Source organism: Salmo salar, chromosome ssa24 (assembly GCF_905237065.1).
Source record: "Salmo salar chromosome ssa24, Ssal_v3.1, whole genome shotgun sequence".
In the NCBI taxonomy this organism is placed as follows: Eukaryota; Metazoa; Chordata; class Actinopteri; order Salmoniformes; family Salmonidae; genus Salmo; species Salmo salar.
In genome coordinates, this window is record NC_059465.1 from 31,706,794 (window position 1) to 31,778,882 (window position 72,089).

A 72,089-nucleotide genomic window follows, 5' to 3' on the forward strand; every position below is an offset into this window, starting at 1 on the left:
AATCACAAAAAAATGTTTTGGACCAGAAGGTCTAAGTTAGGTCTGACAGTGACCTGGCCAAGACCTTGTTACCTCCAGTGCTTTCGGAAATTATTCAGACCCCTTGACTTTTTCCACATTTTGTTACATTACAGCCTTACTCTAAAATTGATTAAATTGTTTGCCCTCATCAATTTACAAACAATACCCCATAATGACAAAGCAAGCACAGGTTTAGACATTTTTGCTAATTTATTAAAAATAAAAAACTGAAATATCACATTTACATACTTTGTACTTTGTTTAAGCATCTTTGTCAGCGTTTACAGCCTCAAGTCTTCTTGGGTATGACGCTACAAGTTTGGCATACCTGTACACCTGAGTTCTTCTCTGCAGATCCTCTCAAGCTCTGTCAAGTTGGATGGGGAGCGTCACTACACAGCTATTTTCGGGTCTCTCCAGAGATGTTCGATGGGATTCAAGTCCGTAATCTGGCTGGGCCAGACATTCAGAGACTTGTCCCGAAGCCACTCCTGTGTTGTCTTGGCTATGTGCTTAGGGTCATTATCCTGTTGGAAGGTGAACCTTGGCCCCAGTCTGAGCGCTCTGGAGCAGGTTTCCATCAAGGCTCTCTCTGTACTTTGCTCTGTTCATCTTTCCCTCAAACCTGACTAGTCTCCCAGTCCCTGCTGCTGAAAAACATCCAAAGAGTTCAATCTTGGTTTCATCAGGCTAGAGAATCTTGTTTATCATGGTCTGAGATCCTTTAGGGGCCTTTTGGCAAACTCCAGGTGGGCTGTCATGTGCATTTTACTGAGGAGTGGCTTCCATCTGGCCAAGCTACCATAAAGGCCTGATTGGTGGAGTGCTGCATAGATGGTTGTCCTTATGGAAGGTTCTCCCATCTTCACAGAGGAACTCTTGAGCTATCGGGTTCTTAGTCACCTCCATGATCAAAGCCCTTATCCCCCGATTGCTCAGTTTGGCTGGGCGGCCAGCTCTAGGAAGAGTCTTGGTGGTTCCAAACTTCTTCAGTTTTTAAATGATGGAGGCCACTGTGTTGGCCCCAATGCTGCGGAAATGTTTTGGTACCCTTCCCCAGATCTGTGACTTGACACAATCCTGACTCAGGGCTCTACAGGGCTTTGACATGCACTGTCAACTGTGGAACCTTATATAGACAGGTGTGTGCCTATCCAAATCATGTCCAATCAATTGAATTTACCACAGGTGGACTCCAATCAAGTTGTAGAAACACCTCAAGGATGATCAATGGAAACAGGATGCACCTGAGCTCAATTTCAAGTCTCAAAGCAAAGGTTCTGAATACATATGTAAATTACTTAGGTTTTTATTTTTAATACAAATATTCTAAAACCCTTTTTTCACTTAGTCATTATGGGGTATTGTGTGTAGATTGCGTAGATTGTGTGTAGATTTTTAAATTAATTTTAGAATAAGGCTGTAACGTAGCAAAGTCAAGGGGTCTGAGTACTTTCCGAAGGAACTGTATGTTATTTTTCTCTTAGAACACCTTGGATGCAGCAAGACATTTTGCAGGGTTACTTCATTTTTATGGAGAATGATACCCATTATGTCTGAATTCCTAATGTCTCACAGTGCCACCTACAACAGAACAGTACTACTCATGGCCTTTCCCTTTTTAGCCCTGTGTCTCCATCACTGGTGAGCTTACTGCACCCTGCCAGGTCACTAAAGGCCAACTCCAGGCCTCATGTCAGTGGGGTGCTTGCTTTGGAGTTGACTTGACTGTGACCCAACAACAAACCCCACCATGGAGTTAGCCTGCCGGTGATGTTCCGGAGGGGCCCCACTGTAGCCTGAGATGGACACACACAGTCATGACAGCAGGGAGATGTGTGATGAGACATAACAAAGTAAGCTCAAGATGTTACCAATCATTACTTCTGGTGTCTCCCTATTCACTTTGTGGTAGAGGCAATACAGCAGGTGTTCTGAGCTCTAAGGGGTGAGTAGTATGACTTTGTCTGCTTATTGAATGGTTAATTTGTATAAAATATGGAAATCAGTAATCATTTCATTCAGTTTAGACTGTTGTGCTAGTGTTTTCCTTGTGAATGGTTTGCTGGTGTGCACTGTATTTGTAGTATATCTACATAGTCTTGTATATAGTGTGACATATTTGTGAGTTTGCTAAGTTCTATCAGGAATCAAGGTAAGACCCAGATACAGACACGTTGAATAAACAATGGTTTAATAGTCCAAGGGGCAGGCAAGAGACAGGTCAAGGCAGGCAGGGGTCAATAATCCAGAGAAGGGGCAAGGGTACCGGTCGGCGGGCAGGCTCAGGGGCAGGCAGAGTGGTCAAGCAGGCGGGTACAGAGACGGGACAGGCGAGGATCAAAAACAGGAGGGTGAGAAAAAGAGAAGCTGGGAAAAAACAGGAGCTGAAAGGACCAACGCTGGTCAGCTTGACAAACAAGACAAACTGGCAACAGACTAACAGAGAACACAGGTACAAGTACACAGGGGATAATGGGGAAGATGGGCGACACATGGAGGGGGGTGGAGACAATCACAAAGACAGGTGAAACAGATCAGAGTTCTGTTCATTATGGTGTCCTTCTGATAACCTTGACGTTTGACATCTTGAGAATGTCTTGGCTTGAACAACTCTATTTGAGTCAGATGATGACTATCTGATGGCTATAGTTATTGTGTGTGTGTATGTGTATCTGGACTTGTTTTCCTGTCTTGATGACAAGAATGTCCTGACAAGATATGAAACAAGAAAAAGTATTTAAATAATCAGGACATTTAAAAAGGCTATTTTAGGTTTAATTAAGGGATAGATTTAGTGCTTGGGGTTAAGGTAAAGGTTAGGGTTAGGGTAAAGGTTTAGGGTTAGGGTAAAGTTTAGGGTTAGGGGTTTGGGAAATTAGGATTTTGAATGGGAATACATTGTTACTACCCAAAGGAAGGAAGTGTGAAGATTTATGGCAGTCTTTTTGTATATATTTGTATATATTAAGAATGTGAGAAGGAACAGGATAACATTTCTTGGTCTATTTATTAAGACGAGATCAAACATATCAGATAATGAATGTAATTATGTGAAATCTGGAACATACCGATATGTTTGACAGGAAATGCATTGCACACTTATTTGGTCTTTTTTTCCCCAGGGCTCTGGTCAAAAGTAGCACACTATATGGGGAATAGGGTGCCATCTTGGACACAGGGTAGGTGTTAGGGGGTAGATCTGGTTTTTTTGTTGCTAAAACACACTCCACTCAACACGAACTCCAACAGCTGATGGATTGGCTGGCTATGTGTCTCTGTGGAGAGAGTTAAACACAACAGGAAAAGCCATCATTCTGCTGGGGCATTTTTCCCTGAGAGGAGTGTGTCTGAACAGTCAAGCTCAGATCTCACTATCTCAGCCCTCAGCCTGTTATTTTACCAAATGCTTTTCCTCGTTCGTATTCGCTGGAAACACTTCACCAAGAAAGTATACGCTGTCCCCAAGTTTGTTGAACATTGAGCATTTTAAAACATATAATCTCTAAAATAATATACTAGCCAACGGTATTTAAAACAACAATGCAAAATTGTTTCCTTTTTCAAAGTTAAATATCATTGTAAAATATGTTATTTATACTAGGCCTATGTGAATGTAATAGCCTACTCAATATTGTGTGTAGAGGAAAATAAAGTTATTGTTCTATGATTAAGCAATAAGGCACGAGGGCGTGTGGTATATGGCCAATATACCACTGCTAATGGGTGTTCTTAGGCACCACGTAACGCAGAGTACCTGGACATAGCCCTTTACCGTGGTATATTGGCAATACACCACAAACCCCCGAGGTGCCTTATTGCTATTATAAACTGGTTACCAACCTAATTACAGCAGTAAAAATAAACGTTTGGTCATACCAGTGGTACAAGGTCTTATATACAACAGCTTTCTGCCAATCAACATTTAGGGCTCAAGGATGGGGGCACAATAATAGGTCTACACAATAGGCTGTCGCTGATTCTTGAAGCCATACTGGGAATCCCCCTTGGAGGGTCCCCATCATAGGTTGTGGTAAGCACACTAGCAATGGTTGTGGGACAAAACACAGTAAACGGAAGGTATTGTGAATCTGAATTCACGTCCGGATTTCACGAAGTCGGCGGTGACATCGCTGGATTTCTACCAAGGCTAGAACTGTCCCTTTCACTAGAGCATACGTTTGGCTTCTTGATCTGTGATAGGCCGGTATTGCTGTTGGGAAGATTCGCTGGTATGAGCTAACATGGAAACCAAACCATTCCTTTCTTTTGGTAAGTTTCATCCGATATAAAATGTGACATTACAATTTGTAATTGCCACTGGTCCTTCCATTGCAAAGACTTCTGGAACACTGTTGTTGTGGCACATTTGAAAACATCAGTCATCATGACATAGAGAAAGTAGCCTAATAGGCGAGTCGATTATCGTTCAAGGATAAACTTTTATGCGAGATACTTTGTAACCAATTTGTAATACATTATGGTATGAACAGTTGATGATGATTACAACATAGAGGACACATTGAAACGTTTAAGTAATACATGCTCGGCAGGAAGACATTTCAATCCAGGACGTGCGATAATAACGTGTAAATATGAGTGTGAATATGAAGATTTGGCAAACTGATTATTGCATAAACCAACAATGATCATTCAGCATTTCGTTTTTCCAAGCTACCTTTATTTAGATAATCCATTCAGAAAAACGTACCCTGTTATAATGTATTCTCAATAATACAAAATAAAAAAATCTCAATAGCTTGATATATACATATATATCTTGTTTTTATTTCAGAATATTTAGGAAGGTATTAACTGGCATTCTGATACTTATTTTGACAGAACTCTTTGGTGAGAAGTAGTTTGTTGTTGTTGCTGTTGTTGAGAGTTGTTCACTCCCCTGCTATCATTTTAGAAACAGTATACACTAGGCTATACTATTTCCCTCGAAATATGAACTTATTATAAAAGTACAATATTGTTTCATCACCACTATTCTCTTGTATGTGTATTAATTCAGCTGTTTGTGTGTGTCAGATGTTTTTCTTGACCCCTCTTCCCAGTTGACTGGACAGAGCTGATCTTTCACCGTGTTGCATATATGGAAGACCATTCCTAGATGGACTCCATGTTGTAGCTATTTAACTTTTACAGGCTGCGAGAGCACTAGCTAGACTTCCACAAGGAAGCCACACACCTAGTCCATATCCTCCCAAGTCCATGGTCGTTGCTAAATACGCCCTTCAACCTGGAAGGGCGTATTTAGTCAGTCAAGACCCCATCATTTAAACAGAACAATGATGTTTTACAGCATGGCAGGTCTGTGTCTAAGGTGAAGTTTGGTCCATTGTGAAGGTCTGCAGCTGTCCCTTTTATTTTGTTGAGGTTTAAAGGGGAACTTAATTGCTTTAGGTCAATGTTTCACAGACAACCACAAGTCCCAGGCCAGTCCGTCTACAAAAACAATGCCAGCACCAGCAGCATGCTCCTCATTGCACTGTAGCCTACAGTGTACTCAGAGGCAAACTACAGAGGATGGATGGTTTGCTGGTAATTTCAAAATAAGAGCTTGAATAAGATATCTGAGTTCTGTTTTATTATGGCCGTATTTTGTCATGAAGTTTACCGGTAAACTGCACAATGTATGTGATGAACATGATTTGCAAGTGGATTGCAAGTGGCAGTATTGGGGACTCACATTGGAACTCACCTTCCTGAATATTAATTGCATTATTCTGATTATTTTGCTCATTGCTGACTGCATTTTGCTTTTTCATTGTCAACCTATGAACAAGAGAAAGATGAACAGCTAGTTGAGGTGATATATGTGTCTGACATCAGTGCAGTGAGCATTCCGCTGTCAGTGACTGACTGCACAGACTAGATGGTTTTCTCCATCTCTGGTAAATGTGAGTGAGGACCAGCCAGGCTCAGCCAACAGATATTAACCTGGCTGTTCTTCTGTAATGGCCTCAGGATGAAAGCACTACTGTGGTGATTGGGTATGCTGTGAGATCCCTTGTCAAGATATTCGATCATGAGCTCAGAGCTCAATATTTCTTCTGGTGCACCTGAGGTTCAACCTGTGATGGAATCTGGCTCAGGGAACACGCACTGTACAACAATCAACTGTGTGTCTGCGTGTGTGTGTGAGTGTGTGCAATTGCCTGTGTTCCTGTTTTTGGAATTATTGTTATTGTTCTGTTTTTACCAAAGAGAGTCAAATTGATATACTCTCATGAGGCAGATTTGTTATCCAATGGTATAAGCTGCTTTGCTACAGTATGTATTAACTGTAAATGAGCTGTATTACTGTAAATGAGCTAACAGCTTCTCCCTAATATTGTACTAGAAGGCAGCAGAAGGGGAATTGTTTTGGCCATGAAATTCATTAATGAAAGGATCAGGAGAGAGAGGGAAGTTTGGACACTTTGTATTAAATGATTCCCTGTCTCAGTCTATGTCAAAGGAACTTTGTGTCTTTAAAAAAATGAAATCTCACTCAAAAAAACATTTTTTTAGAAGAGAACATTGTCTCTGTATTATTGAGAGACTTGTGTCTTACATAAGGCATGGCCGAAACCTAGGATCTGTTTTGCCTTTTATATCATAATGAATAAGATTATACAGTATCTACAGGGTGGAACCTGATCCTAGATCAACACTCCTTCCCCGAGATGCCTTGTGTATACGGGTCGGGCCCTGAGAAAGGCAGAGAGGGCGGGGCTATTCAGAGCAGAGCTGACTCGAAGAATGAGTTGAGGAATAAACCCTGACCATGAAATTGAACCTGGGGTCAAAACTTCCCCTGCCTGGATCACATGCTATGGGGTATAGGCACGCACACACACGCGCACACCATTTTTTCCACTGTCTTTTCTCTCTTGCTGCATCAGCTCAGATTTCACAGCTTGGATATTGTGCCTCCAATGTCATTCTAGAGAATTTGGCAATACACTCTTAGAAAAAAAGGTGCTATCTAGAACCGAAATGGTATCTTTGGCTGTCCCCATAGAATAACCCTTTGAAGAACACTTTTTGGTTCCAGGTAGAACCCGTTTGGTTCCAGGAAGAACTTTATTGGGTTCCATGTAAAACTGTTTCCCCAGAGGGTTCTACATGGAACCCAAAATAGTTATACCTGGAACCAAAAAGGGTTATCCTATGGGGACAGCCGAAGAACCGTTTGGGAACCCTTTTGCCTAAAAGTGTAGATAGTATAGCATGGGGTTTAAAGCTGGTGAATGACCTATTACATTCAAAGAGCTGCATTGTCAGCATCACCAGTATGCACTCCGTCTTTACTGTGACAAATATACTTTTTATTTTCAATAAGATAATTGTTGAAAGATTTTTTTATGGGTATGCTCATTGTTGCTTCTTTCTAATTAGGCCTTCAGACCAGAATATGGGTGCAAAGAGCTAACATAGTTTCTTGCAATTTTTTGGACTAGGTCATCCAAAAATCCTTAATCTAAACTCGGCTTGCCAACACTTCTAAGTAAAGTTCAATACATCTGCACTCTCAAAAAGCCTACCTACAACACAACACATAACACAACACAATAGGTCACTTAATGATTGGCATCTTGTGAAATGGAAATGTTGGAGAGTCCTGCTTCCACTCTTCTCTAATGTAGCCATCGGCTTAACAAAAGACACTTGAAGGTGACTTCTTATCAAATTGGCACACAACGACAATAGATGATATTGCTGTAGGTCTGTCCCTCCAGCCATACTCTGTTTATGACGTTATTGATGTATTGGACTACACCGCTGAACTCTGACCCCCTGTCTTGATTATCTTGGAAACCAAATACAAGTCCAGGCAGGGTGATTATATTCCAAGAAAGCAACAACACAAGCAGAGGTCTCGTAAACCTGGCTCTTTAAAGGAAGGAAGTGTCACTGAAATCAATAAAATCAAACAGAATGTTTACCTTGGAGTGTTTACCTTGGAGTGTTTTCCTTGGAGTGTTTTCCTTAGAGTGTTTTCCTTGGAGTGTTTTCCTTGGAGTGTTTTCCTTAGAGTGTTTTCCTTAGAGTGTTTTCCTTAGAGTGTTTTCCTTAGAGTGTTTTCCTTAGAGTGTTTTCCTTGGAGTGTTTTCCTTAGAGTGTTTTCCTTGGAGTGTTTTCCTTGGAGTGTTTTCCTTAGAGTGTTTTCCTTAGAGTGTTTTCCTTGGAGTGCTTTCTTTGGAGTGTTTTCATTGCATTGTAAAGATACCTTAATAGAAAATGACTCAAATAAAAGTGAAAGTCACCCAGTAAATTACTACTTGAGTAAAAGTCTAAAAGTATTTGGTTTTAAATATACGTAAGTATTAAGAGTAAAAGTATGAATAATTTAAAGCAAACCAGACGGCACAATTTTGTTGTTTTTTAAAATTACAGATAGCCAGGGGCACACCAACAGTCAGACATAATTTACATACGATGCATTTGTGTTTAGTGAGTCCGCCAGATCAGAGGCAGTAAGGATGACCAGGGAGGTTCTGTTGATAAGTGGGTGAATTGGACCATTTTCTGTCCTGCTAAGCATTCAAAATGTAACAAGTACTTTTGGGGGTCAGGGAAAATATTATTTTCTAGTGAAGTAAAAGTAAAAGTAGTCAAAAATATAAATAGTAAAGTACAGATACCCCCAAAAACTACTTAAGTTGTGCTTCAAAGTATTTTTACTTAAGTACTTTACACCACTGAGTGTTTTACTTGGAGTGTTTTCCTTGTGTCTAGAGGCCATTTCAGTAGCACACCTATCACTGATAAGACCGTCTTTGAAGTGCTTCCAATCCCTAGATCCCTATAAAAAAGGTTATATTTTTTTACCTTTTTGTTTTGTTTCTCAATGTATTGAACTAAAGTATGTTACTTGAAATGTATGTAAATATAATTGGCTTATGCCTGATTGAACTACCTTCCACTTGATAAAGGTACTAGATTGGTGGACTCATCAGCTGTTGTGAGATTTCTGTTTTTATTGTGCATGTGAGCTCTGCTGTGTTCTGAAGAGAATTCCTCATCCAGTGGGATTAATAGTCCTTTCCCATGTGATATGCCCCTACACCCTACAGGCTTCCTCAAGAGCCAATGCTCGGTAGCCCCACCTCCTCAGCGATGGTGCCCGGGGGAGACAGGCGGCTCGCCCACAGCATGCTTGTGCCAAACAGGCATTTGCCCACTTCACCAGCACAGGAGACCCACAGGTAAAGGAACACACCTGTGATAAACCCCCTGGCAGGAACATACCTGTTATAAACCCCCTAGCAGGAACATACCTGTTATAAACCCCCTAGCAGGAACACAGCTTTGATAAACCCCCTGGCAGGAACACACCTGTGGTAAACCCCCTGGCAGGAACACACCTGTGATAAACTCCCTAGCAGGAACACACCTGTGATAAACCCCATGGCAGGAACACACCTGTGGTAAACCCCCCTGGCAGGAACACACCTGTGATAAACCCCCTGGCAGGAACACACCTGTGATAAACTCCCTAGCAGGAACACACCTGTGATAAACCCCATGGCAGGAACACACCTGTGATAAACCCCATGGCAGGAACACACCTGTGATAAACCCCATGGCAGGAACACACCTGTGGTAAACCCCCTGGCAGGAACACACCTGTGGTAAACCCCATGGCAGGAACACACCTGTGGTAAACCCCCTGGCAGGAACACACCTGTGATAAACCCCCTGGCAGGAACACACCTGTGATAAACCCCCTGGTAGGAACACACCTGTGGTAAACCCCCTGGCAGGAACACACCTGTGGTAAACCCCCTGGCAGGAACACACCTGTGATAAACCCCCTAGCAGGAACACACCTGTGATAAACCCCCTGGCAGGAACACACCTGTGCATCACTTATACAATTTCTGTTTGTCTCACCTGTATCAACCAGTTACTGTTGTATATACATGTATATGATATAATGTAAAATAGTGTCTGCATTGGGCATTTTTGGTTTCTAATTGTACATGATTAATAATGATAACAGTATGTAAACATGATTGGAAATGTAATCATTCAATTACTTTACATGGAACTGACAAATCAATAAATTTTTCCAGAAAAACAACACAAAAACATGACTGGCAGGGTATTCTAGTGGAGCGTGGTGGTATCAACTACCTTATATTTTTAGGACACCTGATTTTTAATATTCAACCTCTTGGTGGACTTTTTTGTTGTTGTCTTTGCCTGAAAACTGTGTCAACTACAAATAATATTTTCCTATGTCGACATCCCAATGGGCACACACTAGTTGCATCAACGTTTTTCCACACAATTTAAATGAAATTACATTGAACCAACGTGGAATAGATGTTGAATTGACATCTGTTCCCAGTGGGATGTTACAACACAGCCTGAGCTGAGTTCTCTTCCACAGCCCTCACAGTTCCCATCTGATGTGTGAAAAAATCCAGTAATTACCTATCATATGCAACTGGTAGAATGTTGATTCAGTAAAACATATTCATCCACATAAACACTTATCTGACATGTAAATAACAGATAAAACTAGTCATGAGCCTTGATTAGAGTTTCATCTAGTCATTGGTTTGTTGAACTGCATTTAAACGGGTTGTACAGAACCGAATCACTTCTATTGCCTTGTTATAGTTCCTGAGGTGTTCATTTGCTATGGAAAGTCCCAATGATAACATGCTATCTGCGGTTCAGAATAGACAAGAGGATGATGGGAACCTCCAGAGGGCATGCAGATGACTTTAACACTTCTCTGTGATGTGGTGGGTTGACATGTCTCACACACAGCCTGGAGAGGATTCTGTCTCCGAGGACTGAGAATAGCGCAGCAATCCAAACTTGGAAGAACTTTTGTCACCTGAAACCAAACAAAGCCGTGGGGAGGGGAGACTACATTACATGCACATGTTGTCGCGACTTCCGCCGAAGTCGGTCCCTCTCCTTGTTCGGCGCCGTTCGGCGGTCGACGTCACCGGCTTTCTAGCCATCGCCGATCCACTTTTCATTTTCCATTTGTTTTGTCTTTGTCTTACACACCTGGTTTCAATCCCCCAATTACTTGTTCATTATTTAACCCTCTGTTCCCCCATGTTTGTTTGTGAGTAATTGTTTGTCTTGTATACGGTCCGTTGTTGTTGGCTCGGTATATTGTGTTGTATTTGTGAATACTCATATCTTCTGTCCTGCGCCTGCCTCTCTACACCAGCTACACACAGGCCGATTACACGTATAAAAACTACACATGTGAAAGGTCTGCACAAACCAGAAGGTTTAATGCAATGTTTCAGTTATTGGGTAAAGCAGAATGGGTGAATGGAATATCTGGGCTGACCTACAGTGCATTCGGAAAGTATTCAGACGCCTTGACTTTTTCCACATTTTGTTACGTTACAGCCTTATTCTAAAATTGATTAAATAAACAATTTTCCTCATCAATCTACACATAATACCCTATCATGACAAAACAAAAACAGGTTGTTTGAAATTGACAGAGCATGTCAGAGCATAAACCAAGCCATGAGGTTGAAAACTTGTCAGTAGAGCTCTGAGATAGGATTGTGTCGAAGCAAAGATCTGGGGAATGGTACCAAAAAATGTCTGTGGCATTGAAGGTCCCCAAGAACACAATGGGCAATCGGGGGAGAAGTGAGCAATCGGGGGAGAAGGGCCTTTGTCAGGGAGGTGACCAATAACCCAATGGTCACTCTGATAGAGGTTCAGAGTTCCTCATCTCTGCAGCACTCCACCAATCAGGCCTTTATGGTAGAGTGGCCATAAGGAAGCCACTCCTTAGTATAAGGCACATGACAGCCCGCTTGGAGTTTGCCAAAAGTCAAGGACTCTCTGACCATGAGAAACAAGATTCTCTGGTCTGATGAAACCAAGATTGAACTCTTTGGCCTGAATGCTAAGCGCCACGTCTGGAGGAAACCTGGCACTATCCCTATGGTGAAGCATGGTAGTGTCAGAATCATGCTGTGGGGATGTTTTTCAGTGTCAGGGTCTGGGAGACTAGTCAGGATCGAGGGAAAGATGAACAAGGCAAATTACAGAGAGATCCTTGATGAAAATCTGCTCCAGAGCACTAAGGACCTCAAACTGGGGCGAAGGTTAACCTTCCAACAGGACAATGACCTTAACCACACAGCCTAGACAACGCAGGAGTGGCTTCAGGAAAAGTCTCTGAATGTCCTTGAGTGGCCCAGCCAGAGCTCGGACTTGAACCTGTTCGAACATCTCTGGAGAGACCTGAAAATAGCTGTGCAGCAACGCTCCCATCCAATCTGACAGAGTTTGAGAGCATCTGCAGAGAAAAATTGGAGAAACTCCCCAAATACAGGTATGCCAAGCTTGTAGCGTAATACCCAAGAAGACTCAAGGTTGTAATCGCTGCCAAAAGTGCTTCAACAAAGTACTGAGTGAAGTGTCTGAATACTTCTTTTTGTTATACATTCGCAAAAAAAATAGAAAAAAAATATTTTTGCTTCTTCATTATGAGGTATTGTGTGTAGATTGATGAGGCAAAAAACGATTTAATACATTTTAGAATAAGGCTGTAACGTAACAACATTTGGAAAAAGTGAAGGTGTCTGAATACTTTCCAAATGCACTGTATGATTGGATGGGAGAGGAAGCCAATTTGAAGAGGGTTTCTTCCCAGCACTAAGCTTATGTTTTCCTGATGATGAGTGCCACTGCCTGGGCTATAGTGAAAGCAGACTGGCAGCGCGGGGATAGCTTTCTACACATGCCTTCTTAGAGAAACACATCTTTACAGGAGAGGGAGACAAGTGATTTTGTGAGACAGTGTTTCCCCTATATGCATTTAGCAGAGGCTCACCGCCGCTGCTAAATCGTGGTCGCCACTACAAAAAGTTTAATAAATAATAATCATCATTATTATTATTTGTTTATATATAATTTTTGGGATGGTAAATAGTTTTCAGTGTAAAGTTAAAAGACTAAAATCAGATATAAAGTATGTAGAAAATATAGTGGACCTATATATTTTTTAAATAAGAGAATCTTTGAGAACTAACAATCCCCAAAATAACAACTAGACAGTCAGGGAGAATCTAAAATTCAAAAAATGGCATGGCATTGGGCCCCCATTGATTTTCTTATAATGTTTGAGTCACTCAGATAGCATAAGAACACTGTATAAGCCATGGTAAAATTTGTTTAAAACTGCACATTTTCTCTCAGCCCCATGGCAAAAAGTGTACAATTGAAGAAAATTAGCTTTAAAACAGAAGCATTTTGTCTCTGCGGCCAAGAGGGCCTCTACAACTGCAGCATTGCCACCCCCCGCCCCCACACGAATGTTTCCAAGGGGAAACACTGAGGCAAGTGTGTGGTATAAGCGGCATATAACAATAGATGTTCTATTGGATTATGTGGGTACAACAACAATTACAGTACAATGTCCCTCTTTAGACTGCTATGGTGATGTCAGGGGTCAGGTTTCATGTTGTAGTGTCTGTCTGTGCTGCTTACAGCAGAGGATGGTTGGAGAGATGCAAGTGCAGTGGAGATGCCTCTACTGTATCTATCCCAGGTCTTTATCAGACTCAGGTTCATTAGGGCACACAACTTATATGTATTTCTTTACTGTTTTGCAACAAATTGGACAAGTTCATGCAGTCCCTCCCTATTTTCAGTCCCAGGAGTCATTAGGGACGAATCATGTCACAGTTAAACTCAATCTCTCCACTGAAATTATATCTCTTTCCGAAACCATTCACTGGCTGCCATCTCTCCCTTTTAGTACATTATTCACCGAAATAGGTTGTTTATCCACATTTCTGGATAAACACATTTTGGATAAACACATTTCTGCCATGCCCATTTATTCAACTCCTTTTGGGTCCATTAATGTTTTTTTTGGAACATATCATTAAAGCCCCCGTGCAGTCTTTGTGATTGTAATAAATTACTGTGTGTGTTTGTATGTGTTTGTTTAATGAAAATAACTCCAAAATATATTTTGTATCATTTATTTCCCTGAGCCTCCTTTGGCCTTTTAAATGCCCAGTCTTATCATGTGGTCACTAGGAAACAAATTTGAAGATATTTACATACACAGCCCTGATTGGTTGATAGGAGGGCCCACATCTTACCCAGACGAACAGTCATTGGTCTAATATAATCAGATCACATTGTGATGGCATGATGTGGGTGTCACGACTTCCGCCGAAGTTGGTGCCTCCTTGTTCGGGCGGCATTCGGCGGTCGACGTCACCGCCTTTCTAGCCGCCACCGATCTACGTTTCATTGTCCATTTGTTTTGTCTTTATTGTACACACCTGGTTTCCATTCCATTATTATTTATTCCCTATTTAACCCTCTGGTTCCCACTTGGTTTTGTGCATGTTTGTTTGTTGTTAAGTGTTCGCTATTTCTGTGAGCTGGAGTATTTTCCCTGCGTGGAATTATTTTGTGGTTTATTCGAGTAAAGTATGTTTTTTACTCAGTTCTGTGTCCTGCGCCTGACTCCGTCCAACCCGCTGCACATTGACACTTGACAGTGGGCCAACATGTCCATCCCACCTAAACAGGCTGAAATTCCAGGCATTTTTTTTTACCAACAGCTCTTACACAAAAAGAGCATTATGATCATTTTCACCATTTCAGAATGTTCATTCGACCTCATAGTGTGGATTTTAATATTTTTGGGACAAATTATGATTTTTAACTGCACTGCCTCTTTAATTACCTGCTTTCATAATGGTATATATTATTTCAAAACCTTGTCCTCCCGGTTCCCACGACTCAATCAGAATAACTGCTTAAAAACTGATAGTTTAGACTACAGTATAGAGACTAAGGGAGTTGAAGAGGTGATGGTTGCTGATGGTTTTGAAAGTAGGTTATTTCTTCTGCTAGGTGTAGGTGTGATAGTATGGGTGTAAATACAGCATGTGACTCCATGTCCATATAATGGAGGCAGGTGATAAGACACCCTCCCACATCACACCCACAGTGGCCTAGTGAAAATACATTTGGACTGAGCGGAGGTTAGTAACGATGACAGTAATGCGGACATTTAGTACATTTCCTTCACAACTCCCTTCAAGTGTTGTTTGGTGGTTGCCACAGCTTTATGTTGTGGAACCCAGGAAGAGTAGGTGCTGCTTCAGCAACAGCTACTGGGGATCCTAATAAAATACTAAAATGTTCTTGACATCACATGAGCTAGATGTTCAGATACTGTACTGAGCTTTACACTGAGAGAGAGAGGATGGAATCCTTTCTGTAGGGATTTTCTTATTGAACACACACGTCAGGGAAATCACCTTTAAAATAGGGATGGGAATTGCTAGGGACCTCACAATGCGATATTATCACGGTACTTAGGTACTGATACGATATCTATTGCGATTCTCACAATTCTATATGTATTGCGTTTAGATGTTCCAAACATATTTCTCACCGTATATCTGCTGCAGAGGGAAGTAGAGAGAGCCATTCAAAAAACTTAATGGAAATAAAAGTGCTGAAAAGAAATTGTCTCCCTATTTAAAAAGAAGATGGAGAACAAGCTATAAAGGAAAAATACTGGAGTTTTGGTGCAGGTACAGCAAACTAGCGCACAAATAATATTGCGATATTGTCAAAACAACACGATACGATATATCGTCAAAAATAACATGTAACCGTATTGATTTTCCCCTCATCACTACTTTAAAAGTCAAGTCCAGTGGGATGTCGGCGTATTACGTTTTGTTTGAATCCCAGCCTAGACTATACAACACAAAGAAGACAGCACTCTCCTTCCTTCCCTCCTTCCCTCCATCCCATCATCCCTCCTAGAATAGCCCATAGCCCCAAGTCCTGGATGCACATTGAAATGAAGTCATACATTCCTCAACACAGTGTTAACATTAAAATAACAAGAATTGGCATAAATAACTAAATAAATCAGATCTGTGGACTCAGTGACTACATCATATTTACTGGTGATCCAGAATGCATAGTTGCCATGGGATCCATCTGCCCACATTATACTGAATCTCTAATGACATCAATGTTAGAGGGACGTAGTATTAGACGGTCACAGCATTGAATCTGTATTGTAGTGCAATTTCTCTCAAATACATATCATTAGATATGTTGCAGTTGTTGCAATTCTATGAAGGTTTTGGTTTCACTTGCAGTTGGTCCCACCATTGCCTTCCCACCCTGACTCTCTGTTTGCCTACCCAGGTTTACGTGTGTGTGCATGTCCTGGCAGCCTAGCGGTTAGAGCGTTGGGCCAGTAACCAAAAGGTGTTTGTTTTGAATATCCGAGCCAACCAAGGTGAAAAATCTTTTGATGTGCCCTTGAGCAAGGCAATTAACCCTAATTTGCTCCAGGGGCACTGTACTACTATGGCTGACCATGTAAAACAACACATTTTACTGCACCTATCATACTGCTATGGCTGACCCTGTAAAGCAACACATTTTACTGCACCTATCATACTACTATGGCTGACCCTGTAAAGCAACACATTTTACTGCACCTATCATACTACTATGGCTGACCCTGTAAAACAACACATTTTACTGCACCTATCATACTATTATGGCTGACCCTGTAAAACAACACATTTCACTGCACCTATCATACTACTATGGCTGACCCTGTAAAACAACACATTTCACTGCACCTATCTGGTGTATGTAATGCCTTATTTTTCTTTACCTGTGCCTACATAGAGTAGTGCTGATTGCAGGCCTATGCTGGACAGACCTGAGTTTAAATAGTATTATTATTTTTCAAATTGGTTGAGCGTTTGATTGAGCCTACCTGTAAGTGCCAGATGTGCAGTCTTTGCACTTCTGGGACATTCCCATTGGTTTCATTTATTCACGCAAGTGCAATTGAGCGCAGTTGAAGTATTTGAGAAGGACACCAAAGCTATTTGAAGCCAGCTGTGATGCTGGCAGAGAGCCAGGGCAGTGCCATAGGGGAATGAATACAGAGATGGAGAATAGGATCCATTTGCTGCACTGCCAGGCATTCACAGGGTCTCACAATTCCAGCTCTCACATATCCCACACTGAATAACTGGGGAATGTAGTGAGGGTGGGAAACCCAGCCCAAACCTGTCTGTCACACATGGGCACCATGCCAAGCTGGACAACTCAAACCAACCACAGAATTCTCACAGAAGGACACTCCCAGTTACATAACACTCAGGCTTACTAAAAAGGACCAGGGACACTCTAGCTTGTAAACTCTCTTAACATAGTGATTTATGTGACCAAAGTTCATGTTGACACAAATGACATTTATGCTGTTTGTTTACCCATGTTTTATTGTTTTTGTAAAGCTCATGTGTTTTTTTTTTATGTTGGTGTGTATAGCATTTGTGCCATGAATATAACAAATGTAACAGAGCCTATTAAATTAACTTTGAATTGAGGTGTTGACATTTCTATTTGATGGATTGGAATTTCAATAGATTTGGACTGGTTGGTTTTTGCAGTACAAATGGTGGTTTTATTAACTACAGGCTAAATTGATACTCCCTCGTAGTGTGAGTATGTTTAATAAATGTGTCAATTTATTGTTTTAAGATTACACACACATATAGATTTGCCTTTCAGTAAATCCTGCTTAAGAATGTTTAAAATCAGGGATGGGCAACTGGCAGCCCACGACCCTCTTTTGAAGGCCCTAGGATAAATAAAATAAAAAATCATTTAAAAAAAATTGAGTGGGGGTCCTCAGTCGTGGTCTCAACTTGCTGTTCTGAGTTCGAATAATAGAATCCACAAGATGCAATTTCGAATCTTGGTTGTGCATCAGCAGTTATTCCTCTTGTTATGTCAGTCACTGATAGTAGGTTAATTAGCCCATTTTTTAGATTGCTAAATTTGTTTAGAGCCAGTTACAGTATCTATCTTCCTTGTTATCATGGTCGATTTACCGGCAGGGGGCACCCCATTGATTTTGTTTGTCAGTCTCACTCAGATATCCTTTTGAAGGCTCTCTGATAAATACAATAAAATAAACCAATTAATATTATTATTAAAACATTTTTGGGGGGAAATTATTTTTGTTAGTCAATCTCGCTTAGATATCATTTAAAAAACTGCAAACATTTTACACCACACAGATAACATAATGTTGAAAGTGTAGCCCTGTCCATACCTGTTCTCTTGTCCACTTTTCTCAGAAGGTGTCTCGTTCCACATAGTTCAGTCTTTCTGTGACAGGTAATACTATCCTGTACAGGAGGCTAGTTGAAGTGGGCAGTCTCCTATTCTGTTGTTGGATATATGGAGGGAAATCCTATAGAAGGCTTTAGAATGATTTAACACAACCAGCACAGGACACACTTTACGCTAATTTCCCCCCTTGCGTATCAGCAAGGTAAGGTTTTGTAAGGTTTTGAATATACATTTCAGACCAGATTTCAAATACAGAAACCATTGGAGCCCTGTGTTTTCATGGGATCAAATAATATGAGTGGGTTAATGTCTGTTATACAATATAATGATTAATTAAATGTTGGTTCACCAGCATGTCCACCCGAAGAGGGCTGCTTTGAATTTAGCGACACTGATGAAAATATGTTGGAGATGTGTGTATCAGGTGTACATCAACCTTGTTCCTGTCCTCCCTCTCTCTCACAGCCCCCTCCGGTCAGCTGTCCTCACCATCGCTCAGCTCACACCACGCCCATAGGGGAATGGGTGCTCACCCCTTGCACCCATCTTTGCTCATCCCGTCCTCTGTGAGCTCCTCAGGCCCTCCACACTCACCCATCTGCACCCTGAGCTCGCCCATCACCAGCCTGGCTTTGCCCTTTTCTGTCAGCAGCCGTCCAGCGGGACACCACTCTACCTCCTCCAGCATGGGCTTCAGCCCGCAGGTAAGGCCTCCAACGCAACCTACCACCCCCAGACACCACACTCAATCACCTGCTCCTTGGACTTGCTTTTCCTTCCTTAGTTGGGGTCTTGAGAAGAGCTGACTTGGTGTATGGCTGGCCTGCTAGGTTTCCATTCTAAATTCAGTAAAACCAAATGTTGTCAAATGAAACTCTTTACAAGCTCGTCTGTAAGGATTCAGGATGGCAACATGTGCGTTGTGTAAAAGGACGGCCAAATGTGAGGATAACCTTTTAACAAAGCAGAAGCTGAGGCCTGGGTGCTTTAATGTGAAACTGACAAATGCCAGAGTTGCCCATTTATATTTGAAAAGGTCTCAAGAGGTTTTGTGGTATGCAAATTCATATGATATAGTAATGGGCTTGACAAACTGGATAAAAATACTTTTTGTTTCTAGACGGTTATTTCCTATTTTTATCTGTGTAATCAACTAAACCCTGAGTTATTCCTTTTGAAGAATAGTTGAACAGAACGGAGAGCTACGTTTAGATATATTTTTCCACTTAAGCTGATGTACTGTACTGTCGCATAACACAGAGCTCTGTGCTATACTGTGCTGATGCATACAGTAGCATTAGGTTGTTAGCACAATACACTGTTCTCATGGTCTTCTCTGCCTGTGCAAATAGGAAGTTTATCATCAGCTTGTACTTCACTGTTACTTATTAAAGGCCTGGAAGCTTTCCAATAGTAAAACATTTCTAATGATACTCATTTAAACAGAGGACGCTTCTTCTTGCAGTTGTTATGGAAAATGCCAATATTTGTCATTTAACTTTCATTATGAATTAAGTCTTAAATCTGATGCAAGTCATGTTTTAATACTCAAATTGTATAGTCTACTTGTGTTATTATTGTAATTTTGGTCTCCAGGACCTGGGTTATGTTTTGCAGGCTGTATATGGGTTATGTTTTGCAGGCAGTATATGGGTTATGTTACCATGGTCTAACTCAGTCACTGTTAAAAGAAACTTCTAAGGTCAAAGTTGGATGACATCACTCTGACCATGCCAGAGTGGGGAACAATATATGCAATGTACTGTATGTACAGTAGGGGAGACCAGGGTTGGTTGTCCCAGGGTTGGAATGTGGAGTTGATTGTCACAATCAACTCCATTATAAAGAAAATGTGTGGTTGGTTGTGGGTAATTTCGAGGTAACAGAATTCCATCATGGGTCCATGATCTCTGCTAAACAGAAATGCATAATTATTGATGTCATTCTCTTCATGGTGATGTATCCTGAATAGGTACACAAGGTAGAAAAACGTTGAATCCTCCTTTTCATGTTTGGGTATTATTCTCACACTGGCTATTATTCTAATGAGCTCTGCCCCCAAACAAGACCAAATTTGGTTGGTATGGACTGGACCAAATCTGTACCAATCATAGATGTCTATGTTTCACAGGTTTGGACATCACAGTAAAGCATCATAGAGCACAGTACAGCACAGTAGAGTTCAGTACAGTATAGTAAAGTACAATACAGTCAATTATATTATACTCTACTCTACTGTACTGTACTGAACTCTAATCTACATTACTCTACTATAATGTACAGTACTGTACTGTACTGAACTCTAGTCTACTGTACTGTACTTTACTGATCTCTAGTCTAGTCTGCTCTACTGCACTGTACTGTACTGAACTCTACTCTAGTCTACTCTACTGCACTGCACTCTATTCTACTGTACTGTACTTTACTGAACTCTAGTTGACTGAACTGTACTCTACAGTACTGTACTGTACTGCACTCTAAGGTACAGTACTGTTGTTTACTGTATTGAACTCTACTGTACTGTACCGAACTCTACTCTACTCTACTCTACTCTACTCTACTCTACTCTACTCTACTGTATTGAACTCTACTGTACTATACTCTACTGTACTGTACTCTACAGAACTCTGCTCTACTGTACTGTATTTAACTTAACTCTACTGTACTCTACTGAGCCACACTCTACTGTACTGTACAGTACTGTACTTAACTCTAGTCTACTCTACTGTACTGTACTGTACTGAACTGAACTCTACTTTAAAGTACAGTACTGTTCTTTACTGTATTGAATTCTACTCTACTGTACAGTATTGAACTCTACTCTACTCTACTGTACTGAACTCTACTCTACTGTACTGTACTGTACTGTACTGTACTGTATAGAACTCTGCTGTACTGTACTGTATTTAACTGAACTCTACTCTACTGAACAATACTCTACTGTACTGTACAGTACTGTACTGTACTGTACTGTACTTAACGCTAGTCTACTCTACTGTACAGTACTGAACTCTAGTCTACTGTACTGTACTGTAAGTAACTCTAGTCTACTGTACTGTACTGTACGTAACTCTAGTCTACTGTACTGTACTGTACTGTACTCTAAGGTACAGTACTGTTCTTTACTGTATTGAACTACTCTACTGTACTGAACTCTACTGTACTGAACTCTACTCTACTGTACTGTACTCTACAGAACTCTGCTCTACTGTACTGTATTTAACTGAACTCTACTGTACTCTACTGAGCTACACTCTACTGTACTGTACAGTACTGCACTTAGCTCTAGTCTACTGTACTGTATTGTACTGTACTGTACTGTACTGTACTGTACTGAACTCTACTTTACAGTACAGTACTGTTCTTTACTGTATTGAACTCTACTCTACTGTACAGTACTGAACTCTACTCTACTGTATTTAACTGAACTCTACTGTACAGTACTGTACTGTACATAACGCTAGTCTACTCTACTGTACTGTACAGTACTGAACTCTAGTCTACTGTACTGTACTGAACTCTACTCTAAGGTACAGTACTGTTCTTTACTGTATTGAACTCTAGTCTACTCTAATCTTGGGGGCGGCAGGTAGCCTAGTGGTTAGAGCATTGGGCCATTAACCGAAAGGTTGCTGGATTGAATCCCTGAACTGACAAGGTAAAAATGTGTCGTTCTGCCGCTGAACAAGGCATTTAACCCACTGTTCCCCGGTAGGCCGTCATTGTAAATAAGAATTTGTTCTTAATCTGACTTGCCTAGTTAAAAAAAGGTTACATTTTTACATTTTAATGTTTTTTATTGAACTCTAGTCTACTCTACTGTACTCTACAGTACTGTACTTTACTCTACTCTACTGAACTAAACTTTACTGTATTGAACTCTACTCTACTGTACTCTGCTCTACTGTACTGTACTCTACTCTACAGTTCTGTACTCTACTGTACTGTACTGAACTGTTCTCTAATCTACTGTACTGTACTTTACTCAACTCTACTCTACTGTACTCTACGGTACTGTAGTTTACTTTACTCTACTGTACTCTACGGTACTGTACTTTACTCAACTCTACTCCACTCTACTGTACTCTACAGTACTGTACTTTACTCTAGTCTACTCTACTGTACTCTACTTTACTTTACTCTACTGTACTCTACTGTACTGTACTCTAATCTACTGTACTGTACTTTACTCAACTCTACTCTATGCTACTGTACTCTGCAACTGCAATCTACTGTACTCTACAGTACTGTACTTTAGTCTAGTCTACTCTACTCTACAGTACTGTACTCTACTGTACTTTACTCTAGTCTTCTTTACTGTACTGTAATGTACTGTAAATAAAAGGTTAAATACAAAATAAAATACTCTAGTCTTCTCTACTGTACGTTACTGAACTCTACTCTACTGTACTGAACTCCAGTCTACTGTACTCTACTCTACTGTACTGTACTCTACTGTACAGTGCTTTACTCTACTCTAGTCTACTGTACTGTACTGAACTCTACTCTACATTACTGAACTATGCTATAATCTACTCTACTGTACTGTACTCTACTCTAGTCTACTCGTACTGTACGAAACTCTACTCTACTGTACTCTACTCATCTCTACTCTACTGAACTGTACTCTACTCTACCCTACTCCACTGTACTCTACTGAACTGTACTCTACTCGAGTCTACTCTACTCGAGTCTACTCTACTGTACTGAACTAAACCATACTCTACTTTTCTAAGACCCCTTTTCCATCTGTTTGACCAGAAATCAAAGCCTTTGCTTATTCCTAATTTGCAGGATGGAAAATGGTTGAATCATTTATATATTGCTTTAATAATTTTAAAAAGAAATGCAGTTTAAGCTGGAAGTTTACATACACCTTAGTCAAATACATTTAAACTCAGTTTTTCACAATTCCTGAGATGTAATCCTGGTAAAAATTCCCTGTCTTAGATAAGTTAGGATCACCACTTTATTTTAATAATTTGAAATGTCAGAATAATAGTAGAGAGAATGATTTATTTCAGCTTTTATTTCTTTCATCACATTTTTACATTTACATTTTAGTCATTTAGCAGACGCTCTTATCCAGAGCGACTTACAAATTGATGCATTCACCTATAATATCCAGTGGAACAACCACTTTACAATAGTGCATCTAAATCTTTTAAGGGGGGGGTTAGAAGGATTACTTTATCCTATCCCAGGTATTCCTTGAAGAGGTGGGGTTTCAGGTGTCTCCGGAAGGTGGTGATTGACTCCGCTGTCCTGGCGTCGTGAGGGAGCTTGTTCCACCATTGGGGTGCCAGAGCAGCGAACAGTTTTGACTGGGCTGAGCGGGAACTGTGCTTCCTCAGAGGTAGGGAGGCGAGCAGGCCAGAGGTGGATGAACGGAGTGCCCTTGTTTGGGTGTAGGGCCTGATCAGAGCCTGAAGGTACGGAGGTGCCGTTCCCCTCACAGCTCCGTAGGCAAGCACCATGGTCTTGTAGCGGATGCGAGCTTCGACTGGAAGCCAGTGGAGAGAGCGGAGGAGCGGGGTGACGTGAGAGAACTTGGGAAGGTTGAACACCAGACGGGCTGCGGCGTTCTGGATGAGTTGTAGGGGTTTAATGGCACAGGCAGGGAGCCCAGCCAACAGCGAGTTGCAGTAATCCAGACGGGAGATGACAAGTGCCTGGATTAGGACCTGCGCCGCTTCCTGTGTGAGTCAGGGTCGTACTCTGCGAATGTTGTAGAGCATGAACCTACAGGATCGGGTCACCGCCTTGATGTTGGTGGAGAACGACAGGGTGTTGTCCAGGGTCACGCCAAGGCTCTTAGCACTCTGGGAGGAGGACACAAGGGAGTTGTCAACCGTGATGGCGAGATCATGGAACGGGCAGTCCTTCCCCGGGAGGAAGAGCAGCTCCGTCTTGCCGAGGTTCAGCTTGAGGTGGTGATCCGTCATCCACACTGATATGTCTGCCAGACATGCAGAGATGCGATTCGCCACCTGGTTGTCAGAAGGGGGAAAGGAGAAGATTAATTGTGTGTCATCTGCATAGCAATGATATGAGAGACCATGTGAGGATATGACAGAGCCAAGTGACTTGGTGTATAGCGAGAATAGGAGTGGGCCAAGAACAGAGCCCTGGGGGACACCAGTGGTGAGAGCACGTGGTGCGGAGACAGATTCTCGCCACGCCACCTGGTAGGAGCGACCTGTCAGGTAGGACGCAATCCAAGCGTGCGCGGTGCCGGAGATGCCCAGCTCGGAGAGGGTGGAGAGGAGGATCTGATGGTTCACGGTATCAAAGGCAGCAGATAGGTCTAGAAGGATGAGAGCAGAGGAGAGAGAGTTAGCTTTAGCAGTGCGGAGAGCCTCCGTGACACAGAGAAGAGCAGTCTCAGTTGAATGCCCAGTCTTGAAACCTGACTGATTAGGATCAAGAAGGTCATTCTGAGAGAGATAGCAAGAGAGCTGGCCAAGCACGGCGCGTTCAAGAGTTTTGGAGAGAAAGGAAAGAAGGGATACTGGCCTGTAGTTGTTGATATCGGAGGGATCGAGTGTAGGTTTTTTCAGAAGGGGTGCAACTCTCGCTCTCTTGAAGACGGAAGGGACGTAGCCAGCGGTCAAGGATGCGTTGATGAGCGAGGTGAGGTAGGGGAGAAGGTCTCCGGAAATGGTCTGGAGAAGAGAGGAGGGGATAGGGTCAAGTGGGCAGGTTGTTGGGCGGCCGGCCGTCACAAGACGCGAGATTTCATCTGGAGAGAGAGGGGAGAAAGAGGTCAAAGCACAGGGTAGGGCAGTGTGAGCAGGACCAGCAGTGTCGTTTGACTTAGCAAACGAGGATCGGATGTCGTCAACCTTCTTTTCAAAATGGTTGACGAAGTCATCCGCAGAGTGGGAGGATGGGGGGGGAGGGGGAGGAGGATTCAGGAGGGAGGAGAAGGTAGCAAAGAGCTTCCTAGGGTTAGAGGCAGATGCTTGGAGTTTAGAGTGGTAGAAAGTGGCTTTAGCAGCAGAGACAGAAGAGGAAAATGTAGAGAGGAGGGAGTGAAAGGATGCCAGGTCCGCAGGGAGGCGAGTTTTCCTCCATTTCCGCTCGGCTGCCCGGAGCCCTGTTCTGTGAGCTCGCAGTGAGTCGTCGAGCCACGGAGCAGGAGGGGAGGACCGAGCCGGCCTGGAGGATAGGGGACAGAGGAAATCAAAGGATGCAGAGAGGGAGGAGAGGAGGGTTGAGGAGGCAGAATCAGGAGATAGGTTGGAGAAGGTTTGAGCAGAGGGAAGAGATGATAGGATGGAAGAGGAGAGAGTAGCGGGAGAGAGAGAGCGAAGGTTGGGACGGCGCAATACCATCCGAGTAGGGGGAGAGTGAGAAGTGTTGGATGAGAGCGAGAGGGAAAAGGATACAAGGTAGTGGTCGGAGACTTGGAGGGGAGTTGCAATGAGATTAGTGGAAGAACAGCATCTAGTAAAGATGAGGTCAAGCGTATTGCCTGCCTTGTGAGTAGGGGGGGAAGGTGAGAGGGTGAGGTCGAAAGAGGAGAGGAGTGGAAAGAAGGAGGCAGAGAGGAATGAGTCGAAGGTAGACGTGGGGAGGTTAAAGTCACCCAGAACTGTGAGAGGTGAGCCATCCTCAGGAAAGGAACTTATCAAGGCGTCAAGCTCATTGATGAACTCTCCAAGGGAACCTGGAGGGCGATAAATGATAAGGATGTTAAGCTTGAAAGGGCTGGTAACTGTGACAGCATGGAATTCAAATGAGGAGATAGACAGATGGGTCAGGGGAGAAAGAGAGAATGTCCACTTGGGAGAGATGAGGATTCCAGTGCCACCACCCCGCTGGCTCGATGCTCTAGGGGTATGCGAGAACACGTAGTCAGACGAGGAGAGAGCAGTAGGAGTAGCAGTGTTATCTGTGGTGATCCATGTTTCCGTCAGCGCCAGGAAGTCTAGGGACTGGAGGGTAGCATAGGCTGAGATGAACTCAGCCTTGTTGGCCGCAGACCGGCAGTTCCAGAGGCTGCCGGAGACCTGGAACTCCACGTGGGTCGTGCGCGCTGGGACCACCAGGTTAGAGTGGCAGCGGCCACGCGGTGTGGAGCGTTTGTGTGGCCTGTGCAGAGGAGAGAGAACAGGGATAGGCAGACACATAGTAGACAAGCTACAGAAGAGGCTACGCTAATGCAAATGAGATTGGAGTGACAAGTGGACTACACGTCTCGAATGTTCAGGAAGTTAAGCTTACGTTGCAAAAATGTTATTGACTAAAATGATACAGTACTGCTGGCTGGTGGAGTAGGCTAGCTAGCAGTGGCTGCGTTGTTGACTTTGAACGTGTAGCTGGCTAGGTAACCTCGGTAGTTTCAGTACTACACCTTGTCATGATACAAAGCAACTTTGTAGCTAGCTAGCTAACATAACACTAATCAAGACGTTCCTTGTAGTGTATTTAGTTTCAACAATGCTGCTCGTCGGTAATAGTTGGCTAGGTTAGGAAAAATGGCGTCGCGGGGGACGGAAATAGCTGGCTAGCTAACAATTATCAATTAACAATTATCAAGCTATGACAAAGACAACTAGGTAGCTAGCTAGGTAACACTGCACTAGTCAAATCGTTCCGTTGTGAAGTATTAGTAACTACAGCGCTGCTAGTCGGTAACGGATGGCTATCTGGCAGTGGGTTAATGATGACTAGGTGTGTTGAGTAAGTCTGGCGCCGCGTCGCGGCTGGCTAGCACACCTCGATAATACTCAAACTCAAACTACACAATTATCTTAGATACAGAGACAGCACAGACAACTATGTAGCTGGCTAACTAACACTAACACTACACTAATCAAGTCGTTGCGTTGTAATGTAATAGTTTCTGCGGTGCTGCTAGTCGGTAGAAGTTGGCTAGCTAACAGTGATGACTAGCTAGCTAGCAGCTAGCAGTGTTGACTACTTTAGGAAGACGAAGATAGCTAGCCTCGATAATTACTCAGTTACTCTAAACTACACAATTATCTTTGATACAAAGACGGCTATGTAGCTAGCTAAGAAGAATTGCTCAGATCAAACAAATCAAGCCGTTGTAATGTAGCGAAGTGGAATATTACCTGTGGGTCAGAAGTTGACATACACTCAATTAGTATTTGGTAGCAATGCCTTTAAATTGTTTAACTTGGGTCAAATGTTTCGGGTAGCCTTCCACAAGCTTCCAACAATAAGTTGGGTGAAATTTGGCCCATTCCTCCTGACAGAGCTGGTGTAACTTAATCAGGTTTGTGGGCCTCCTTGCTCGCACATGCTTTTTCAGTTCTGCCCACACATTTTCTATAGGTTTGAGGTCAGGGCTTTGTGATGGCCACTCCAATACCTTGACTTTGTTATCCTTGAGCCATTTTGCCATAACTTTGGAAGTATGCTTGGGGTCATTGTCCATTTGGAAGACCCATTTGCGACCAAGCTTTAACTTTCTGAGGGATGTCTTGAGATGTTGCTTCAATATATCCACATAATTTTCCATCCTCATGATGCCATCTATTTTGTGAAGTGCACCAGTCCCTCCTGCAGCAAAGCCCCCCCACAACATGATGCTGCCACCCCCGTGCTTCACGGTTGGGATGTTGTTCTTCAGCTTGCAAGCCTCCGCCTTTTTCCTCCAAACATAACGATTGTCATTATTGCCAAATAGTTATATTTTTGTTTCATCATACCAGAGAACATTTCTCCAAAACGTACGATCTTTGTCCCCATGTGCAGTTGCAAACCGTAGTCTGGCTTTTTTTATGGCGGTTTTGGAGCAGTGGCTTCTTCCTTGCTGAGCGGCCTTTCAGGTTATGTCGATATAGGACTGTGGATATAGAAACTTTTGTACCTGTATCCTCCAGTATCTTCACAAGGTCCTTTGCTGTTGTTCTGGGATTGATTTGCACTTTTTTCGCACCAAAGTACGTTCATCTCTAGGAGACAGAACGCCTCTCCTTCTTAAGCGGTATGACGGCTGCGTGGTCCCATGGTGTTTATAGTTGTGTACTATTGTTTGTACAGATGAACGTGGTACCTTCAGGTGTTTGGAAATTGCTCCCAAGGATGAACCAGACATGTGGAGGTCTACAATTTTTTTTCTGAGGTCTTGGCTGATTTCTTTTGATTTTCCCATGATGTCAAGCAAAGAGGCACTGAGTTTGAAGGTAGGCCTTGAAATACATCCACAGGTACACCTCCAATTGACTCAAATTATGTCAGAAGCTTCTAAAGCCATGACATCATTTTCTGAAATTTTCCAAGCTGTTTAAAGGCACAGTCAACTTAGTGTATGTAAACTTCTGACCCACTGGAATTGTGATACAGTGAATTATACGTGAAATAATCTGTCTGTAAGCAATTGTTGGAAATATTTGTTTCATGCGCAAAGTAGATGTCCTAACCAACTTGCCAAAACTATAGTTTGTTAACTCTAGTGGTTCTAAAATGAGTTTTAATGACTCCAACCTAAGTGTATGTAAAGTTCCAACTTCAGCTGTATATAGCCTCTTAGCTTCCATTTAACACCAATTTGTATGTGTCCATATATTAGTGCTCATGGAGTCTTTTACATGAAAACGCCCTTGTCACACTCCAACCCATTGTAACCATATTGTTTGGGGACATTGCCACTGCCACTGTACAATAAATCCCCAGCTCTTTTGTGCTTTGTGCTATAAAGAGCTCCCATTGTTGCCTCCCCCTCACACATATTTTTTCTGTCACACCCACACACGCACACATGTATGTGCAAACACACGAATACACACACCAATATACTCAAAATGTCATTTGTTATTGTCACGGCATTAAATGTTGCATTTTTCTAGGAATATGGTAGCCTAGTGGTTAGAGTGTTGGGCCAGTAACTCAAAGGTAGCTGGGTCAAATCCCTGAGCTGACAAGATAAAAAAATCTGTTGTTCTGCACCTGAACAAGGCATTTACATTTTAGTCATTTAGCAGACGCTCTTATCCAGAGCGACTTACGGTAGTGAACACATTTCATATGTATATATATTTTTTTTTCTTCAGTTAACACACTGTAGGCTGTCATTGTAAATAAGTATTTGTTCTTAACTGACTTACCTAGTTAAATAAAGGTTACACAATCAAAGAAAGGCAATTTCTAAGACTATGTTCTTTATTGTTTCATTTCCTGTTATAAAAGGAAGCTACTAGCAAAAATTGTGACAACCAACCCTGCGATGGGGCTGGAGGACAGAGTGTGTTGATGGCTTATAACTCCATGTCGGAATACGATATGAAGATAAAAAAGGGTCCCCGTTTCAAACCAAAACATTGCTTTTTCTCCTAATATTGAAAATAGTCTTGTAAGATATAATGGTGCTGAGAAGTACATACAAGAGTAAAACGTGTGACAACCAACCCCGGTCTCCTCTGAGTGTTTTATTTACTGTTATATTTACGGTTATCATCATATAATATCATATAGGCCTAATTGTATACATTTATGTGACATCTAAAGGACTCATTTAGATCCTCAACCATGGGGCTTTCCAACAGTATTGTCTACTCACTGCCACTAATATAACAAACCCTGTGGTTAATTCAAATTGGAGCTGGTATGCATGGAAACAATGGACTTGTTTTTTTTGGGACATATTTACAGTGTGTCCAATTTGGCTAAATTGAGAGGGTGTGTATATTAAACCTGCAGATTTGACCTTTTTGGCTTCCTTGTCAGCTAGTAAAGCGAGCTCTGTGGGACGTCTGGTCTGTATCTCATACAGACTCATTATCCCCATCAGAGGCTTTGACCCCTGACCCCATGGTATCACCTATGATTTGAGTCTGCCACATGGGTTGAATGCTCTTTATTAGCCACCTAAATGGGCTTAGCAGACGCCTGTCAGAGAGGAAACTAGCGACAGTTGAAAGCAGCAGCAGCTTGACCACGTGGTGTATGTCCAGATCTATATTAGAACACTATAGTGGCCCATGGTGATCCCTCCTCTCCCAATGTGTGAAGGTAAAGTTAGAAACTTTCAGAGGAAGGATGAGTAGTTGTGTAATATAAACCACGAGCAGGGCTGTTGATCTGTCTTGTGATGAGGAATACAGTCTATTTTATACAGGACAGTGAATTTAGAAAGACCCTGCGGTCCCAGTCTCAGCCTTTGGGTGTGTCTGAAATATACTGCATTATGGACCTTGGTCAAAGGTAGTGAGTGCACTGAATAGGGAATAGAGTACCATTTCAGAGGCAGTCTCACTCTACCTCCACCACTACACCAGAGGAGTTAGTTAACTAGCTTTTCCATTGCAGCCAGATGGAGAGTGGCCGACATGTACAGATCTCTGACTTGGCCCCAGAAGACAACCTCGTCCATGTGGTCCATATGAAATAATCAACAGACACGCTTTCAGTTTCTATAACACTGAGCCTCTGCTGAAGACCTTCTATCTACGTTTTCATTAGATTTCCAGTGTATACACGCACAAACAAAGCATTTCAATATGTCCAACTTCCGGCGCCGACAGAGATGGCCGCCTTGCTTCGCGTTCCTAGTTTCCTAGGAAACTATGCAGTATTTTGTTTTTTATGTGTTATTTCTTACATTGTTACCCCAGGAAATCTTAGGTTTTATTACATACAGTCGGGAGGAACTATTGGATATAAGCGCAACGTCAACTCACCAACATTACGACCAGGAATACGACTTTCCCGAAGCGGATCCTCTGTTTCGCCCACCACCCAGGACAATGGATCAGATCCCAGCCGGAGACCCAAAAGCGCCGTAGAAGGGGCAGACGGAGCGGTCTTCTGGTCAGGCTCCGTAGACGGGCACATCGCGCACCGCTCCCGAGCATACTACTCGCCAATGGCCAGTCTCTTGACAACAAGGTAAATGAAATCCGAGCAAGAGTTGCCTTCCAGAGAGACATCAGAGACTGTAACGTTCTTTGTTTCACAGAAACATGGCTCAATCGAGACACGCTATCGGAGTCGGCACAGCCACCTGGTTTCTTCACGCATCACGCCGTCAGAAACAAGCATCTCTCTGGTAAGAAGAAGGGCGGGGGTGTATGCCTTATGATTAACGAGACATGGTGTGATCATAACAACATACAGGAACTCAAGTCCTTTTGTTCACCTGACTTAGAATTCCTCACAATCAAATGCCGACCGCATCATCTACCAAGAGAATTCTCTTCGATCATAATCACAGTCATGTATATTCCCCCCCAAGCAGACACATCGACGGCCCTGAAAGAACTTCATTATTATTGTAGCTGGGGATTTTAACAAGCCTAATCTGAAAACAAGGCTTCCTAAATTCTATCAGCACATCAATTGCGCAACCCGGGCTGGCAAAACCCTAGATCAATGTTATTCTAACTTCCACGACGCATATAAGGCCCTCCCCCGCCCTCCTTTCGGAAAGCTGACCACGACTCCATTTTGTTGCTCCCAGCCTATAGACAGAAACTAAAACAGGAAGCACCCGCACTCAGGTCTGTTCAACGCTGGTCCGACCAATCGGATTCCACGCTTCAAGATTGCTTCGATCACGTGGACTGGGATATGTTCCGCATAGCGGCGGACAACAACATTGATGAATACGCTGATTCGGTGAGCGAGTTTATTAGCAAGTGCATCGGTGAAGTTGTACCCACAGCGTCTATTAAAACATTCCCCCTCCAGAAACCGTGGATTGATGGCAGCATTTGTGCAAAACTGAAAGCGCGAACCACTGCTTTTAATCAGGGCAAGGTGACCGGAAACATGACCGAATACAAACAGTGTAGCTATTCCCTCCGCTTGGCAATCAAACAAGCTAAGCGTCAGTATAGAGAGAAAGTGGAGTCGCAATTCAACGGCTCAGACACGAGAGGTATGTGGCAGGGTCTACAGTCAATCACGGACTACAAAAGAAAAACCATCCCCGTCGCGGACCATGATGTCTTGCTCCCAGACAGACTAAACAACTTCTTTGCTCGCTTTGAGAACAATACAGTGCCACTGACATGGCCCGCTACCAAAACCTGCGGGCTCTCCTTCACTGCAGCCAACGTGAGTAAAACATTTAAACGTGTTAACCCTCGCAAGGCTGCAGGCCCAGACGGCATCCACGGCCGCATCCTCAGAGCATGCACAGACCAGCTGGCTGGTGTGTTTACGGACATATTCAATCAATCCTTATCCCAGTCTGCTGTTCTCACATGCTTCAAGAGGGCCACCATTGTTCCTGTTCCCAAGAAAGCTAAGGTAACTACTGCCACGTAGCACTCACTTCCGTCATCATGAAGTGCTTTGAGAGACTAGTCAAGGACCATATCAGCTCCACCCTACCTGACACCCTAGACCCACTCCAACTTGCTTACCGCCCCAATAGGTCCACAGACGACGCAATCGCAATCACACTGCACACTGCCCTAACCCATCTGGACAAGAGGAATACCTATGTAAGAATGCTGTTCATCGATTACAGCTCAGCATTTAACACCATAGTACCCTCCAAACTCGTCATTAAGCTCGAGACCTTGGGTCTCGACCCCGCCCTGTGCAACTGGGTCCTGGACTTCCTGACATGCCGCCCCCAGGTGGTGAGGGTAGGTAACAACATCTCCACTCCGCTGATCCTCAACACTGGGGCCCCACAAGGGTGTGTTCTCAGCCCTCTCCTGTACTCCCTGTTCCCCCATGACTGCGTGGCCATGCACGCCTGCAACTCAATTATCAATCATTTGCAGACATCACTACAGTGGTAGGCTTGATTACCAATAACGACAAGATGGCCGACAGAGAGGAGGTGAGGGCCCTCGGAGTGTGGTGTCAGAAAAATAATCTCACACTCAATGTCAACAAAACAAAAGAGATGATCGTGGACTTCAGGAAATAGCAGAGGGAGCAGCCCCCTATCCACATTGACAGTAGTAGAGTGGGTGGAAAGTTTTAAGTTCCTCGGCGTCCACATCACGGACAAACTGAAATGGTCCACCCACACAGACAGCGTGGTGAAGAAGGCGCAGCAGCGCCTCTTCAACCTCAGGAGGCTGAAGAAATTTGGCTTGTCACCAAAAACACCCACAAACCTTTACAGATGCACAATCGAGAGCATCCTGTCAGGCTGTATCACCACCTGGTACGGCAACTGCTCCGCCCATAACCGTAAGGCTCTCCAGAGGGTAGTGAGGTCTGCACAACGCATCACCGGGGGCAAACTACCTGCCCTCCAGGACACCTACACCAACCGATGTCACAGAAAGGCCAAAAAGATCATCAAGGACAACAACCACCCGAGCCACTGCCTGTTCACCCCGCTATCATCCAGAAGGCGAGGTCAGTACAGGTGCATCAAAGCTGGGACCGAGAGACTGAAAAACAGCTTCTATGTCAAGGCCATCAGACTGTTAAACAGCCATCACTAACATTGAGTGGCTGCTGCCAACATACTGACTCAACTCTAGCCACTTTAATAATGGAAAAATTGATGTAATAAATGTATCACTAGCCACTTTAAACAATGCCACTAATGTTTACATACCCTACATTACTCATCTCATATGTATATACTGTACTCTATACCATCTGCTGCATCTTGCCATCTTGATGTAATAAATGTATCACTAGCCACTTTAAACAATGGCACTTTATATAATGTTTACATACCCTACATTACTCATCTCATATGTATATACTGTACTCTATACCATCTACTGCATCTTGCCTATGCCGTTCGGCCATCACTCATTCATATATTTTTATGTACATATTCTTATTCATTCCTTTACACTTGTGTGTATAAGGTAGTTGTTGTGAAATTGTTAGGTTAGATTACTTGTTAGATATTCCTGCATGGTTGGAACTAGAAGCACAAGCATTTCGCTACACTCGCATTAACATCTGCTAACCATGTGAATGTGACAATTTTTTGGGGATTTGATTTGAACCTCTCTCCCAAAATCCAAGACATCCGAAAACAAATGTCCATATTTGGCATCTAAGGTCTAAGAGGAGACCTGAATAAACCCTCATTACAAAGATTTGAATTCGGTTTATGTATGTGGTTGTTCTTCTACCTGTAGGGGTTGGACTCAGCCAAAATAAGAACAACATATTCTCCAGTCTAAAATTAGGATGTTGGCAACGTGAGGATGCAATGTGAATCACCACAACACAGTTTTGTCTAAAGGGTGTCTGTCTATAACTGTGGTACAAGATCTCAAGACTGTATGTGGCTGCGTGTCAGCTGTGTGTGTGTGTGCGAAGAATGAGAGAGATGAGCGTCTTTGTCTCCACTAGTCTGTTCTCTTTGTTGCTTGTTTCCAGCTCAGCTTCCCAGTGATCTCCAGTAGCAGCAGCATTATCAGCACAGAGGACATCAAACCCCCACTGGGCCAAAACAGAGTGCTAAAGGTTCCTGCTCAGCCCACATGCACCTGTCTCTCCCTTAACAAACACATCTGTGCCATCTGTGGAGACCGCGCCTCAGGTCAGCACCCCAAACGTCCCCACAACAGCCCCACAACGTCTCCCTGATCCCCAATACAGGGCCCTACAGGCTGGGGGGTCCCTCATCTCAAAATGCAAATCATTGTCATTCTACTAAACAAGCATGAAGGGAAGAACTAAACCGTTGTATGTATTGTTCTGGCAGGTAAACACTATGGAGTATATAGCTGTGAAGGTTGCAAGGGCTTCTTCAAGAGAACAGTGAGGAAAGAGCTGACGTACACCTGTCGAGACAACAAGGACTGTCTGATTGACAAGCGCCAACGCAACCGATGTCAGTACTGCCGCTACCAGAAGTGTCTGGCCATGGGCATGAAGAGAGAAGGTATGCTCCAGGAAATTACCTGAAAGAGTGAGCACAGACAGACACTCATGTGAAACCAACGTCAGCGTGCTGCTTTGCTTCCTCCACTGTCCCTGTCCCGTCGCAAACACACATGACTGACTTCCTCCACAATGCACCAACCAAAAGGGTATCCTACGAAGCAGGTTTGAGGAGTTAGTGAGGTAGCATTGGTCAACTCTGAGTTCAACTTGGAATAACCAGTCATGTACATTTTTGTCAGGTAAATGTCTATGGCAACGAATCCTTAAGAACTAACTTGATCCAGGGAAGGCTAACTCAGGGCTAACTCCATTTATCCAGAATGAAGTGTCTGAGCCACAACTTGAGGACCAATGAAATCAGATTCCCTCCCTCTCGCAAAGATTGCGACATCATCCCCTTCATTTGAGGAAGAAGACTGATTAAATATTTTATTAATCAAATGCTTTTTAAATATTTTATTAATCAAATGCTTTTTTGTGTGTTAAAAGTGTTTAAAAAGTGACTTGCCCATGGATTGAAGAGTTCGGCGTTTGACTAGCCACGTGCGACATGCATGCACAGTTACAAGCCTGCTAGAGTTCGCAGCAGGCGGATGAGCAATATCCACCGTCATTGTACGGATGAAGCCTGAGCTGGACTGTGAAGCTAACGGAAGCTAATTAGCTTTAGAAAACCCTGAGTAGATTTAGCTTGCTCCATAGGATACTCCTCTGCTGTGCTACTGAATAGGAACCCACCACACACACACACACACACACACACACACACACACACACACACACACACACACACACACACACACACACACACACACACACAGCACAGCACGGCACAGCACAGCACAGCACAGCACAACATACTTTATAGGGTACACCATCTGTCACCACAGTGTCTAGGGTACACCGTCTGTCACCACAGTGTCTAGGGTACACCATCCATCACCACAGTGTCTAGGATACAGCCTCTGTCATCACAGTGTCTAGGGTACACCATCCATCACCATAGTGTCTAGGATACAGCGTCTGTCACCACAGTGTCTAGGGTACAGCCTCTGTCACCACAGTGTCTAGGATACACCATCTGTCACCACAGTGTCTAGGGTACAGCCTCTGTCACCACAGTGTCTAGGATACACCATCTGTCACCACAGTGTCTAGGGTACAGCCTCTGTCACCACAGTGTCTAGGATACACCATCTGTCACCACAGTGTCTAGGTTACAGCCTCTGTCACCACAGTGTCTAGGATACACCATCTGTCACCGCAGTGTCTAGGATACACCATCTGTCACCGCAGTGTCTAGGATACAGCCTCTGTCACCACAGTGTCTAGGATACAGCCTCTGTCACCACAGTGTCTAGGATACACCGTCTGTCACCACAGTGTCTAGGATACAGCCTCTGTCACCACAGTGTCTAGGATACAGCCTCTGTCACCACAGTGTCTAGGATACAGCCTCTGTCACCACAGTGTCTAGGGTACAGCCTCTGTCACCACAGTGTCTAGGTTACAGCCTCTGTCACCACAGTGTCTAGGATACAGCCTCTGTCACCACAGTGTCTAGGATACAGCCTCTGTCACCACAGTGTCTAGGATACAGCCTCTGTCACCACAGTGTCTAGGATACAGCCTCTGTCACCACAGTGTCTAGGATACAGCCTCTGCCACCACAGTGTCTAGGATACAGCCTCTGTCACCACAGTGTCTAGGATACAGCCTCTGTCACCACAGTGTCTAGGATACAGCCTCTGTCACCACAGTGTCTAGGATACAGCCTCTGTCACCACAGTGTCTAGGATACACCATCTGTCACCGCAGTGTCTAGGATACACCGTCTGTCACCACAGTGTCTAGGATACAGCGTCTGTTACCACGGTGTCTAGGGTTCAGCGTCTGTCAGCACAGTTCCTGTATCTACCCTCAGGGCATGGCTGGTGAAGAAATGAGCTCTCGTTGTGGAATACGGACGCTTTCCCTGCTTATTGTACTGTTTATCATGTTTGATGTTTAATTGGATCTTAGCCAATAGTTTCATATACTGAGACACCACTGATTAACACTTTGGTCCCACTTTAAACAAAATATAACTTTTAAAGCTTACTGAACCTTTCATAAACTCTTCATGAGGCCATTCATATCAAATGTCATGCTATACAAGGAGATCTTCATCTTGGTGGAGTAGGCTAAGAGCATTCCCCACTTCTCTGAGCTGGCCCTGGACAGTGTTGTATGGGGCTGTCTATAACAGAAGCTACATTCAATGTGTTGACCCCAGCTGTGCAGGACGAGCGCCAGAGAGCCAAGGAGAAGAGTGAGAGTGAGGCGGACTCGTTAGGTTGTGCTAACGAGGACATGCCTGTGGAGAGGATAGAGGAGGCGGAGCTCGCTGTGGAGCCAAAGACCAAGACATACATCAAGGGGAGCCTGGGCGTGCCCACCAACTCAGTGAGTTCACTGCACACTATATAACTTATTACTGATCACTTACTATACTCTATGACTATTTAGTAGCATACACTGTATATCACATACAGGCAAAGCAACCTCATTCCCCCATATTATGCTAACTGCTTAGGCGGGAGGTATAGATGAGACACAAGCTGAATGTTCTTCAATTTGCTTTAGAAACCACCACAGAAAAGTCCCCTTGGTAGAGGCCATATTTAACTCAAGCTCATTGTATCCCTCCAGTTCAGGTCTCTGATGAACTCTTGACCCCCTGACTTCCACTCTGTCTCCCCAGCCCAACGACCCTGTGACCAATATATGCCAGGCAACAGACAAGCAGCTCTTTACCTTGGTGGAGTGGGCCAAGATGATCCCCCACTTCTCAGAGCTGGCTCTGGACGACCAGGTCATCCTCCTAAGAGCAGGTATCGTCTGATCTCATCTGCTGTGGTCAAACCTGTAAGGGGAAATAATTTATCCAAACTGAGCAGCTCTGACAACTGGGATTTACTTGCCTTTTACTTGATGTCCCACCACTTAGCAAGGCCATATTCATTAGGCTCCAAATGGACCTGAACAAGGAGGGGATGTTTTAACTTATCCAACAAGAAATGCTCATTTACATTTTCCATTGGAAAATGTTTTGTAACGTTTCCCATTGCATGCCTTAATGAATATGACCCAGTTAGAGGTTTCCTTCTCTACCCCTCAGGGTGGAATGAGCTCCTCATAGCTTCTTTCTCCCATCGCTCCATCACTGTGAACGACAGCATTCTGCTGGCAAACGGACTCCAAGTGCATCGCAACAGCGCCCACAGTGCAGGGGTGGGGGCCATCTTTGACAGGTAAACACTAACAGCCTGGCTCATAGATCCTCATCATCACAGTTAGTCCATTCATTGGTACCATTGGATACTTGAATAATCTACCTTATAGTGTATTGAGTACTATCATATAATTACAGTTAAGATTTAAAGTGTTACTGTTAACAAACCCAATTTTACTCAAAATTCCTGATAAATATTCCATGGGTTTTTCAAGCTCATTACATGCTCATTGCTCATTGCCTTATTATCGCAAAATCTGTCCTAATTATGCTTGCATGCTTTCAAATCCTAACCTTTTCAGAAGGTTTGATGTAGGATCATTAATATTTCCCTCAGATTTCATCTGACATGCAACATTTTGTGCATTTGTAATGCTTGCAGAGTGATGAATTAATCTTTGAATATTTTGTCTCTGAAGAGTTGTTGGGGCCATGAATTCTAAACAGCGATACATCCAAGGCTATCAGAGGAATGTTGTCAGTATATTAAAGTAGCTTGTTTTACCTGCACAGAGTGCTGACTGAGCTGGTGTCTAAAATGCGAGACATGCAGATGGACAGGTCTGAGTTAGGGTGCCTTCGAGCCATCGTTCTCTTCAACCCAGGTAGGTCTACTGTACATCACACACTCCATCCTGGATAGCAACTCATCAAGCTGTTCTGTACATGAATGGGACAAAGACTCTTATTTCAGGCCTATTCTTAGTCAAGGTTGCTTTGTGTTGTTTACATACAGTAGTAATACTGATATACTGTAGTGTATACCTGTTCAATGCATATTCATTTGTAAATGTGAAGAGGAGGAATATGAAGACAGTATGACTTGGGTTACAGAGCACTATATAAAATATATAAATGAGGTAAATAGAGCAGGGTTATATTTAATGTTAATTCACCACACCAACATCCTAGTATAAACCAGGCTCTCTCTAATACAAATCCAGTAGCCCCGGGTGTGTGTGTGTGTGTGTGTGTGTGTGTGTGTGTGTGTGTGTGTGTGTGTGTGTGTGTGTGTGTGTGTGTGTGTGTGTGTGTGTGTGTGTGTGTGTGTGTGTGTGTGTGTGTGTGTATTATATGAAGTAAAAGCCTGGTCTCTGTTTAACACATTTTAATCAGGTTGTTAAGAGGAATAGATTGTGATGGCCTACTTTCCAAATGTAGTGTGTTATGTAAAGCCTGAACCATTTTAATGTTTTGCTTTCCTCCTAAACTATCAACAATACAGTGCATTCGGAAAGTATTCAGATCCCTTGACTTGTTCCACATTCTGTTACGTTACAGCCTTATTCTAAAATGGATTTAACAAATGTTTTTCCTCTTCAATCTGCACACAATGCCCCATAATGACGAAGCGAAAGCAGGTTTTCAGACATTTTTGCAAATGTATTAAAAATAAAAAACAGAAATACCATATTTACATAAGTATTCACACACTTTGATATGAGACTCGGAATTGAGCTCAGGTACTTCCTGTCTCCATTGATCATCCTTGAGATGTTTCTACAACTTGATTGGAGTCCAACTTTGGTAAATTCAATTGATTGGACGTGATTTGGAAAGGCACACACCTGTCTATATAAGGTCCCACAGTTGCCAGTGCATGTCAGAGCAAAAACCAAGTGATGAGGTTGAAGGAATTGTCCGTAGAGCTCCGAGACAGGATTGTGTCGAGGCACACATCTGGGAAAGGGTACCAAAACATTTCTGCAGCATTGGAGGTCCCCAAGAACACAGTGACCTCCATCATTCTTAAATGGAAGAAGTTTGGAACCACCAAGACTCTTCTTAGAGCTGGCCATCGGCCAAACTGAGCAATCGGGGGAGAAGGGCCTTAGTCAGGGCCAAGAACCCGATGGTCACTCTGACAGAGCTCCAGAGTTCCTCTGTGGAGATGGGAGAACCTTCCAGAAGGACAAACATCTTTGCAGCATTCCACCAATCAGTCCTTTATGGTAGAGTGGCCAGATGGAAGCCACTCCTCAGTAAAAGGCACATGACAGCCCACTTGGGAGTTTGCCAAAAGGTACCTGAAGGACTCTCAAACCATGAGAAACAAGATTCTCTGGTCTAATGAAACCAAGATTGAACTCTTTGGCCTGAATGCCAAGCGTCTGTAGGAAACCTGGCACCATCCCTACGGGGAAGCATGGTGGTGACAGCATCATGCTGTGGGGATATTTTTCCAGCTGCAGGGACTGGGAGACTAGTTAGGATTGCGGGAAAGATGAACGGACCAAAGTACAGAGATACTTGATGAAAATCTGCTCAGGACCTCAGACTGGGGCGAAGGTTCACCTTCCAACAGGGCAACTACCCTAAGCACACAGCCAAGACAACGCAGGAGTGGCTTTGGGACAAGTCTCTGAATGTCCTTGAGTGGCCCAGCCAGAGCCGGGACTTGAAATCGATCGATCATCTCTGGAGAGACCTGGAAATAGCTATTCAGCAACGCTCCCAGTCCAACCTGACAGAGCTTAAGAGGATCTGCTGAGAAGAATGAGAGAAACTCCCCAAAAACAGGTGTGCCAAGCTTGTAGCGTCATACCCAAGAATACTCGAGGCTGTAATCGCTGTCGAAGGTGCTTCAAAAAAGTACTGAGTAAAGGATCTGAATACTTATGTAAATGTGATATTTAAGTTTATTATTTCTTATAAATTTACACTAATTAAAAAAAATATATACATTTTTGCTTTGTCATTATAGGGTATTGTGTGTTTATTGGTGAGGTAATCCATTTTAGAATAAGGCTGTAACGTAACAATGTGGAAAAAGTCAAGGGGTCTGAATACTTTCCGAATGCAGTGTATTGGCCATCATTATTAGTATGTGTGTGAAAGGCAACCGTTTTCTAAGATACTGTATTCAGTTCGGTACTTAAGACTTGATCTCAATGACTTACACCTCAAATGGTTTGGATTAATAGAAACAGAAGCCTATATTAACTCAGTTTAGTTGCTGTGATGATTCATTTATAGGCCATTGTCAAACGAACATCTTCAGTTAAAATTTTCTTGCTGGTTTCTCTGTACATAAGACTGTTCATAAGTCTGATAATATTTGCCTTCAAAGTCCACGTCATTGACCTCAAACGCTACACGCTCAGTGTGCTTATTTTCAACCAAACCTTAAAGCTAACATCAGTTTGGAAAATTAAACCATTGTTTGGGTTGGACCAGTACAATGTTAAGTAGTTTACTACTGCCCTCTCCTGGGCAGACATTTCTATTACACAAGAGTTTTAATGTGTTTTGTGTGTTGGTCTAAAAGTGTCACCAGTAACACGTTATGTTTGTTTCCATATGTGTAGACTCCAAAGGCTTGTCAAACCCAGGGGAGGTTGAGGCTCTCAGAGAAGGGGTGTATGCTTCACTGGAGGCGTACTCTAAACACAAATACCCTGATCAACCAGGAAGGTACTGGTCATTGTTTGGTCATCACCAAATATTTGATGAACCTACTTCTACGGTACTTAGTGACATATGTAATTTCAGCCACATGTATAATAGTTTCGTTATCATCATAGTCACTCTTTACATGTTCTTGTCTTATACAGATTTGCCAAACTGTTACTTCGATTGCCAGCCCTACGTTCCATTGGCCTCAAGTTTCTGGAGCACCTGTTCTTCTTCAAACTGATAGGGGATACACCCGTTGACACATTCCTCATGGAAATGTTGGAAGCTCCACACCAAATGACGAAACAGCACTGCAGTTAAAGACTGTCTGTCCAATACTTGCCTCAAAACGAAGAGAACTGGTAATTTGCCTGATTGACAGACTGTAAGTTTGAACACAAGAACTAGTGGACCGCAAACCTATGGCTTTGTTTAATGTACAGTAGGTGTATTTATCATAGTTTTGTGTCAAAGAGAAATGTCTTGAAGGCCCAGAGCCTGCAACAACTCAAAGCATGAGACCTTTTTCACAATGAATGATAATGTCTTCTCGCTTCAGATTCAACACTGAACATTGTTATAACTGATCAAGACTCCGTGCCACAAACCAGCGACCTCATCATCCTCCTGCCTTAGACAGGTCTACCTCTTGTAGTCATTCTCATATTCTGTGATAATAACAACATGGTCCGGCCAAACTCGTTGTCTAGGATGATCTCCTGTTATACATGTAACCCCCACCTCAGTCTCTCATAGTTGGTCTTCTCCTCCTCAATGAGAATGTTCTCATGTGACTATATACGGCAGACAAGAGGGTAATGCATTTTTAACTGGAACCCCTTGACAGGGAAAATGGTTCAGGTAACTTCAGCTCAAAACCAAGGGTATTTTTTCTACTCCTAGCACTTAACTTTGTCAAGCAGAGAATGGCTCCAGTCAGTAGCTCACTGTGAGGACAGAGGAGGCTGATGGGAGGAGCTATAGGAGGACGGGCTCATTGTAATGGCTGGAATGGAATGAATGGAACGGTATCAAACACATCAACCATATGGAAACCTCATGTTTGACTCCGTTCCATTTATTCCATTCTAGCTATTACAGTGAGCCCATCCTCCTATAGCTCATCTCACCAGCCTCCATTGTATGACTAGCATGCAACTGTAGTGGGGAGCATCAATAAAGGGGTCAGTCTTCACTAATGATAATTCACATATCAACATGTAGTGCTCATTTCTGTATTGCTATGGGGTTTTATGCTGCTGCTGTTTGCTTTGTGTCAGTATTTCCAAAGAGTAGCAGTGGTAAACATCTTCCAATGTATAGAATGATGCGTAGGTGTGTAGGTCAGTGTTTCCCAACACCAGTGCACGAGTACCCCCTACAGCAAACATTTTTGTTGTAGCCCCAGACAAACTCACCTGATTCAACTCATTGATGGCCTGATGATTAGTTGACAAGTAGAATCACGTGTGCTTGTTTGGGGCAACAACAATGTTTACTGGTGGGGGTACTGGAGGAATGGAGTTGGGAAACAATGGTGTAGGGGACTGTCTGTAAGTGACTCTCTGTAGTGTCTGAGAGATATAATACACACATAAGGTCTCTGCCGCCAACTGGTGCATCACACAAAAGTAATGCAACTGTCCAAGTACATTAGGACATGAGAAGAAAGCAGTGTTGTAATTACTCATTGCTAAAATGTGTTACAATGTTACTTACAGCAGTAACCCTATCCATAACTCCTAAAGCTAACCAATCCTATCATACATTATTCAAGTGTAATACTGGGTAAGTGCAATACTTGTTACACTGTAATACCAGGAATAGTTACACTGTGATAAGGGCACTGTAATTTAAATTGTAACCCACATTTCCCAGTCCATGCATAACAGAAGACAGACGAGAATAATGATTGATGAGATCAAAAGACGGCAGAGAATTTTTAAAAATTGTTTCAGTCAGAAGTACAATATTCAGGCAGAGCAGCCAGGAATATTTTTGGAACCTCAGATTTATTTGAATTGTATTTATTTTAACCTTTATTTGATCAGGGAGTCATACTGAGACCAAGAGCCCTGAATAACAGAAATGACAGAAATACAGTTATAACAAACAGTTAATTTAAAAATGAAATAACCACCAATAAATGAACAATAGCAGCAAACATAGCCTGCATCTCGTTCAACCACGTTTTTTGAAGCAGATCTATTAGTTTGTATTTTAGCATCATCAATGCTTACTGAGCCACTCAGGACTGGTGTATTTAGGATGAACAATAATCTTGTTTTGTTTTTCCTAATTTAAAACATGGCAACATGTCGTTTAAATGGGAAATCTACATCCATTTTTGGTATTTTAAAATAATTATATATAGCCATTTAATATTGAAGAATATAGGTTATAAATGTCTCATGAGCTAAGTTCAACTGTCTTACTCCATCAAACTGTTGTTTACTGGGAAGTAAACCAAGAACAAATGTAGTACATAGGGATGTTTAATGATTTATTTATTCACTGTCTTTATTTGACCTGTTCTGTTTAGAGAGCATGTATTATTGGCTTACCTGAGCAGAAAACTCGCTGCAGACCTGGCTACATTTACACATGCTGCTCCAGGCCAGACCATACTCTAGGCCAGTTATAGCTGATGTCACATTTTGCAATGCACCCATGCACCAATTCAACCCAATGAACCCATGATGTCGATTCCCCAATGATGTATAGTTTTAAGTCATGTGTTTGCCATGTCTTGTACAACTTGTTCGTTTTTATAATGTAATACAAATATGAATGGTGTTAGCTATAAAGGTGGCGAGGTGTGTATACACTATTCTGATGGCCTTCTCTGCCTGTGCAAATAGGAAGTTTATCATCAGCTTGTACTTCACTGTTACTTATTAAAGGCCTGGAAGCTTTTCAATAGTAAAACATTTCTTATGATACTCATTTAAACAGAGGACCCAATTATGTGTAGGGTACAGCCTCTGTCAGCACAGTGTCTAGGGTACACTGTTTAAATAAGTATCATAAATGTTTTACTATTGAAAAGCTATATGCCAACTATCTGTAATATGCTATGTGTATGTGTGATGCTGAGGGCAATATGTAGACTGTTATGTGACATGCATACCTCTAGAGGGAGACATTGCTTTTTTGTAAAGTGGCATTGACAAAACTAGTACAGGAGGAGCATAGTGAATTGGGGGGATATCACAGCCAAGACAGCCAAAGACGTGGCACATTTTTAATAAGGTATATCCTGCTTTTCCCAAAGCTCAAAGCACTAATACCGCTACCCCTAATTATTACTGATTGAATGTGACATTAATATTTCTGCAAAACTCCTTTTTTTTTTTTTTACTGATCATAAGTTACTGGTGTTGGCAGTCCAATAAGCAGTCCTGCCAGTTCTGGTAGTCTGGATTGAATTTAGAGGTAATGTTCAACATGGCTCAGTCTCACTCAGGTTGAAGTGATGTGTGTTGACATGACTAATCATATCCAGGGGAGTATTTGTCTCCGTTGCCCAAAGAAAAAGGTAATTAGTGTTATTTTTAAGTTGATAAGGCTGTTATGAAATGGTGATTGGGGAAGAGGCAAAGCATCTTTGCAGAACAATGTTGTCAAAGAAACCTAACTGTGACTTTGGTCAGGTCACTTAATATGACTGAGAATGTTTAGCCGGAGTACATCTCAAAGTCAAGAATTCTGTTTGAGAGGACGACTAAAGACATTTGCTCACATTTCTAGTACAGTAGGTTGTATAGTTTTTCTGTTTTAACCCTAACCATAACCATACAGAGGTAATACTGAAATGTAACCCCTGAGGATATTGTGTCCTAGAAGTTAAGAGTTAGAGTTAATTTTATAATTTTGGTGAGTGAATGACAGCACTGATGTTGCCTCAATTTCGGACAATTTGAATGACGTTTGCAGCAGCTTCCTGAAACGATGTATAAGAAAGGCTGACAGGTTGTGTTGACAGGACGTTTTTCAAAATGTCAACCTGGCCGGTCCTAATTCTGGAGTTTATGCTGGGCATATTGTCTCATGCCTCATCGGCCGCCATCTCTCTGGTCTCGTTGATGTCCTCATAGAGAGTTGGGCTGCGATGTCTCTTTGAATTAAGCGGAGCTATAGGGAGCCCCTAACTAATGTGCCAGTCTTTGTCAAGTTTCCTCAGTCCTCATGGCTGTTTTCCCCCTCAGAGCTTCTTCACTAACAAAACATCATAGCCCAGGGTAAAGAGACGAATGTCTGATGTATCTCTGCCGGGATCCCCGGCTCTCTGACATCCAGTCCCTCCTACCATTATCTGCTAATTGACAGGCCCTATCAGCCTGCTGGTGGCCACAGCTGACAAGTGTGAGAAGGCTGAGGTGAGGTGGTAGGAAAATGCCAGTCATTGCAGGATTATCAGCACAAAGGCCAACAACATAGCAGTAATCTGACCTGGCTGTAGCTAGCTGGTGGGACTCACTCTCTTTCTGGTGCAGCAGATCACACGCACACACACACACACACACACACACACACACACACACACACACACACACACACACACACACACACACACACACACCCCTTGTTGCTTCTTCTTTCTCTGCCTCCACTGTCTGATCATTTCATACTCCACAATGACATTTAGTGATTAATTAAGATAGGTGTGAGATTGGCTGAAGACCGATACCCCCTCCCCTTATTGCCTCCATAACATGTCTGGGAAAGACAGGGTCACCCTATGCCCCACAATACCCACTGTACACACACACACACACACACACACACACACACACTTCAGGTCCCATGGCTGTTGACTGTCCAGCCAGTGTGCCTGAGGCCTGCCTGCCTGCCTGTCCTGTCTGAGTCCTTCTCAGCATTGTTAAATTCAGCCTCAGTGTTCACGCGCTCTATGAAATAAAAAGAGACTTCTGGCTCAGCCCAGACTGACCATGCTGCTCTCGCCTCCCTTTTCCCTGCCTCTGTATGGTAAGGAGAGTGTTGGGTAAACGGACGTCATATCAGGTTACATTAGGTTATGATAACATTATTATATTGACCAACAGTTTCTATTTGACTGTACACTTCAAAACAAGTCGTTTCTTGTAGCACTTGAACTCTTGTTGAAATGGACACTTAGAATAGGCCTTGATACTGAGATGATTACAGCTTACAGATGATTCCAAACCATTATTTTCTGCCAACATAAATCAGCTTTAGATGTATGAGAATTACATCTTGTGTAAGTCTTGATTAAACCTTTTCCTTTTAACAATCTCACTAGCTCTTGATATTGTGCTTTCTCCTTTTTCCTTTAAGACATAATCTTTAAAACCACTGAAATAGATAACCCTTATAGTCAGTAGCCTGGTGTTCCAGCCAAGATTTTACTGTCAACATAGAAACTGTCCTGTTAACTTCTGAAACCTTCTCTGGCAAAGCTCACTATCCCCACCACCGCCATCAAAAAGTCATTTCCCCATACAAGTCCCACACACGGCCTAACAATGGGAGCAGAGGATTAGAACAGCGCTCTGTCTCAGAGAAAAGGGGGGAAAAAATCTGTTCCAATCACTGGAGAAGAGTCGGACTAGTTGGCCACATTTCTTCCTCTGGATTTTTCCAATGAAGCGGTTTTGTTTTTATGCTATTATCTCTCTTTGCCATCAGACAGCGTGTGGCATTGTGATCAGATCATTGGATTGTTCGTCTGCTGAATGGTTAAATCTGCTCTCTGATGTGGAGGAATCTTCAAAGTGGAGAAACCCACAGGGGGACGTTGCTAGTTGATAATTAATGTAGTCAACTGCATTGCCAATTTTAGATTTCCAAGATGAGAAACTGAAACATTTCTGCTTTGAATCTAGCAACAAGCACTACCAAATGTCTTACCTCATCTTCAGAATGCTTCCTTGGAAAACTGTTCCCACAAAATATGAATTCTGGATCTTTTTTTGAAAACCAAAAGAGATTTAGCTCTTTATTAACTCTTATGTGGTTCCAGTAGAAATTATTCTCTATGGTTTCGTTTTATTGGATTTTTATTCGTACCCCAATCCTTTACATTTCCACTCAGTAAGGGACTGTACGTTATTTATAATGAGGGACACCTGGAGTAAAATATATTTTTAGATATAGAATCGGCTTCCTATATCGCAACAAAGCATCCTTCACTCATGCTGCCAAACATACCCTCGTAAAACTGACCATCCTACCGATCCTCGACTTCAGTGATGTCATCTATAAAATAGCCTCCAACACTCTACTCAACAAACTGGATGCAGTCTATCACAGTGCCATCCGTTTTGTCACCAAAGCCCCATACACTACCCACCATTGCGACCTGTACGCTCTCGTTGGTTGGCCCTCGCTTCATACTCGTTGCCAAACCCACTGGCTACAGGTTATCTACAAGTCTCTGCTAGGTAAAGCCCCGCCTTATCTCAGCTCACTGGTCACCATAGCAGCACCCACTCGTAGCACGCGCTCCAGCAGATATATCTCACTGGTCACCCCCAAAGCCAATTCCTCCTTTGGTCGTCTTTCCTTACAGTTCTCTGCTGCCAATGACTGGAACGAACTGCAAAAATCTCTGAAGCTGGAGACTCATATCACCCTCACTAGCTTTAAGCACCAGCTGTCAGAGCAGCTCACAGATCACTGCACCTGTACATAGCCCATCTGTAAACAGCCCATCTATCTACCTACCTCATCCCCATACTGTATTTATTTATTTATCTTGCTCCTTTGCACCCCAGTATCTCTACTTGCACATTCATCTTCTGCACATCTACCATTCCAGTGTTCAATCGCTATATTGTAATTACTTCGCCACCATGGCCTATTTATTGCCTTAACTTACCTCATTTGCACTCACTGTATATAGACTATTTGTTTTCTTTTGTTCTACTGTATTATTGACTGTATGTTTTGTTTATTCCACGTGTAACTCTGTGTTGTTGTATGTGTCGAATTGCTATGCTTTATCTTGGCCAGGTCGCAGTTGCAAATGAGAACTTGTTCTCAACTAGCCTACCTGGTTAAATAAAGGTGAAATAAAATAAAATAAATAAATAGCAATGAACATGCCTACCATTTACCCTCACTCATAGGACAGACCATATATGGAGTTTTAGAAACAGGTCTTTGTTTTGTAAGCATTAAGTGACAAAGTAGCCAGAAGGTGTTGGATTCGCAGAACATCGCAGACAAGGGTAGGGGTGAAAAGATTTCCAATTTAATAAAAGCACTGCATGAATCTATCTTTTTTGCGGTCCTAGACAAAAATTGCCTTTAATAAACGCATTTCATGCAATTCTATGTCATTTCACATGACTGGAGACAAGCAGAATCCTTTTTAATCCCACAACAGAGCATGACAACGAATGAGCGCATGCTGCAGCACCAGAGATGTTGTGATTTCTATACAGGCTTTTGTTAAAAAAGAGGATCATCTAAGTTTGGAACAGTGATAAAGTTGTCTATCAACTGTAAAAATGTAGCGCAACAGAACCAGTTACATCTGAAGTATCTGATCATCAATGAATTAGAGAAAAAGCCATTAGTTGTTTAACACAACAGTCACATATCCTCGGGTGGGCCTACTGTATATTAAAATTAAATTCAAAGGCACTGTAGAATGAGTGTATAGCCTTTATTGGACTTTTATTCGTACCCAAATCCTTTACATTTCCTCTCAGTATTGACATAAAATTAGATTTATTTAGCAAAAATGTGATTTTTTTCTGGTCTTCATGGATGTTATTGAAAATGAAACAGGACATCAGTAAGGTCATACACGATCAAACACTGTCCATATTATAGCTTCACATTTCTATCATAGCCAGGTAGAATATAATTTGAGGCAAACAATACAATGTACATCTTAAATTATCGCTAGCAAAGACACATAGTCTCTGAAGTCATCTTCTGAGGTCCTATCACTAACCCTCAGGGCGGCTGACGTAATGACCCCTGACCCCTTGTGACACATAGAAGAGGCCTTTGGCAGCAATATCACTGTGCCAGATGCTGCAGTCGCTCCCTCTCAAACAGACACATTTCACAAGTGGCTCTGATGGGGGGATGCCCATGGTGCTGTCTCTAAGAGGGACAAACATCAGATCCCAGTGCCTGATGCCATAGTGGGGCCCTCGGACACCAGCCATGATAATGTGAGATGTGTTCTCACACAGTCTTAGGCTGGGCCTTTGGTGACAAATGTTTTTCATATGTCATGATGATACAGGGAAGAAATGTGCCAAGCCGTAAGACAAATCCAACTATTTCACATCTTTGTAAGACCTTGTTTTTATACTTCATATCTGCAGAAATGATCCATTCTATAGATTGCACCTGAGGTCTTGGATGGATTTCCTGTTTTTGTCTGTGCCACTGTGCTGTGATAGTAGCCGTGGTGAGAGGACGTACTATAGTTTAGACACAGACCAGCCAGGACTTTGACAGCAGCACTGGGCTTGGCACCTGTCTCAGATAGAGGACAAACAGTTTCTAATGAATACCCTGACTACACATGGAGGCAAAGGAAACACAGGGAGCCAGTCTTCACATGGACCAAGGCCGATAGCACCTACACCCAGACCCACACCAAGACAGATAACATCAAGACAACCTGTCCCCAATCCCCTCCCCCTCAAAATTTGCTTCACGGTGGAGCATCGGGTCAGATAAATAAAGTTAATTTATAGCAGTGTTTCAGGTTAACAAGGGATTAGAGCCTATCTCCTGTAGCAGCCCAGCCAAGTGTGTTTGAGGGTTTGTTTGCATAGCTCACAGAGTAGCGCCTTGGGGAATAAGGTGTGATTATCAGGGTTACAGAGCTTTGTATGAGTGTGGTGAAGGGCCTAGAGCTGGCAAAAGGTGATTGACCCAAAGATTGTGGAAACAGTGGCCACAGCACACAGATCAAAACCCATACTATACAACAGACATCTAATGTCAGCCAGTGCTCATGCTCAAATAAAACAGGTCCAGCTTTTAGAAATGCCCCTTACATACTGCATTTCTAAAAAAAAATTAAACTAATTGTTGGCCTCAAATGAACCTTGTCTACGGTTTTTAGATGCTTCCAAAATAGACAGCCTGGCTGATATTTCTGTCTTCATTAAACAAGCTTCCAGTGGAGTTTTGAAAACAAGTTTGCTAACCAACTAATAAAAAGTACCTTCCACTTGTTGGAAGGTACTCACCCCAAATGTCTTTTCTGCTCTAACAATACCAGCAGGACCCCCCTGTGCGTTCACGGATAAAATATCCCCATCGTTCAGTCATTACCAAGCCGCACAGTAGGATAACATTATGAAAACGTCATGGTCACCCTTATTAGCAGGGAGAGCAGCACTTTTGATTGGTTTGTGCATGAAGTCTGCGATGGTTTCCATATGGACCCCGCTTAATTTTTTAATAAACAGCATGGCATTACCCAGGGCCGAGGTTATCCCAATTTCTCTAAAACCTCAAGTATTTTTCTAATGGGCTCTACATGTCCAGGATTTCCTTCCATTTGAAGGCATGCAGCATGGGCGCTGCAGTGTTTCCACTGTAATTCTTTCAGTGTGGCCTGCCTGCCCAGACCTCTCGGTGTAGTGGTGTTAGGGGGGTGCCAACCACGATGGGGCCCAGGGCCCATGGCCACATCCTCCCCCTCCACACCGCGCCGTAGTTTCCATTACCCCAGTGGAAGGAAGAATAAAGGGCTGATGTGTGGATGTGTGGTCCAGAGGCCTGGACAGTCTGGGCCAGGTTTAGGCTGAGCTGGGCTGCGAGCTGAGCCGCTCTGCCTGACGACAGCTTGTCAGAAACAGAGGCTCAGCAGGATAGTGCTCATTCTACAACTACAGTCAGAACCTACGGGTTCTTACAATAGAAACTACTCTCTGTGGAATTTCACCATCAATTCTGACCAAATGTTCTACATGTGAATTTCCAAGCCCTTCCCGTGAGCCTCTGGATCATTGGATCATTCCTACTCTGGCCAGTAAAAAACAGACATTTCATCCACCTCCTTACTTATTTAATGCTAGGTGTAAATCAAGTTGTTCCAGTAGCTGTGACAGCTGAAATAAGTTTACAGTAGGTGTCTTTCTTTTGTTTCTTTGTTTGACGAGAGCAAGACACACTTGGTTCTGTCATGTTTTCAGATGTCAGTCTAGCCACACTCCACCAGTGTGACAGTACATAGCCTTTGGGGCTAAGTATCATGGGTGCCATGGCACAGGGAGAAGGGGGAGGAGGGTTTGAAGTGGGTACACCGGGGGGGCAGAGCAACACCATGTCAGAGCGTTAGCAGACGATGCCCATTTCAGACACATTAATTCAAACAGTCAGACCAGCCATGAAACCATTTCCACCCACCATATCCACCCTACTGTCGTCAATACTGTTGTGAATTCTGTCATTATACTGTAGTTTTTACAGTTTCCTTTGGTATAAATACTGTAGTACGAAAACACTGTAGTATATACTATAGTAATTACTGGAGTGTTTTTGCTGACTGTAGTGTTTTTGATGACATTACTGTAGTATTTACTGTAATGTTTTTGTGGTCTATATTAAACTGTAGTATTTACTATAGTATTCTACAGTATACTACAATATTCTATAGTAAGTACTACACATTAACGAGGTATATAACCGTGTGTAGTATAGTTTTCTACAGTATACTACAGTTTACTACAGAATGCTATAGTAAGACCTGTAACATTCTTTAGTAACTATAGTATTTTTTCATGTGGGTCTCCTTATCTCCATCTCTCCCTCCCTTTTCTCTGAAGTTACAGCCTTACCTGAGATATGGACATCATGTGTGTGGTTAGCCTATCAACAATGGTGGTCACAGGGGGAACACAGAGATAAGGTGTGTGTAGGCACGGCAACACTGTGCTGAGTGTATCTACACCATACATCAAAGAGGAGACTACAGCTACGCTAAGCTCTGTATGATGGATATTAAGATAAAGTTGAAGTCGGAAGTTTACATACACCTTAGCCAAATACATTTAAACTCAGTTTTTCACAATTCCTGACTTTTAATCCTAGTAAAAATTCCCTGTCTTAGATAAGTTAGGATCACCACTTTATTTTAAGAATGTGAAATGTCAGAATAATAGCAGAGAGAATAATTTATTTCAGCTTGTATTTCATTCATCACATTCCCAGTGGGTCAGAAGTATACATCCACTCAATTAGTATTTGGTAGCATTGACTTTAAATTGTTTAATTTGGGTCAAACGTTTCATGTAGTCATCCACAAGCTTCCCACAATAAGTTGGGTGAATTTTGGCCCATTCCTCCTGACAGAGCTGGTGTAACTGAGTCAGGTTTGTAGGCCTCCTTGCTCGCACACGCTTTTTCAGTTCTGCCAACACATTTTCTATGGGATTGAGGTCAGGGCTTTGTGATGGCCACTCCAATACCTTGACTTTGTTATCCTTAAGCCATTTTGTCACAACTTTGGAAGTATGCTTGGGGTCATTGTCCATTTGGAAGACCCATTTTTCAACCAAGCTTTAACTTCCTGACTGATGCCTTGAGATGCTGCTTCAATATATCCAAATAATTTTCCTCCCTCATGATGCCATCTATTTTGTGAAGTGCACCAGTCCCTCCTGCAGCAAAGCACCCCCACAACATGATGCTGCCATCCCCCTTTTTCCTCCTAACATAACGATGGTCATTATGCCAAACAGTTCTATTTTTGTTTCATCAGACAAGAGGACGTTTCTCCAACAAGTACAATCTTTGTCGCCATGTGCAGTTGCAAACCGTAGTTTGGCTTTTCTTATGGCAATTTTGGAGCAGTGGCTTCTTCCTTGCTGAGCGGCCTTTCAGGTTATGTCGATATAGGACTCATTTTACTGTGGATATAGATACTTTGTACCTGTTTCCTCCAGCATCTTCACAAGGTCCTTTGCTGTTGTTCTGGGATTGATTTGCACTTTTCATACCAAAGTACGTTCATCTCTAAGAGACAGAACGCGTCTCCTCCAATTGATCAAATTATGTCAATTAGCCTATCAACAGCTTCTAAAGCCATGACATTTTCTGGAATTTTCCAAGCTGTTTAAAGGCACAGTCAACTTAGTGTATGTAAACTTCTGACCCACTGGAATTGTGAAACAGTGAATTATAAGTGAAATAATCTGTCTGTAAACAATTGTTGGAAAAATTACTTGTGTCATGCACAAAGTAGATGTCCTAACTGACTTGCCAAATCTATAGTTTGTTAACAAGAAATTTGTGGAGTGGTTGAAAAACAAGTTTTAATGACTTCAACCTAAGTGTATGTAAACTTCCGAATTCAACTGTACTTCTTTCTTATTGTCAAAGAGGATTGGAAGAATAGCAACTCATAGCTTAACAGAACATATTCAATCAAAAAACATGAATAAGTACTATGGACATGTAGACATCTAGAAAGTATTTTTCTAGAAATATTCCCCTCTGTGGAAATGATTTGTCCTCTCAAAGGCCAGGGATTCAAGTACAGCATGCTTTAGAATCTATGTCCTTTGAACTCAGTGGCAGACACATGGGTAACTTATTACTCATCATAATTCAATGCCGTTTTCTCCGCAGTCTGATTGTCTATGTTCACGTCAAAGACAGATTTTGTAGAATAAATGTTTCTGGAGACACGAGGGCTTTGCCGCCATGGTTCAGTATAAAGGTTGAGTCACAAAGTGACAATGAGCAGCACTGCTAAGATGGCTTCTCTCTCTCAGACACTGAGCAGCTCCCCATTGGCATGGCCTGTTTGCTTGTGCTGGTCTCGCTTCTGTTGTTCTACCCCAAGTCTGGCTCCTAACCTATTACACTAACTGTCTGTTAGATTAACCAGCTTGGCCAATGGCTCCAACACGGCTACCATTTTACCATTATCATCTACATACCGCAGCATGTTGGATTTGGCCAGGAGGAACCAATGCTATGGACCGTATCTTTCCAAATTGACGGCTAAACTTAATGCACAGAAAATTGCCTCCTCGATGGTGTTGTTTATTTCCATGCCCATGATACATGTTTTCATTGAAGACCCTCTCATTTTCCTTTGTGAAGCAGCAGCTTAGGAACAGAGATCGAAATGGTAAACGACAGCATGCTAGTATTAATGAACACGTCATTGCCATGGTAGCAATGATATGAAATAAATAAATGACCAGGCCTAGTGTAATTGCCCATTAGAGACTGGAACATTGCAAGAATATAAGATCTGGCCAACAAAGGCCCATTCTGTAGCTTTTAAAACGGAGAGCAATCATATTACATACAGTATGGAAATTCTGATGGCTTCATGTGAAGATATGAATAGTAGGCCCATAATAGTTGTGGCTTTGCTTGAATGATCCCTTTTGAACCGATGGTTATAGCATTGCCTTGAAATGGCTTTAGCTGTCCTGCCACTGTCAGCCATAACGAAGACAAAAAAGAATACCACCTAGTTTCAGTGTTTGGGTCAAGTTAATGTGTTTCACAGGTGTAGACTTGGGGTATTAGGTAATGGTCGGTGGCCAGCGTTCTCTGTGTGCCACCTGAAGAACACTGCTCTCACTCACGGCTGGGTGCTCTGAGTAGAAGGATGTTCCTTGGATCTGAAATACAGAAAACTGGCAAGATATGAATCACAGGACGCTGCTTAGGGGAGGACGGCTCATAATAATGGCTGGAAATGGAGCGAATGGAATGGCATCAAACACATGGAAACCATGTGAATCATGTATTTGATACCATTCCACTGATTCCGCTCCAGGCATTACCACGAGCACATCCTCCCCAATTAAGGTGCCACCAACCTCCTGTGATATAAATACACTACGTGACCAAAAGTATTGTCGAACATCTCATTCCAAAATCATGGGCATTAATATGGAGTTTGTCCCCCCTTTGCTGCTATAACAACCTCCACTCTTCTGGGAAGGCTTTCCACTAGAAGTTGGAACATTGTTGCAGGGACTTGCTTCCATTCAGCCACAAGAGCATTAGTGAGGTAAAGCACTAATGTAGGGCGATTAGACCTGGCTCGCAATCGGAATTCCAATTCATCCCTAAGGTGTTCGATGGAGTTGAGGTCGGGGTTCTGTGCAGCCTAGTCAAGTTCTTCCACACCGATCTCGACAAACCATTTCTGTATGGACCTCGCTTTGTGCACTGGGGCATTGTCATGCTGAAACAGGAAAGGGCCTTCCCCAAACTGTTGCCACAAAGTTGGAAGCACAGAATCGTCTAGAATGTCATTGTATGCTGTTGCGTTAAGATTTATTTTCACTGGAACTAGACCATTAGCCCCAAACCATTATTCCTCCTCCACCAAACTTTACAGTTGGCACTATGCATTCGGGCAGGTAGTTTTCCTGGCATCCAACAAACCCAGATTTGTCCGTCGGACTGCCAGATGTTGAAGTGTGATTCATCACTCCAGAGAACGCGTTTCCACTGCTCCATAGTCCAAAAGCAGCGAGCTCGGCGGTCCCTGTTCTGTGAGGTTCTGTGGCCTACCACTTTGCTGCTGAGCTGTTGTTGCTCCTAGATGTTTCCTCTTCACAATAACAGCAGCTCTAGCAGGGCAGAAATTTGACAAACTGACTTGTTGGAAAGGTGGCATCCTATGATGGTGCCACGTTGAATGTCACTGACCTCTTCAGTAAGTCCATTCTACTGCCAATGTTTGTCTTTGGAGATTGCATAGCTGTGTGTTCGATTTTACACACCTGTCAGCAATGGGTGTGGCTGAAATAGCCGAATCCACTAATTTGAAGGGGTGTACACATACTTTTGTATATATAGTGTACATCACATTGAACCACATTAACTGTTTTGGCGTAATTGCTGTGGAGGAACAGCTTGGGTGAGGTAGCACTTGAACAAGCGTTGCAGAGAATTTTACGAGGGGTTTGGCAAGAACAGTTGCACCTGGCTAAACTTGCTAGGAAGGAAAAGAAGGAGACAGAGCGAGAGAGAGAGAAAGAAAGAAAGAGAGAGAGAGTGAGTGAGCAAGAGGGAGGGAGAGAGAGAAAGAAAGAAAGAGAGAGAGAGAGAGAGAGAGTGAGTGAGCAAGAGGGAGGGAGAGAGAGAGAGAAAGAAAGAGAGAGAGAGAGAGTGAGTGAGCAAGAGGGAGGGAGAGAGAGAGAGAGAGAGAAAGAGAGAGAGAGAGGAGCAGCAGAGCAGACGGCATGGTACTGTGTGTTGTGTAGTAAGGGAACACCTGGACTTGATGAGAGACAGATGTTTAGGCCAGTTAAGCCTGTTGTAAAGTGGAAAACAAAGAGCCTGATGGGAAACACAAGACGAGCCATAAAGCAGACAGTTTATCAGTAATTTTATTCAAGTGGATCGTTTCAGCCCCTTATGCCAGTGGCACTTGCCAAAAGGCACGATTTACTCTGACTAAACAGATCCACTGTGACTGATAAATCATTAATAATCATCTAGGATTTTGTTAAACAGAGGAAGCAATACAGGCGACCCTCTTCGGGGCTGTCATGGGCTATGTGAACTGTCCAAGAGTGAAGCCAGTTTGAGGACACCTTTACTGTAGGTTTTAGGACCACTTTAGGTATCATATATTTAAAAAATTGTTAATGAAACATTGACTTTGGCCTTACTGTTATTAGCCCATAGAAACGCATTGAATAACAGATGTATACATGGAAAAAAAACAAAAATAAATCAAAAGAAAGTTTGTTTTAAAGTGTCTGTCCTTTTACCCATATTTAGCCTCTTTTTTGGCATTAAGCCCATTCCATATACACTCACAAGCCAGTTTATTAGGTACACCCAACTATTACCGGGTCATATCTCTCTTTGCCTCCAGAACAACCTGAATTCTTTGGGGCATGGATTCTACAAGTTGGAAAAATTCCACAGGGATGTTGGTCCATACAGAATAGATGACATCACACCACCGCCTCTGCCACCAGCCACCAGCCACCAGCCTGTACCGTTGACACCAGGCAGAATGGGTCCATGCCAAATCCTGACTCTGCCATCAGCATGACGCAATGTTTTTCCACTCCTGGTGATCGCGTGCCCACTGGAGCGGCTTCTTCTTGTTTTTAGCTGATAGGTGTGGAATACGTTGTGGTTGTCTGCTGCAATAGCGCATCCGTGACAAGCATTGATGAGTTGTGCATTCAGAGATGCCGTTCTGCACACCACTGTTGTTCTGCGCCGTTATATGTCTGTTTGTGGCCCGCCTGTTAGCTTACACATTTTTGCCATTCTCCTTTGACCTCTCTCATCAACAAGCTTTTTTCACCCACAGGACTGTCGCTGACCAGATGTTTTTTGTTTGACACACCATTCTCGGTAAACCCTTGATACTGGTGCGTGAAAAGCCCAGGGAGGAAGCCGTTTCTGAGGTACTGGATCCGGCGTTCTTGGCACCGACGATTATACTACGCTCAAAGTCACTTAGGTCACTTGTTTTGCCCATTCTAACAATCAATCGAGCAGTAACTGAATGACTCGATGCTTGTCTGCCTGCTTTATATAGCGAGCCACAGCCACGGCCACGTGACGTGACTCACTGTCTGTAGAAGCGTTCCACTTTTGTGAACGGGGTGGTGTACCTAATAAAATGACCAGCGAGTGTATACTTCCATTAACTTTTTTAGCTGTTACCGGGCTACCTTCAGACGAGTCTTGTGAGACTGGTGGGTGTCTTAGAGCAAAACAACCGACAAAGTCTCACCTTTCAATAGAGGGGTCATATTTTTCTAACCGTTATTTAACTAGGCAAGTCAGTTAAGAACAAATTCTTATTTACAACGATGGCCTAGGAACAGTGGGTTAACTGCCTTGTTCAGGGGCAGAATGACAGATTTTTTTCTTGTCAGCTCAGGGATTCAGTCTAGCAATCTTTTGGTTACTGGCCCAACGCCCTAATCACTAGGCTACCTGCCGCCCCATGTGTTATTAGTGTGCAACTCAAACTGTTACAGACAGAAATTTGCAGATCTGAGCTATCGACTTCAGACGAGTCCTGTGACACTTGTGGGGGTGGATTTTTAGGAGGTCTCATGCTCTGAAAAACACAGATGAAGCTCGGCCACCTTCCTCCGCCGATGTGTAAGGCCGCCATTGGCGGATGCGGTGGATTGAGACGCAGCAAATGCAACAAAAAAAAGATATCTCTAGATTAAACAGGCGGATTTAGATTTGTTATTTATTTATGCTAATTAGATGTCCTCGGGAGCTCAGATATCGACTCTAGGGGGTTTAACAAACCTTCTTTTATTAAATGGACGTTGTTAAAAGATGAAAAGAGAAGACAGGAAAACTACCTGTAATGAAAGGAGAGTACAGTTTATGTAGACGAACACATTCATCTCTCTGTTTGACATTCAGTACTGTTGCAGGATCTTTAGCAGTGTTGATACAGACACAGGCTAGTTCTAATCCAATCCAAGGAGGCACAGGGAGACACTTCTGTACTGTTTTGATCTGGCATTGCTTGAAGGGCAGAAATTATGGACATGTGACGGATTCTCCGTCTCCTGCCTTGTAGAGTTTCTGAGCTCAGATGCATGAGTCACCAGAGGCAAGGTTGTATGTTCGGTATCGGCTCCCACTGTGTATTTGTATTCAAACTGTCATTCTCACTTTCAATAAAACAAGCACCCGTGGTTGGGTAAACCCCTGGTGTCTCTAAATGAAATATCATACTCATAGTGGACAGAATCCAATTCATATATCGCTCTATGACTGACATGACTGAATTATTATTTGTTTATTTTTAAACAGTTGCATTTCTGGTGTATTATGTTAAGTAATTTACCTTTGTGACAACAACTGTCCAAAATGTAAGAGGCGTCTGAAAGCATTTTCTCTGCTCCTTATTATTGCTTATCCAGTGACCACAAGGGGGCACACTTATTCCTTCACAGTGTGTTTGTGGGCTGGGAGAGGGCCAGCCAAACAGTCCACAGCAGAGGAGCAGCGCAGTCTGACTCACTCTATCGTTCCATCAGATTTTAAAGTACAGTGTGTGGAGACACATTGAGCACAATCCACCAATCTAACAAATCTCTCAACAACTAACAAACACGTGCCCACATGCACACATGCCGGCACGCCGTCATTGCACACGAGCAAAAGCTATGCCTTTTCACTCAAACTGTTCATGTATACAGCCATACACACACACCGAGAGCCATATTCCTTTTCTGGAAAGCAAGCCTGACTAGGCCTCAACTGTCACCAACACAGAATAACGCACACAGCGCAGTCAAATAAACCGAGAAGCAAGTACTTAGAAAGTGTAATGAAAGTACTCCATCAAAGGTATAGCTAGCTCTACACTTAACACTTGTTCATGCCTTTGGCAGTGAAAGATTTGGAGTCTTACTCCAGTGATTTTTTTCCCCCCTTCGTGAATTAATTAGTCTTTGCCAAAGCTGGCCACATTTGTCATTCGAATTTATGCTAATGAGCAGCAAGGTTTTGTTGAGGAGGTGATAGGGCAGAGCAGCTGGTCTCTCCTTATGGGCCCTAACTGTCCTCCTTCCTCCATCTTTCTCTTCATCTATCTCTCCATCTACAGTACCAGTCAAAAGTTTGGACACACCTACTCATTCAAGGGTTTTTCTTTATTTGTACTATTTTCTACATTGTAGAAAAGTAGTGAAGACATCAAAACTATGGAATAACACATATGGAATCATTTAGTAACCAAAAAGGTGTCAAACAAATCAAAATATATTTTAAATTTGAGATTCTTCAAAGTAGCCACCCTTTGCCTTGATGACAGCTTTGCACAATCTTTGCATGATCTCAACCAGCTTCACCTGGAATGCTTTTCCAACAGTCTCGAAGGAGTTCCCACATATGCTGAGTACTTGCTGGCTGCTTTTCCTTCGCTCTGCGGTCCAACTCATCCCACACCATCTCAATTTGGTTGATGTCGGATGATTGTGGAGGCCAGATCATCTGATGCAGCAGTCCATCACTCTCCTTCTTGGTCAAATAGCCCTTACACAGCCTGGAGGTGTGTTAGGTCATTATCCTGTTTTAAAACAAATTATAGTCCCACTAAGCGCAAACCAGATGGGATGGCGTATCGCTGCAGAATGCTGTGGTAGCCATGCTGGTTAAGTGTGCCTTGAATTCTAAATAAATCACAGACAGTGTCACCAGCAAAGCACCCCCACACCATCACACCTCCTCCTCCATGCTTCACGGTGGGAACCACACATGCGGAGATAATCCGTTCACCTACTCTGCGTCTCAGAAAGACATGGCGGTTGGAACCAAAAATCTCAAATTTGGACTCATCAGACCAAAGGACATTTCCACCAGTCTAAAGTCTCTTCTTATTATTGGTGTCCTTTAGTAATGGTTTCTTTGCAGCAATTCAACCATGAAGGTCTGATTCACATAGTCTCCTCTGAACAGTTGATGTTGAGATGTGTCTGTTACTGGAACTCTGTGAAGCATTTATTTGGGCTGCAATTTCTGAGGCTGGTAACTCTAATGAACTTATCCTCTGCAGCAGAGGAGCTTGAGGGTTTTTGCGATTGCACTTGAAGAAACTTTCAAAGTTCTTGAAAGTAATGATGGACTGTCATTTCTCTTTGCTTATTTGAGGTGTTCTTGCCACAATATGGACTTGGTCTTTTGCCAAATAGGGCTATCTTCTGTATACCACCCCTACCTTGTCACAACACAACTGATTGACTGAAATGCATTAAGAAGGAAAGAAATTCCACAAATGAACTTTTAACAAGGGACACCTGTTAATTGAAATGCATTCCAGGTGACTACCTTATGGCGGCACACATCAAGGCAAAGGGTGGCTACTTTGAAGAATCTCAAATATAAAATATTTAACACTTTTTTGGTTACTACTGTACATGATTCCATATGTGCTATTTCATAGTTTTGATGTCTTCACTATTACTCTACAATGTAGAAAATAGTAAAAACAAAGAAAAACCCTTGAATGAGTAGGTGTGTCCAAACTTCTGACTAGTACTGTATATCTCTCTCTCTATCTCTCCCTCTCTTCCTTTGGTTCACCATCTCTTTCTCCCTGTCATTGTCTTCTCATCCCCTCCTCCTATCCCCCTGTTGGTCCGGGCTCCATGACCTGTCACTGGAGAGGGGTCTGCCCATGTCCCAGGCTGATAAGGCAGATAATTATCCACCACTTCACAGACTAGGGAAGCGGATTGTGGAACACACACTACATGCACGCAGACATTCTTCACAATCAGAATACGGAGTAGCACAATTCTCATAAGAAATATACTTTGACTGACACAATAGTGTCCTAAATACTTTTCTGTCATTTTTTTATATATTTTTATTCTTCACACAGAGCCATAGTAATTCCATTACCACCATTTCTTCATACGTACAAACCAAAAAGTCAAATTGCATTGCTAAATGGGAAATTATTTGTCATATATTCAGTCCAAAATCTCCATGTGGATACCATCTGAGGAAACCACTGCAACTAGCACTCAAGGTTGCCCTGACCAGGAAGACTGGAGAATACATATTTGTATATCTTCTTCTTTAGATCGTGAGTGGGTAGACATTCTTTAGTGTTGGTGAAATTACAATGGACATTTTTTGGAAATTGCAATCTACTATGGCAGTCACAACTTTCCTCTAATATGTGAATTAACCTAATAAAGGACCATTAAAAAATCTGAGACAGTGGAAAACCAGGGGTTGGGGGGTCTGAAACAAAGGAGTTCTATCTTAAATAGCCACAATGACAAAAACAACTCAACTCGTTCCCCCCTCTCCACTCTTCAACAGTGGGCTGGTGAAAGTAAAAGCAGCTTGAGAACTCGGTGGTATATCTTGGCAGCGATTTGAGGGTCTGAGTGGAGCATTCAAATCGAGCCTCCCAGTCTCTCCATTTGGTGCAGTAGACATAAGCACTTTGCAGCTCTGTCTGTAATTTTCTAACGCATTGCTGGAGAGAAAGTAGCCCACGTAATGCTTTGTGTTGCCTATTCCAATTTGAACTTTGCTTCAAGTGGGAGTCAAATGGCTGCAAAAGTGTATTATTAGACAATCCTGCAAGCAACAGCATGCATTTACTTTCTCTCTCTGCCTAGTGTTTCTGGGTAAAGTGAAATATCCCTGTATTGTGTTTTATGTTTGCTGACCTTTCTATCGAAATGAAAAATGTGATTACACGGAAGCCTGTGAATTACCTTTTCAGTATATTTCTTGATTGTGGGTATTATTTTGTAATGACAAAGGTGTAAAGACATTTTTGATAGTGTGCCACTTGCACTTTAACACAATAGGCCTAGACCTTAATTAAACACAATAGAATGCCAAGCTGCATAAATTGTTGATTGGCAAGCAGAAAACCGCTGATGTCATGAATGACTCAAAGTTTGATCAAATGTAAATGTTATATATAGGCCTATAATATCACATTTCTACATTGTTTTTAGTTGTTCTGAACCATGTTCCTTCCTCTCTAGTATCTACAAAGATATTGCATATTACTTTGTATTTATCATTACTCTTTATCCATGAGGTTATTCGATTGTAGTATACACCATATTGTGGAGACAGGCCTATAGGTGTGCTCAGGATAAAATTCAGCACTGATGCTCCTAACTTATAAGAATTAGGAGCACCACATACAATTTAGGAGCACCAGAAAAATAATTGTTTAAAGTGATTGAGCTACAGGTATAGCCTAGTCTGAATAGCAGTCCATTTAGCTAACATTACACTCCTTGCCAGACCTTGTCATTGCCAAAGAGACTGGCCTTTCGGCAATATCAATGTTCAATTTTCACTGAATTTATGGTGGAGTTGCTCATTGGATGTGAAAATAACATGGAGAAAAAATGTGACAGAGTTCCAGTCAGTAGAGGCTCCTCAGAGGAGAAACGGAAGGACCATTCTCCATCCTCTTACTCTGTAGGGTAGCACAATGGTGTATCTGGAGGACAGCTAGTTTCCATCCTCCTCTGGGTACATTTACTTCAATACATAACCTAAGAGGCTCAAGGTTCTCAACTCCTTCCATAAACTTACATAGTAATTATCTTCCAGAGGACGTACTTCAACCTATCAGAGATTTTGCTGCGTGAACTGACATGTTGTCCACCCAATCAAAGGATCAGGGAATGAATCTAGAACTGAAAGCACAAGCTACAGCTAGCTAGCACTGCAGTTTATAAAATGTTGTGAGTAGTTGACTCAGAGAGAGAGAGAAAGACAATAGTTGAACAGTTTTGAACCAATCAATTTCTTTAAAAATGAAGGAAAAGCAAGAGAGAGAGAGAGAGAGATTTTTAAAATGTTCACTTAGCTAGCAAATACAGCTAGCTGGTTTAGCTTTCTCAAACACCCGCTCAAACAGAGAAGGATGCTATGTTTGCTAGCTGGTTATGGCTATCCAACACTGGAACTCTTCCAGGTCAAGCTAAGCTTTTGTTTTTATTAATCTATTGCCACTGGGACACGCCGGTGTAACTGCTAAACTGCTTGCTGACTGTACACTGCACTACATGATGGTAGCGGGCTTACTGACGCGTTAGTTCTTGTAGCTATGTTGACTATGATGTTAGCTTAGCTAATATGGTGACAACGATGTAGGCTGTGTGTAGTGGTTAGCAGCTTTGAAAGCTGATTTGATGTGCACAGTCCACAAGCGAAGGGAAAAGGTGAGAGGAGGAGAGCGCATAGATGTGAGAAGGAATTATGTGATCATGCTGTTTGTATGTGGCTGCTATGAAAGTGAACTGTGTTTGCGTGTGATTAGGGGTATATTCATTTAGCCGATTCTGTTAAAAAAACGTTTCTTAAACAGAAGCAAACGGAACCAAATGGGGATAAACATACCTGAATTTGTCCAACAGAAATTATTGTTTGTAACTATTAGACTAACGCTTACACCCTATATCAGCTAGATGTAGGCAAGAGTGTGCAAGGCGGTATTGAATGTGTCATTGTCTGTCACCTTGATTACTATAATTTTTATCTCGACCTGTGCACCTATATTGTAAACTTTAAATCATAGGCTAGGCTAGGTTGTTGCAACCTCATGATGGGTATAGGGACATTTTTTATATCATGTTGTACCCTAAACCTATCGATGTTACATTGAACTGGGTGAATGGAATATGACTGACAGTCATCCAAAATGCTGTAATAGAAATAAGGCCAATAAGGTCATGCTCATAAAAAATGTTTGCGTCCTGGCCCATCTTAAACTGCACCGACCTCCATTGGTTCCAATAATTGCAGAATCTTTGTGATTGGAGGATAGCTGTGATGGTGATCAAATCCTCTGTTCTTCTCAAGCTCATATTTAAATGTTTTATTGTATTTTCTTTTTGGTCGGATTTGAAAGTGTCTCTCCACAAGTTCCGCTGCTTGTCTTTGACACTGCTGAATACCCCTAATATCCTAACTGAGTTGGCAGTAAGGGGGACCACCATGGAAGAAACACATGTCTTTGCTAATGGTTGAAAAAAATCAAATAATATGTCCTGCTCCAGATCAATTAACTTTTTGTCCTGAATACAAAGTATTATGTTTGGGGCAAATCCAATCCAATACATTACTGAGTACCACTCTTCATATTTTCAGGCATAGTGTGGCTGCATCATGTAATGGGTATGCTTGTAATCGTTAAGGACTAGAGATCTTTCAGGATTAAAAATAAACTGAATGGAGCTAAGCACAGGCAAAATCCTAGAGGAAAACATGGTTCAGTCTGCTTTCCACCAGACACTGCGTATTTCTCCAAAGCTCAGTTGTCCTGAGTCTGCACAACACTGCCCGGGCCTAGGATCAAGGGAGACACTCAAGTTTTTTAATACTATATCTCTTGACACATTGATGAAAATAGTCTTGGCCTCTAAACCTTCAAGCTGCATACTGGAACCTATTCCAACTAAACTACTAAAAGAGCTGCTTCCTGTGCTTGGCCCTCCTATGTTGAATATAATAAATTGCTCTCTATCCACCGGATGTGTACCAAACTCACTAAAAGTGGCAGTAATAAAGCCTCTCTTGAAAAAACCAAACCTTGACCCCAAAAATATAAAAAACTATTGGCCTATATCGAATCTCCCATTCATCTAAAAAAAAGTAAAACAATGTATATGAAATGCTTCAGTCTGGTTTTAGACCCCATCATAGCTGTCACAGTATCCACAGAAGGTGGCGCCCCTCCCCGGTCGGGCGGTGCTCGGCGGTTGTCGTCGCCGGCCTACTAGCTGCCACGATCTATGTTTCTGTGTCTTTTGGTTTTGTCTGTCTAGGTCCGCACCTGTTCCTTGTTTGTCATTAGTGGGGGGGTATTTAGTTAGTCCTTTTTGTTCGGGAATTCGTGCGGGATTATTTCATGTCATGTGTGTGTGGCAGTTGGTATTTTGCGCTGTCTTTTTCCTACGCAGCGTACTTTGCATCATATATTGGGATTGCTGGGCTGCGCCCTGTGCGTTTTTGAATTTTGGAGTTGTTCTCCTATCGTGTGTTTTGCGTACCCTGCCTTGTGGCTACCTTATTTTATACAGTGTTTAATAAACATCTGTGTTAACGGACCTCAGTCTCCTGCACTTGACTCTGCCCCTTTCCAAGGATATCGTTGACAATAGCACTGAGACTGCGCTCATAAAGGTGGTAAATGACCTTTTATTAATGGCGTCAGACCAAGGCTCGGCATCTGTCCTCGTGCTCCTAGACCTTAGTGCTGCTTTTGATATCATCGATCACCACATTATTTTGGAGAAATTGGAAACCCAAATTAGTTTACACGGACAAGTTCTGGACTGGTTTAGATCTTATCTGTCAGAAAGATAACAGTTTGTCTCTGTGGATGGTTTGTCTTCTGACAAATCAACTGTACGTTTCGGTGTTCTTCAAGGTTACGTTTTAGGACCACTATTGTTTTCACAAAATATTTTACCTCTTGGCGATGTCATTCGCAAACATAATGTTAACTTTCACTGCTATGTGGACAATACACAGCTGTAAAATTAACCTGTTAGGGCTAGGGGGCAGTATTGACACGGCTGGATAAAAAACGTACCCGATTTAATCTGGTTACCACTCCTACCCAGTAACTAGAATATGCATATACTTATTACATATGGATAGAAAACACCCTAAAGTTTCTAAAACTGTTTGAATGGTGTCTGTGAGTATAACAGAACTCAAATGGCAGGTCAAAACCTGAGAGATTCCTTTACAGGAAGTGGCCTGTCTGACCATTTCTGGAACTTCTTTGCCATCTCTATCTTTTACTAAGGATCTCTGCTCTAACGTGACACTTCCTACGTCGTCCATAGGCGCTCAGAGCCTGGGAAAAACCTGAATGTCGTCATCCCAGCCCAAGGCTGAAACACATTATCGCCTTTCTCAAGTGGCCGATCAAGGGACTCTGGGCTTAGGCGCGTGACCTGACCGCCCCCGTCTTTGTGATTTTTTCCTCTGTTTGCCAAAAAGGAGATTCCCGGTCGGAATATTATCGCTTTTCTACGAGAAAAATGGCATAAAAATTGATTTTAAACAGCGGTTGACATGATTCGAAGTACGGTAATGGAATATTTAGATTTTTTTGTCACGAATTGCGCCATGCGCGTGACCCTTCTTTACCATTTCGGATAGTGTCTGGAACGCACGAACAAAACGCCGCTATTCGGATATAACGATGGATTATTTTGGACCAAACCAACATTTGTTATTGAAGTAGCAGTCCTGGGAGTGCATTCTGACGAAGACAACAAAAGGTAATCAAACTTTATAATAGTAAATATGATTATGGTGAGTGCTAAACTTGCCGGGTGTCTAAATAGCTAGCCCGTGATGCCTGGGCTATGTACTTAGAATATTGCAAAATGTGCTTTCACCAAAAAGCTATTTTAAAATCGGACATATCGAGTGCATAGAGGAGGTCTGTATCTATAATTCTTAAAATAATTGTTATGCTTTTTGTGAACGTTTATCGTGAGTAATTTAGTAAAATGTTAGCGAATTCCCCGGAAGTTTGCGGGGGTATGCTAGTTCTGAACGTCACATGCTAATGTAAAAGCTGGTTTTTGATATAAATATGAACTTGATTGAACAAAACATGCATGTATTGTATAACATAATGTCCTAGGGTTGTCATCTGATGAAGATCATCAAAGGTTAGTGTTGCATTTAGCTGTCTTCTGGGTTTTTGTGACATTATATGCTAGCTTGAAAAATGGGTGTCTGATTATTTCTGGCTTGGTACTCTGCTGACATAATCTAATGTTTTGTTTTCGTTGTAAAGCCTTTTTGAAATCGGACAGTGTGGTTAGATTAACGAGAGTCTTGTCTTTAAATAGCTGTAAAATAGTCATATGTTTGAGAAATTGAAGTAATAGGATTTTTAAGGTTTTGAAAATCGCGCTACAGGCTTCAAGTGGCTGTTACGTAGGTGGGACGAATTCGTCCCGCCTAGCCCATAGAGGTTAACATCCCTGGAAGCCTGTGTTTCAGACATAAGGAAGTGGATGGTGGCGAATGTTTTACTTTTAAACTCAGACAAAACAGAGATGCTAGTTCTAAGTCCCAAGAAACAAAGATATCTTCTGTTGGATCTGCCAATTAATCTTGATGGTTGTACAGTCATCTCAAATAAAACTGTGAAGGACCTCGTCGTTACTCTGGACCCTGATCTCTCTTTTGACCAACATATCAAGAATATTTCAAGAATATTTCAAGGACAGCTTTTTTCCATCTTCATAATATTGCAAAAATCTGAAAATGATGCAGAAAAATGTATCCTACATTAGACTACTGCAATGCTCTACTTTCCGGCTACCCGGATAAAGCACTAAACAAACTTCAGTTAGTGCTAAATACGGCTGCTAGAATCCTGACTAGAACCCAAAAATTTATCATATTACTCCAGTGCTAGCCTCCCTACACTGGCTTCCTGTTAAGGCAAGGGCTGATTTCAAGGTTTTACTGCTAACCTACAAAGCATTACATGGGCTTGCTCCTACCTATCTTTGCGATTTGGTCCTGCCGTACATACCTACACGTACGCTACGGTCACAAGACGCAGGCCTCCTAATTGTCCCTAGAATTTCTAAGCAAACGGCTGGAGGTAGGGCTTTCTCCTATAGAGCTCAATTTTTATGGAATGGTCTGCCTACCAATGTGAGAGACGCAGACTCAGTCTCAACCTTTAAGTCTTTACTGAAGACTTATCTCTTCAGTAGGTCCTATGATTAAGTATAGTCTGGCCCAGGAGTGTGAAGGTGAACGGAAAGGCTGGAGCAACGAACCGCCCTTGCTGTCTCTGCCTTGCCGGTTCCCCTCCTTCCACTGGGATTCTCTGCCTCTAACCCTTTTACAGGGGCTGAGTCACTGGCTTACTGGTGTTCTTCCATGCCGTCCATGGGAGGGGTGCGTCACTTGAGTGGGTTGAGTCACTGACGTGGTCTTCCTGTCTGGGTTGGCGCCCCCCCTTGGGTTGTGCCATGGCGGAGATCGTTGTGGGCTTTACTCGGCCTTGTCTTAGGACGGTAAGTTGGTGGTTGGAGACATCCCTCTAGTGGTGTGGGGGCTGTGCTTTGGCAAAGTGGGTGGGGTTATATCCTGCCTGTTTGGCCCTGTCCGGGGGTATCATCGGATGGGGCCACAGTGCCTTCTGATCCCTCCTGTCTCAGCCTCCAGTATTTATGCTGCAGTAGTTTATGTGTCGGGGGGCTAGGGTCAGTCTGTTACATCTGGAGTATTTCTCTTGTCTTATCCGGTGTCCTGTGTGAATTTAAATATGCTCTCTCTAATTCTCTCTTTCTCTCTTTCTGTCTTTCTCTCGGAGGACCTGAGCCCTAGGACCATGCCTCAGGACTACCTGGTATGATGACTCCTTGCTGTCCCCAGTCCACCTGGCCGTGCTGCTGCTCCAGTTTCAACTGTTCTGCCTGCGGCTATGGAACCCTGACCTGTTCACCGGACGTGCTTGTTGCACCCTCGACAACTACTATGATTATTATTATTTGACCATGCTGGTCATTTATGAACATTTTAACATCTTGACCATGTTCTGTTATAATATCCACCCTGCACAGCCAGAAGAGGACTGGCCACCCCTCATAGCCTGGTTCCTCTCTAGGTTTCTTCCTAGGTTTTTGGCCTTTCTAGGGAGTTTTTCCTAGGGAGTTTTTCCTAGCCACCGTGCTTCCTTCACATGCATTGCTTGCTGTTTGGGGTTTTAGGCTGGGTTTCTCTCCAGCACTTTGAGATATCAGCTGATGTACGAAGGGCTATATAAATAAATTTGATTTGATTTGATTTGATTTGGAAAGCCCTTAGAGACTTACCCCAAAATAATGTAATCACTGCCAAAATGTGCTTCTACAAAGTATTGACTCAGAGGTGTAAATACTTATGTAAATGAGATATTTCTGTATTTAATTTTAAATAAATTAGCTACAAATTCTAAAAATATGTTTTCACTTTGTCATTATGGGGTATTGTGTGTAGATGGGTGTGAACAAAATATACTGCTAAAAAAATAAAGGGAACACTTAAACAGCACATCCTAGATCTGAATGAAATAAATAATCTTATTAAATACTTTTTCCTTTACATAGTTGAATGTGCTGACAACAAAATCACACAAAAATAATCAATGGAAATCCAATTTATCAACCCATGGAGGTCTGGATTTGGAGTCACACTCAAAATTAAAGTGGAAAACCACACTACAGGCTGATCCAACTTTGAAAATGAGGCTCAGTACGTGCCTGTATGACCTCCCTACAACGCCTGGGCATGCTCCTGATGAGGTGGCGGATGGTCTCCTGAGGGATCTCCTCCCAGACCTGGACTAACTCCTGGACAGTCTGTGGTGCAATGTGGCGTTGGTGGATGGAGCGAGACATGATGTCCCAGATGTGCTCAATTGGATTCAGGTCTGGGGAACGGGCGGGCCAGTCCATAGCATCAATGCCTTCCTCTTGCAGGAACTGCTGACACACTCCAGCCACATGAGGTCTAGCATTGTCTTGCATTAGGAGGAACCCAGGGCCAACCGCACCAGCATATGGTCTCACAAGGGGTGTGAGCATCTCATCTCGGTACCTAATGGCAGTCAGGCTACCTCTGGCGAGCACATGGAGGGCTGTGCGCCCCCCCCAAAGAAATGCCACCCCACACCATGACTGACCCACCGCCAAACCGGTCATGCTGGAGGATGTTGCAGGCAGCAGAACATTCTCCACGGCGTCTCCAGACTCTGTCACGTGCTCAGTGTGAAGCTGCTTTCATCTGTGAGGAGCACAGGGCGCCAGTGGCGAATTTGCCAATCTTGGTGTTCTCTGGCAAATGCCAAACGTCCTGCACGGTGTTGGGCTGTAAGCACAACCCCCACCTGTGGACGTCGGGCCCTCATACCACCCTCATGGAGTCTGTTTCTGACCGTTTGAGCAGACACATGCACATTTGTGGCCTGCTGGAGGTCATTTTGCAGGGCTCTGGCAGTGCTTCTCCTGCTCCTCCTTGCACTAAGGCGGAGGTAGCGGTCCTGCTGCTGGGTTGTTTCCCTCCTGCGGCCTCCTCCATGTCTCCTGATGTACTGGCCTGTCTCCTGGTAGCGCCTCCATGCTCTGGACACTACGCTGACAGACACAGCAAACCTTCTTGCCACAGCTCGCATTGATGTGCCATCCTGGATGAGCTGCACTACCTGAGCCATTTGTGTGGGTTGTAGACTCCGTCTCATGCTACCACTAGAGTGAAAGCACCGCCAGCATTCAAAAGTGACCAAAACATCATCCAGGAAGCATAGGAACTGAGAAGTGGTCTGTGGTCACCACCTGCAGAACCACTCCTTTATTGGAGGTGTCTTGCTAATTGCCTATAATTTCCACCTGTTGTTTATTCCATTTGCACAACAGCATGTGAAATTTATTGTCAATCAGTGTTGCTTCCTAAGTGGACAGTTTGATTTCACAGAAGTGTGATTGACTTGGAGTTACATTGTGTTGTTTAAGTGTTCCCTTTATTTTTTTGAGCAGTGTATATTTAATCCATTTTGAATTCAGGCTGTGACACAAAATGTGGAATAAGTCAAGGGGTTTGAATACTTTCTGAAGGCACTGTAGCTAGGACACTTCCACTGTATGAAAACATTTGACGAAGTACTGTTCCAATGGTGAAATATCCATTTAATTATACTGTACTGTAAGTATCAATGTAAATTGAGTTGTAATGTAGATCTGTTGATACTGGACATCCCTCCTCTGCCTTACAGCTCCAGTCCTTCAATAGTCAGAGACAACAGGTTCTAAGTTTTCATCAGCACCTCTTTGGAATATGGCTACAGACCCAGTGGGTAGAACAGTGTGTTATAGACCCAGGTTTGGCTCAAACTCCACTCTGAAGTGAAACATAGAGTGGGAAAGGTGAGCCTGAGGTTTCAACATACTGAGTGAGAGATGGAGGAACTGAATTA

At 42.8% G+C, this 72,089-nt stretch overlaps 1 protein-coding gene across 2 annotated transcripts; it reads left to right on the plus strand.

The window, feature by feature from the left end:
- Positions 1-4,022: 4,022 nt before the first annotated feature.
- LOC106585776 (retinoic acid receptor RXR-alpha-B) lies at positions 4,023-47,832 on the plus strand. 2 transcript variants are annotated; one of them, XM_014172379.2, is made up of 11 exons: positions 4,023-4,293; positions 9,093-9,224; positions 18,640-18,878; positions 34,465-34,627; positions 34,793-34,972; positions 37,250-37,419; positions 37,718-37,847; positions 38,135-38,267; positions 38,762-38,853; positions 41,557-41,662; positions 41,803-47,832. In XM_014172379.2, exons 1-11 carry the CDS (start codon positions 4,266-4,268, stop codon positions 41,963-41,965), a joined length of 1,536 nt encoding a protein of 511 aa, XP_014027854.1. In that variant the 5' UTR covers positions 4,023-4,265; the 3' UTR covers positions 41,966-47,832. The 2 variants fall into 2 exon arrangements, with proteins under 2 accessions (XP_014027854.1, XP_014027857.1); XM_014172382.2 differs by lacking the exon at positions 9,093-9,224 and having other exon boundaries at positions 4,034-4,293.
- Positions 47,833-72,089: the final 24,257 nt, after the last annotated feature.

Coding starts and splice junctions, on each gene's coding strand:
- LOC106585776 (XM_014172379.2), top strand. CDS start 4,266: ATGGAAACCAAACCATTCCTTTCTTTTG. Junction 18,879..34,464: donor GCATGGGCTTCAGCCCGCAG/GTAAGGCCTCCA, acceptor GCTTGTTTCCAG/CTCAGCTTCCCAGTGATCTC. Junction 37,848..38,134: donor GGTCATCCTCCTAAGAGCAG/GTATCGTCTGAT, acceptor TCTACCCCTCAG/GGTGGAATGAGCTCCTCATA.